The 72089-nt window shown below is 42.6% G+C and overlaps 1 protein-coding gene across 3 annotated transcripts; it reads right to left on the bottom strand.

The window, feature by feature from the left end:
• Window positions 1–26080: 26080 nt before the first annotated feature.
• Window positions 26081–56330, bottom strand: LOC110359271 (potassium voltage-gated channel subfamily A member 6-like). 3 transcript variants are annotated; one of them, XM_065034442.1, is made up of 4 exons: window positions 49512–56330; window positions 49121–49207; window positions 34474–34606; window positions 26081–28568 (listed from the first exon to the last, which is right to left on the bottom strand). In XM_065034442.1, exon 1 carries the CDS (start codon window positions 55607–55609, stop codon window positions 54053–54055), a length of 1557 nt encoding a protein of 518 aa, XP_064890514.1. In that variant the 5' UTR covers window positions 55610–56330; the 3' UTR covers window positions 26081–28568; window positions 34474–34606; window positions 49121–49207; window positions 49512–54052. The 3 variants fall into 3 exon arrangements, with proteins under 3 accessions (XP_064890514.1, XP_064890504.1, XP_064890495.1); XM_065034432.1 differs by lacking the exon at window positions 34474–34606 and adding an exon at window positions 48138–48243; XM_065034423.1 differs by lacking the exon at window positions 34474–34606.
• Between the last annotated feature and the right edge of the window lie 15759 nt (window positions 56331–72089).

The following is a 72089-nucleotide window of genomic DNA, read 5'->3' on the forward strand; positions in this document are numbered from 1 at the left end:
CAAGCTGATGCTGAGTTGAGGAGGGATAAAGGACTAGGAGAAGACATACACGTAGGAACACCACTTGCACAAAACTTGTTATATCACCTCTACTCTGCACTGCAGAGAATATCTGCACTGCAGGCAGGACCACTATGGCAGGTCCATACATACTACTCTGACCAGTAGTCCTTTCACTGGTAAATGAAGGGCTTGGGGGTTGTCTACAGGAGTTTCCCAGATCTACATAGCAGCATAAGTCCCATGAGAAAGAAACAGTCACTGCTTTGTGAAAGCTGGTTGCAAATATAGATTGCTGCTGCCTGGCACAATGGGTGCTGACAAAGACACTCTTTGGAGCCAGTGCCTTGCTTTCTTGAACAAACTGTCAAGCTAAGGGCAAGATATATAAAATCACTGCTTCTAAAAGGAGTATGTAAGCCTCCAGAAACAGAAAGTGGAGCCACTTCCCTGAAGATTTTGTCAGTCCTCTAGGGGAGCCATCCTGATATAAAACAACTCACCAGTACCAAGAAAAAATAATTGCTTGTTTTACATTTGAAAAGACACCTTCATTTCTCAGAGGGGAGCAGAAAGGGTAGAAACTGTTGAAGAAGAAAACATCTTAACTTCTTTGAAGGGCACCGGGGAACATTGGAGCTACGGCAGTATTTCAGGTCTTGAGAAGGAGGTGCAAGGGAAGAAAGAGAAAACATTTGTTTCAGCTAGACATGGAGTGCAGAAAAACTATCTATTTTGCAAGGATTAAAAAGAATAATTAAAAACAAGCAGAAAAAAAGTAAAGAACAAAGACTACTTTGGCAGGCCCAAATCCACAAAAACCAGAGATAATAAGGGATGGGTCATGAGAAGAGGAAAAGGATCTAGCAAGCCCCATCTGGGCAGAGGCTAATCCTGAGAAGCTTCTTACAACAACAACTCAATGACCTATATGATATTCACCAACATGTCTGGCAAGAGCTGGTGACTTCACTGTCCCCCTGCCTTCCTATGTCACACAGATGCAGGATGAGTGCAAGAAGTGGGAAGACTTTTGCTGAGGGAGCTGTTTCGTGCCACCATGCTTGCCTCAGAGTAGGTGTCTGCAGATATTTTAGATCTGCCCCAGCCTGAAAGGGATGAATAAAATTGTGTTTCAACCAGTTTAAGAACAGGCAAGTTTCAGATCTCCCACCTAGCAAACAAAGAAGTTCCTGCACAGCTAATCTGTTAGGTGTCATGCATGCACTTCTTGACAATCCTCTCTGTCACTGAAAACTTGAAAAGAAACAGCAGCTAGACAAGGTGTGGTGTCATCTGGAGACACTGCTTTGTGGTCCTTTCTATCCCATTGCTTAAGCTTCATTGTGAAACCATTAGAGGATCACGTTAGTTTTTGATAGGAAAACTGCAGCATTAGCACATTACCTGATGAAGATATCTTCACTGAAACAACTATAATAATCACTTTTGTAACTGCAGAGAGGGACAAGCCATGTTTAGTATGGCACCTGGCTGTGATTAACTCCATGGAGGCTATAGTGTTTAACTGAGTCCTGCCACTGATGATCTTGTCATTGTCTGTGGCATGGCTTAATCCTCTGATGACTGCATACTTGACTACAACAGCTGACCATGACTCATTCCTGCATTCATTACCTAAGGAAAAAAAAATCTTATTTTTGCTTTTACTAATGTTTTTTCCTTAGGTAGAGTCTAGCCGTGGCCAATATGATGCATAAAACCTTTCACACTGAAACTTCGGCAGGTTAGTGACTAGAATGAGCCCTCCATTTCCATTGCTTCATTTCCTTGATCTTTCTAGCACTAAGTGGTTACAACTGTGTCATGCAGGTCCAGATTACTGCAGTTCCCCTAGGGAAGAAAAATATGATGTCAGAATAGTGAGAAGACTTTGGTTTCTCAGAAGATTGCAAGGAGTTAAACAGGCACATTGCGTACGGGGGCAGCATTCCACTTTGTACACAGATGGGAGGATGGTGCCACTGCGATGCAGATGGTGAGCTGTGTAAACAAGAAGTTCCTGTTCTGCATCAGCTTGCTGATGTGCCACTTTTGAAAGGGCATCTGCAGGCTGATCATTACCAGTTTACAGCTTGGCCATGTCCACCATTCTGTCAACTCTGCTTGTATAAACAGGGAAAAGTTAATGTACCCAGCCAGTGTTCCTTGCTCCTTCAGACCAAAAGAAGCAGGAAACCTCATTTATCACTCAGAAAGACACTTTGGTGGGAGGGAAAAATATTACAAATAGCCATAAAAACAGTCGTATCTCCTGCCCCAACAACAGCATTATTTCAACTTGGTGGATGGTTTAAACCAAATAAAGTTATATTCAGAGATGAACCTCAACCTTCAGGGCTCTTCATTAGATGTGTAAAGCTTGATCCAACAGGGCTCTCAAACAGCTGTTTAAACATGCACATAGTCTTAGTGAAGTCAACAATGCTCCTGATGTGCTTCAAATGCTCTTTGCTGGATCCATGCCTATACAACAACTCAGCTCGATTGCCCTTAACCACAGAGGTATTTAATGGGCCACCTGCAGATAGAGCTGCCACACAGTGAAAGTTGTAACTAGTTCTGTCACCCAAAGAGAAATGAGTGTGTGCTGTGGATCAGGTTCAAATAACAATGAATTTTCATCAGCTTCAGTGGAGCTACTTCCATTCCAAATACCAAGACCAGCATCACAGAGCTGTGCCTCTTCCCAAAAGTTAAAATGATCTTATTTATTGTTCATATGTTATTTACATATTCAGATGACAAAATAATCCAACAGGCAAAACCAGTGTAGACCCCAATATGGCCTACTTAACTACCATCACTAGTAGTAGACTGTGTGACTTATGCTGTGTAAACGGTTGCAATATACTTCTTGCTAGGATATGGTTCTCAGTGTAAAGCTGCACACAGCCAAGAGACATTGAAAGTGCAGAGTATATTTCAGCCGTAGTTTTGAAAGAGAGCTGCTATAGCTAGCTTTATTTATACACATGAAATTCTAGGTCTGCATCTGACCAAAGTAACAACAACTATTTTCAACCTGCATGAGATACCCAGCAGTGATGTCCCAAAACATCTTCCCCAGACTGTTACCAGTCAATGCAGTTCATTCTTACTTCTTTTCATTCTTCCTTCTCTTATCAATGAGAACAGGGGCAGGCTTATATTTACACAACCTCATTTGCCATCTTGGGGTAAGATTGAGCTCAAGATGAAGACCACGACTGTGACAGTGTCTAGAACTCAGGCTGGTTTTTTTAAGCTTGGTCTGCAATCAGAGCAAATTCAGCCAGTGCAGTCTCCTGGAGCCCAGTGACACAGCTGACCACCAGCCAAAGCCTGCTTCAGACAGGCAGAAGTTCTCTCTTGGCTCTACTATTAGCAGGATCTCCATGGCTCAGTTAGGTTACTTAATCCTGGACATCTGATGCCACCTGAGATGGCCAAGGCTGTCCCTGCTTTGGCTTTTAGCTGCTGCTTCAGGAGAGTGCCACATGCCATGCATGTGAGACCCCAGACATGTTCAGGATACCCTAGGAAGCTCACTGATTATTTATTTCAAACCTTCTTGCTCTAGAAGAGATGTGGTGTGTCAAGGACAGGAAGATTTTACTATGATGCCTTCACAAGAGAGAGGTGACCAGTGTGACACATTTACCACCAATATTAACACAAGTGGGAGTGTCATTTGCTTTGGAAAGAAAAACCCTGTACCAAAGAGCCCTGATGCATCTGGGAGGCTTTAGTCTAGCTCTGGTTTTAAACCTTGTGAATTAACTAATTTCTTTAAAAAAGAAAAAAAGAAAAAAAAAAAAGCCTAGTGGTCAGACAGTTCAAAGAAGCAGTACATTCAAAGTGAGTCATTCACAATATCCAAGGGAAGCCCATTTTCATTATATTGATAGACTATTTCTTGCAGACCAGCAAGACTCTGAGACATTCAGCAACCCAGAAACAGAACAGACTATGCAATTTATTTATCTGATCTATGTAAGCTAACATAACTGGATTTGAAGCAGCAATTTATTGATAATCACCCCTTTGTGAGCAGCATAAAGTCCCCTGAGATTGTGGAATAGTTTTTCAGACACAAGTGGTTTGAGAGTAGAGGGGACATAAACACCAGTATTTTTCCATATTATTTTTGCAAATCAATATAAAAGACACTGAATTAACAGTAAGATCATCACTTCTGGACATGGTGCACTGTCCAGTGTCCAGCTCCTGCTAGTACACCTGACCTCTAAAAAGAATTTTGATTTGCTGTACCTCAGATTCTCCAGCAGAAAATGGATGCTCTGATGCTATAATACAAACAAGAAATGCTATGTGAATTAAGCTAATAATCTATTATTTCTAATTCTGCTTACAGCTGGTGAGGTTTATTGGCACGACAGACTTGTGTGGGTCATGCAGGCATTCTGTTTTCCTGCACAATCCTGGAATGCTAGTTTGCAGAGGTGGGTGTGTGGGTTTGCAATTATGGTTCTGTTGACTCTAATTCATCCAAGAGAAGATGGCATGATTTGTACATAGCTTTGCAAAGAGTCCTTGTCAGGCTTCCTACCATCTGGGCAGAGAGCCATTCCTTGAACAGAACCGACCACGTCAGCTGCAGGGAACTCTAACCAGAATAAGCAAGTTTTATGAGAATGTAACACAAATGGGTGGGTTATGAGTTTCAGGGCAAGGAGGCTGGCTATATAATCTGAGAAGCTACTGACGATATGCAAGAAGATAGCCAGATGTTTCATTGCCTGGTCAAGGTGAAGACAGGTAGTGAGATGGGCACCTTCTTACATGAAACTAAAACCCAGGCAAAACTGATCTCTTCTTAGGTTTGATTACAAGCATGAATCTCAGGTTAGGTTCATCGAAGTTCCTGGACATGAGCTGAGTATTGAATGAAATGACCACTCAGATTTCTAGCAGTTCCAAGTTATGTTTAGAATCAACCTAGGCTCTAGGGTTGGGGATCTATTGTTGCAAGAAGGAAGGTTATGAACCTAAGTGTCTTAATCAGAAACCAGTCCAAACGAAGATCTGGAAAAGTGTTGCTTCTTGTTCTCTGTTTGGTTATATAAAGAACAAAATGGTGTCAAAACAACAACAAAAAAAATTCTAGTAAAACTGTTTTAAAGTTTTAAAGTTTTCTACGTTTCCACAGATTTTGGGTATGTGTTCAAGCCTTTGTTAGCATACACTGAAAATTGGAGGGGAATTCTGATTTGTGTTGTTTTGTGGGCATTGCTATGTCGGCATTTGTTTGGCTGGTATCCACTTTCCAAATCTGGAAATGACATCAACATTTGCATTTTTTATTCTTGTTTTAGGCTATTCTGCTTTTCAACTCAGGCTCACCTTCAAGACCAGGGCTTGAGATCTCTAATCCCATATGTATTTCAAACTTAATTTTATTTTTTGTTTTGGTGGAGTGGATTTCACTTTTTATTTTCTCGATTACAAGAAAAAAATTGAATATATGTAATTTTAACAGACTCTTCCTAACCACATGTACCTAGGCAGAGAAAGGCCTAGAATAGACCATGTGGGTCTAGCTTCATCAGGATCACACGTGGGAGGCAGTCTGTCAGCATGCTTCATGCTGTGTCTTACCCTGTGTATAGGCATGTATTGACATCTGTCTCTGTGTTGACATCTATGACGCTAGCAACTGAATAAAAAAATTGAGTCAACAGTGCCACCCTACAGAGACCAGCATGAATCCCATCTCTTGGCTGTATCCTGCTGCATGGTATGGTATTACCAGTGCAAGAGGGATGCTAACTGTGTCAGAGTACTGCTGCTCCCTTTTCTTCTGTAGCCTCTGCTCCAAGGCTCTTCCACCTTACACTACTGAAGCTACTCATGCCTTCCCAGCAGCTTGTAAGAGGATGCATGGTGCCAGCACCATGCCACTCAGGGAAGCAGGAAAATGGCTAATGTCTTTCCCCCTTGCTGTTGCCATATCTGTCCACAGTCCTATGGACAATAACCTGTGCATGTGGTAAGCAGCTGTGCAAGAGCTCAACTAGCATTGCAACTGATGGGCTTCAGAAAGCACTGATAACCTCTGAAATGCAGTCCCTAGGGTGATCTAGTATCATCAGAGGGAAACGCAATAGGTGATTAGTCAAATCTTTCTACACCTGCAATCTCAGAAGGTCTTTTGGGGAATGTATAAAACCCAAAGCTTGCTGCTCATGGATAGAGGTTGTCACCTTTAATGTACATTGCAACAGAAAGGTTTACATTTACTGCCCCGACTTTGGAAACACAAGAATGCTGCACATTCTGCAGCAGTGCAGGTTTCATGGGGCTCACCTGAACTCAACTGAGCTGTTCACATATCTAATGTCAGCCCAGTCTTCTACATGTCGCTAATCTTGGCCTTCAGGAAACTGGTGTCTACTCAGTGGAGATCTACCTCACCAACAAGGGCTGTTTCTCTGCTTTTCCTGACTGAACAGTGCAGAACACCTTCTGCAGTGTGGTATGGTCGTTTGGCAGAAATACCACTTATTTACCTTTTAAGATCACTCAGATCAGTCTCTACAACCAACCTTACCAGGACAAGGGCATTAAAATATCACTACAAACTCTGCAGGACTTCTTTTGATGTGAAGGATATACAGTGGTTCTGGTCTGGACCTCATCTGGACCTCCACCAACAAGCCAATCCTCACATTGTTCTTGCCGACCTTCACATCTTGTTTAGTATAAAACCACCTTCCTTTCCCCCTGGAGCTGTGTGAGTGAAAGCTGTGGATATTGCCTGGCTCCACTCACCTTCTGGTTTTCATTTGAACAGAAATATGTCTTGGTTCTTCTGAACAAGCCACACTGCCTTTTTCTGAACTGCAGGAACAGCTCCAGCGAGCTGCAGGTACGTCATATGCACCTCCCCAAAGCAGAGCAGCTGTCTGTAGATTTGCTTTATGATTTCATATGACAGCTATCCTCCAAGTCAGAAGACTTGCTGAAAAGCTCACCTTCTGCTATGTCTCAGCTCACCTCCTGCTCACCTACATGCTGCCTTTGCTGTAAGGCAGGATGACTGGGTGGACAGCCCCAGAGTGTTGTGGTCACTTGGCCTCACTGTGTCTATGTCTATCCAGTACTCAGTGGCAGTGATAACACAGCCTGCATTTTGTGGGCTATGACTAACTTGCTCTTAAAGAATAGTCCTGCCCTGGCCTCTGCCCAGCCATGTTCCAGCCCTGCTGTCTAGTTGGTGTGCCTGCTGGTGTGCTAGCACCATGTTCTCCATGCCTGCACACAGGACTAAGAAGGTTTTCCAGTGCCAGACCTGAGTGGACATTCTCCCCATCAGCACCACTTCCATCTCCTCTGCAGATTTCTGCTGCTACTTCCCACCAGCAGAAAGTAAACTGCAGCACTGGAGTACAGTGGTGTCAATGGCATGGAAGAGCAGGAGAAGACAAGGACCTAAAATCCCCCCTAATTACCACAGCAGTCTGCAGCAACCTAATTGTCTCCAATATTTGAAGTCTTGCCTCCTGGAAATAGTTGATAAAGAAACATCCCTTGCTAGGCAAAACCTCTGACTATATAGGGACCTCTATTTTAGTTTCTGTAATTTGTGAGGACAGCAGCACTGTTCTGGAAGGCAGCCTGAAAAAGGTTGTGTCCTGCAGAACAGAGACCATACACTGAGACCAACACCAGCCAGCTAGCTTTTTATCCCCACCTAGAATCCCTTTGCTGTGCAGCCTCTCAGTCCTAGTAACCTAGGGGCTTTTTTTCCATGCCCACAAAGCCAGGGTTGACTGTACTTCGTGCAATGCACTCCTACTTTCTTTCTGATTCCTGTTTTCTCTAGGGGATAGTCCCTCTAGATAGATTTGCTCCAGCGAAGACAGAATAAGGTGTAAATTTCTCACCTTCTGTCAGAGCTATTCCTGCCTTTCCATACTTTGTAATGCTTTTCTGTCCTCTCTGCACGCACTTAGCCATTACTTTTGCAGAACCCATCCCCCTCCAACTCTAAATTGCTTTCCCTTTTCTTATGGCTCCCTTTCTCAATTAATTTTTTGGCTTTTCTAATCAATCTCCATGAAACACTGAAGCTAACAACCTTGCTAAAGCAGATTTAAGCGATGCAAGTATAGGCTCGCTCTGTGTGCAAACCTTGACTCAGCACATATGCAAACAGGCTCCAAAAATAGATTGCACTTTCCCAATTCACATGTGATGCATGTGCCATATTTCTGTGCTGTGCTTTCCAAAAATAACATCCACACACGATTGGTTGGTCTAAATCTGTGAGTATGTAGCTGCATGCTTTTTCATCACATGCATCAAAGCACCAAGCTCCACAGTCTTTTCATAGAGGGATTTTTCTCATGGGCATTTCCCTGTGGCAATTTCATAAACTCTTCACATGGAAAAGTGACATTAGGTGTCGGCTGAAATGTATTTTTAGCTTCTATCCATGCTCTCTAGCAGCTGGAAGCAAAGAGGTAACCCACTACCTAGAAGTTAACCAATTCCCCTGAAACACCAGCAAGGGCTCTGCAGAGCAGTAGCCCAGAAACTGCAGTGTGACAAGCAGAGGTTGTTTGCACGCAGATCTGAACAAAGAGCTTGGTTAGAAACTGAATGAATGACTTGTCTCCTGTATTTCAAGGGAGCAAGTGAGTTTCTGGGTTATGTGAAGATGTCTGGCAAAGAGAGACTGGAAATCGGGACTGAACTGGCAGAGCACTGGTATGGTCACAGGCATAATTTCTTTTTGGAATAAAGCAACTAGGGAGCTGGGCAGCAACATTACCATCTCTTAAGGATGGCCCTAAATCAACGCCTCGGTGCAGGCATGTTTGCACTGTCCAGCGAGAGACTGTAAAACTTCAGAGCATTACAGATTAAGGGATGCTTCTCAGGTTTCCACCCATGCTTCAAATGGTTCTCTGATACATACCCGCTATACTACACACACAAGAATAGCACATAGGAAGAGTCTATGCCCTGTGTAGTGACACTGCAAATTTGTTTTTAAGACTCCTGATGCTAAAGAAAAAACGGCACAACCACATAACAAAAGCATATGAAGTCACTGTGCTCATTTGAATGCACCCCAAAGTGTACAAGGTTAAGTCTGTCCCATTAAGCCTTATGTCAGAGCAGGTGCTATCCTTCTTTCTACAACTACCGTAAGCAACTACGGTGTGTACTGTCAATAGTTCATCAGAAATGTGATAAACATCCATACCTTGTTTCAGACCCAGCTGGCCCTGCTGCATGATCCAATACTGCACTGATCCCCTATCAGTGGTCATTAACTGTGCAACCACAGACTGAGGTGAAAAGGACAAACAGAGGTGATATGTGAGTCATATCACTTAGCAGATATGGTCTTCAAATGCCAGATCTGTAGCAAAGTACACTTCATTATTTAAATCTGCCTCCCAATGAGCCAGTAACACTGATATGTCCTCTAAGCCTGAGGAAAGGAATTTAACTTGCAGGAAATCCAGTGGCTTAAAAACAGCCTAGGTCAACATCATTTGGGGCCAATACTGCAAGGTGCCAAGTACTTGCTGACAGCATACCGCACCTCCCTTTCCCTTATCTAAATAGCCTACTACTACCACTACTTCACTTATCGAGCTCTGTTTCATATTTCTTGAACTCCAACAGCTTTACTCCTAAATACACCAGCATACAAATATGCTGGCATGACTCAGAGCTTGTACCATTGGTGTTTTGTTGTTGTTTTTTTTTTTTTTTTTTTTTTTCATGTAGTATGAATGTTTAAAGATAAAAATTAATGCAGTAATTCTAGGGGCAGAGAAAGAAGTCAAGGAGCTGGCAGCTCAAATCCCATTACCTGCCGGTATCTTTGCTGAGTTGTCACAGGCTCTGCCAAAAGGTCATAGAATCATAGAATCATAGAATGCTAGGGATTGGAAGTGACCTCAAAAGATCATCTAGTCCAATCCCCCTGCCAGAGCAGGAACACCTAGATGAGGCTACACAGGAACGTGTCCAGGCAGCTTTTGAATGTCTCCAGAGTAGGAGACTCCACAACCTCCCTGGGCAGCCTGTTCCAGTGCTCTGTTACCCTCACTGAGAAGAAGTTTCTTCTCAAATTTAAGTGGAACCTCTTATGTTCCAGCTTAAACCCATTACCCCTTGTCCTACCATTGTTTGTCACTGAGAAGAGCCTGGCTCCATCCTCGTGACACTCACCCTTTATATATTTATAAACATTAGTAAGGCCACCCCTCAGTCTCCTCCAAACTAAAGAGACCCAGCTCCCTCAGTCTTTCCTCATAAGGGAGATGCTCCACTCCCTTAATCATCTTGGTTGCCCTACGTTGGACTCTCTCCAGCAGTTCCCTGTCCTTCTTGAACTGAGGAGCCCAGAACTGGACACAATATTCCAGGTGTGGTCTCAATATTCCAGGTGTGGTCTCAATATTCCACGTGTGGTCTCACATCTGCTTCAGTGCATGGAGATGCTTAGTTCTTACAAGGAGATACTTTAGAGGAAACTTCTTGAGGGTTTACAGCTTTCTGTCTGTTTGATCATCTTCACTGTAACACCAACATCTAAGATCATAATGTTTTCCGGGAAAATGAAGAGTGAATTATTCCTATCCCTCCTGTCCCAAGCCTATGACTCCCATCAGGGTTCAAGACTCTTACAGACCACTACTTCAGAAAAGCAGCTCTACAAGCTGCTGAGACACAGTTTGCAGTGGAAGTACAACAGTGACCTAGGACTGCTGACTGGGCATGGATCATGAAGGGTATCTAAGAGGATATGCCCAAGATGGAGACTCTGCACCATTTCAGCCCTATCCCCCTATGAAAAATGCGGGATCATCTATTCAAGAAACACCTCCACCATTCAGCAGTGTAAACAGAGCCAATAGCCCTGTTGAGCTGGCACAGACTGTGGGGTAAAGCAGCACAGAGGAGTTGGTGTGTGACAGACAGGCTGTCTCCTCCGCTCCTCGGTCACCAGGTAGTGCTGAGATGTTAGTGTGCAGATGTGGGTGGGTATGTGAGCGTGCTCTTGATTGCTATTCCCTTCCAAGGAAAGACAGCCTTATTTATGCATAGCTCTGCATAAATTCCCTGTTACCTCATAGCCATCTGCTATGGCAGTTGTACCTTCAAAACCAGCCAACCAGCTCAGCTACCGAGAGCACAAACCAGAACTGGTAGCTTCTCAGAGTTTGGGGTATGGTGCAGAGGGCTGGTGCCAAAATATCTTGAAGTCAGGTAGTTTTCTCGGGGGTATCCAGATGTTCTTTCTTTGCCCAGTGGTGTTATGAGAAGAGTGTAAGGCACCTGCAGTGAAACGCAAACCTAGGCAAAACTTCTCTGGTTGGGTTACAAATCCAAGTCTCAGATTATGTGAACAAAAGTTCATGGGTCTCCTGGTAAACTTGAGATGAGCCTTTCATGAACTGATGTTGAATACTAGACATTTTAGAGCCTTCAAGCAATCCAGTGAAGTCAAGTTATGGGTAAGGAGGCAACAAACAAAGGGACAGGTTCAAACAAGAGAAGATGACACTCCACATGGGAGAGCTGAGTTGTGGGACTCCTTCTTGCAAGATGTTTACAGGGGTTCAGCGGGGAGCTGGACACATTAATGGAAGAGAAATCCATTGAAGGTTTACAATTGCAATGAATACCACCAGCTTGTGAAGCTCCTGGATGTTTCATGGTTCAAGGAAAAGGCTCAGAGCAAGGACTGTGCAAATAACAGAGCCATTCTTGTGTACTGTGCATTATTTCCTTGCCCAGCACCCATAATGCATACCAGGATTCGAATGTGCAAAAGTATTTATGATCTCAAATTTACTGAAACAAGGAAGTTTTGGTTTCTAAATGGCCTTGCAATTCTGGAGAAGGTTGACTCACCACCTCTCATGGAGACATTCCCTCAGTCCTCCCATGGCATTCACACAAGAAGCTGCTCAAGAAGGTGATCTGCATGTCTGTGGCCTGTAAACTCAGTGCTCAAAGGGACAGCTGAGCTACTACAGCTCAAGGAACATGAGTTGAAGAGCAAGAATTGTCCTTTCGGGCAGTGTTATCTGCAGCAGGCAGTATAGCAGAGACATTGGCTTAAGCATCCACAAAAGAGATTTAATATAGACATTGTCCCTCACATTTGTGAGGGGGTCAGAGCATGACATGGGAAAGTACTGTGTTCAGCTGATGTGTGGTAGCTTATGAAGCCATCATAGCTCACTGATAAATGTGAGACTAGTTTCCCTTGGAGACAAATGTTCCCCCACATCAACTAGTTTGACTGACATCAGTGGAGCAGTGCCAGCTTATACCAGCAGTACATCTGCTCCCACATCTTTACATAACTGTTCCTGAGGTGTGGGTTTTGGTGTTGTTTTTTTTTTTTCTCCCCACAGGTAAAAAGAAGCTGTGATTATCCCAAATTAACTTGAGAAATGCCACTGAAATTGATGATATCATGATATCATTATGATTATTACTTATATTTGCTACTGTTCACATTTTAAGCCCTTCAAACTCTATATTGCTTTCAGAGCTTGGCTATTTAATTCATTCCCAATATAAAAGGCAAGAGAAAGAGCTTTACAAAAACATTAAACACGCTGCAAGACTTGGACCAAACCTGATTTACAGTCACTCCAGATGATCTAATAATGTACAGATCAGGTTCATGCAGCAGTGAGCAATTTGACGGTCAGACCAACAGTGTTTCAGAAAAAGGGAAAGTCATGAGGCAAGCAAAATGATGCTCTGTGGAAATAAAGCACTTCATAGTGGGGCTGTATTTGCAAAAGCATTTTTCACATTCAACAGTAATATTTTTCTGCATTAAAACAATACCTATTGCAAATGTAGGGCACGTTTACTATCAGCACCATGTTGACACCACCCTAGAGAAAATAACAATGGTTTGGCAGCCTGCAAAGTCTTTTTAAAATAGACTGTGAAGCCCCTGAGAAAACAGCAAGCTCTAAAAATAGGACTAGAGCTGAGGGAGTGAAAAAAAAAAAGAAAAAAAAGGCAGGAAAAAAAAATCTTTCCTGATGCTAAAGCTCAGGGTCAGCTACAAAACATGGGGTTCCTTCAAGGACACGCAACGAATTCATTGCAGTGCCCTGCAATGCATGAAAGCTTCCTCTCTGGTTCCTTCCCATGCCGCATTGATCCCTCAGTGAGGGAAGAGGAGAGAAAAAGGCGAAATTTTAACGAATTCAAGAAGGTGCTATCAGGGGATTCCCTCCTGTGCTACCCCTGCCCAGACCTTGATAAAAGCATCTCACAGAAGTAGTGGAGATCTATCTTTGCTTCTCTCACAGTACTCTCCCTCCACACATACCTCTGCTTCTGTTCTCCAGTACCAATGCTCTTTCATACAAGAAAGGATTTTATGAGCACATCCTTGCTTCACTGGCACAGAGACAGACCTCGGGAGGCTGAGAAAATTACTGTAATAATTCACATAATTTTAAGCAAGTGTCCCAGATTCTTGATTGTTTGTGATGCAGGAAACTGAACATCCCATTTTCAATTTGCATGCCCAAGCATTAAGATAAGGCACGAGGTTTCTGCAGGATTTTAGACCCCCTTTTTGGCCCACTACAATGCTAATTTCTAGTCTCACTCTGTCTTATTTGTGAAATAAAACTGGAGCCCCCCAGTGGCCAAAACCACACCAGGAAGCTTGCTAGAGGCTAACCAGAGAGGGTCTCCAAGTCAACTGACCTACTTTACCTTGGCACTGGCTAACAAACAGTAAGGAGAAGTCTCAACAGCTGAAGTCAGTGGGATATACTGGGGCAGGGACCAGTCAGAGCAGACAGACATGCGACTGTGGACTCCCACAGTTTGAAATCCTGGCACAACTGTCAAATCTGCTATTTGCCCACAGACCACCCCTAGCTAGATTTCATCATGCTCACTAGTTGAGAAGGTATCAAAGGGAAGGTGAGGCCATTTAAACTGGCCATTGTCACCTGTTAGAAATAACCTGATCCATCTCTCACCAAGAGAGTTGCACTGGAGGAAAAAACTAGCCTGACTTCTTGGCAGGAGTGCAATAGAAAGGCCAGCCACTGGTACAGGAGAGGTTGGACATCCCCAGAAAAGCCATTCTGCCACCTCAGAGAATAGTTACGAACCTCCAGGGAATTGTCTTCCTTTAAGGCAGTGTCATGGTTTAACCTCAGCTGGCAACTAAGCACCACACAGCCACTCACCCATCCCCCCCGCCAGTGGGAGGGGAGAGAGAATCGTAAGAGGAAACATGAGAAAACTTGTGGGTTGAAATAAAGACTGTTTAATAGGTAAAGCAAAAGCCACACAGACAAGCAAAGTAAACCAATAAATTTATTTATTACTTCCCATGGGCAGGCAGGTGTGCAGCCATCTCCAGGCCAGCAGGGTCTAACGATTACTTGGGAAGACAAATTCCATAACTCCACACATCCCTTCCTTCTTTCTTCTTCCCCCAAATATATACTGAGCATGACATCATACAGTTTTTACTTGCCAGAGAGACGATAAACTTTTCAGCTCACGTTAGGGTTACTTTCATGAATCTTCAAAATCAAGATGAATGCATAGGTACAAAAAAAAATGAACGTAAAACTTGTGAGATAAATTATTTCCCAGAAACCTCACTAAAAGTGGCATGTAAACAAAGGGGAAGCAATGGACTATAATGTAAAAAATTCTAGAAATACAGTTTTGCTGAGTTATGAAGCCTGCCATGGCTTTTTGCAGATGAAATACCAAACCATAGGAAGGATAGTAAGAAGAGTCACTTGTACATTGTTTGCTTCTCCCCCACCACATATATATCAGTCCTCAGATATTTTCCTGATTCTGCAAAAAACAAGTGTTAATTGTAGGTGCTCTGCAAAAGTCCACAGCCCTTAGGACTCTAGAAACAATGAGCAAAATAAAATATCTTTTTCCCCCAGCAGCCATAGCTACAAATGGTGTTATAGTTATGCCTTCTATTCTAGGAGGGCTAATTTACCATAAGGGCCTTTGGACAAGATTAAAAAAAAATAATAATCTTTTGCTCTGCTACAAGCAATCAGCAGAACAACAAGGGAATCTGCATTTAGAACACAAGGAAGCATTTGGCACAGTTTTTAAGGCAAAAAGAGAAGATCAAACAGGTGGAGAAGGAAAGGAGTGATGGAAGAAATTTTGAAGATTGCAAAGGCACAGCTGGACAAACTTCCCGTGAGTGAAAAAGCATCACAAACTTCTAGAAAATAACGTTCAGATGTGTTATATCCTGTTTTGAGATCATGAAGGCAGTGAGGAGAAATGGACATAATTTAACCAAGAGAGGAATTCAAGTGTCTTCGAATGTCTTAAAACAAACAATCTCACTGCAAATCGGAGTTACTCCTGTTCTATAAGGCAGTATTTACTACAGTCTAAGGCAATAAATAACTGTTTTAAAAAGAACAGCTTGTTCACCATGCGTGGAGCCAAAGTCGGTCCAGTTTAATGACTTGCAGTACATGAGCTCTAGAGGCTTCTGGCTGCATTATTCAACATTGATACACAACCATTGGAAGAGCAGAAACAAGTCCTCATGCCAGCAGCATACAGATGATATTCAGGTGGGCAGGTACGATGACACTGAGAAACAGATAAGCAATCACTCAGGAAATCTATGTCAGCAGGACCAAGGGAAAAGAAGCATCTTGGTTGGGAAGGAAGGTCACATTAACTTATTATCTGTCCCCATACACAGCCTTTTGGCACAGAATACTCCAGCTGCATCCATGACCAGCCCCTCTGCAAGAAGTTTTCTCCAGTCTCTAGAGGAATTTGTTTGGAGACTTCTTTTCTGGCACACATCCATTCACACCACTGCAGTATTTAAAGGGAAGGCATAGACTGAAAAGACAGCCCCAGAATGAATCTTGGGCATATGTCCTGCGTGTGTTGGATGACACCACTGAAGAATAGCTTTGCCAACACAAAGTTCTGCCAGGGGTCTTAAGAGATGTTTCATGTGTCCTTAAAAAAATCATTTGATTAGCAGCAAAGAAATTTGTGTTGCTCTAATTACCAGATTAAAAGCCTTTGTCAGCTTAACCGGTCCTGAAATATGCAGTTCGGACAATAACAGGATAACCATCCTCATCACAGTCCTTCTGGTAGAACTGAGACACAAGCCGTCTGGGAATGTTACTACAAGTCATAGATTAATTTGTTTCCCGTATCCACTTCAATACAAGGATTGTAGTAAGACTGTCAGATTCAGTAGCTGGTGTGTTTGGTGTAGCCTAGTTTGGCCAAAAGAAGAAAACACTTTGATCCCTACTTGACATGACTTTTGGAGTAAAATGGTAGTGTCTTCTTGTTTGTTCCTTAAGAACTTCATGGCGTCATTAGACACTTCCCCATCTGAAATGGTTTGCTTTTTCTGGAGGAGTTAAACAATCCTTGGATCAGCCCATTAGGCCACCATTGCTATTAGACATCCCCAGCACACCTCAGAATTGAGCTCTTCAGTGAGTTTTGTGGGCTTATTCTGCTCCCCCTGACTCTACAAGCAATGTTAACTGGAATAAAATCAATTTATCTGGCTTGCAACAGTTCCCAGCTATCCAGTCAGCAGAAAATCTATAAATGTCCCACCTGCCCTTTCTCTAAGCCTCTAGCTTCGTCCTTCTCTCTCCCATACCACTTTAGCTTTTCCAGGCTCTCACAATAGGATGTGACTGCTCTATCAGTGAGACATCAGTCTTATCTCACAAGGACCAGACACTTTCTGGCACTGAAAAATATACAGTTATTATGTACAGGGAGCTCATCAGCTCAGTTTGCTGTCACTCACTGCTTCAATCTGTATGCACGTGATTCTCTTCACTGAACTCCTACTGCAACCTGAAAGAAATATTTTAGATGTGTCTAAATATATAATCCCTCTATTCTCTCCAAATACATTTCCTTCTCCTAGCAATTGATTTCCAAAGAAGCTGAGGATAAGGACCTGTTTCTTATGAGCTGGTAAGAGCTTGGGTATCCTCTAGTGGCACCAAACAGAATTTCAGTCACTAAAACCTGGATCTCGGTAGTAGCTCACACATGTTAGGACACGTCCTTCCCGGACTATTCATTACCTGCTTTGTGGACCCCAGCACCACCAGCCACGGGCCACAGTACCAAATTCTGACTAAATTCATTTGTAGCAGCCACAGAAAGAGAAAAGTGTGTCTCTTGACACCAAGTACGTTAAGACGCGAATGTTCTTGTTATTCTCGACTCTCTTGCTGAATATGAGCCTGGGCCATGCCTGTGTTTGTGGTATTTAGCAAGAATGTTTGTCTTCAAACAGCTATGTGACTGTGGGTCAAAGACTTGTCAGATACCATAACAAAGTTATCCATTGCCAGTGCTGTGGAGAAAAGATGTAGGTCCACCACAGAGGCTAATGTCAGAGCAGGGCTTTGGTCCATGGACCCATCCTCCACAGCTAAGAGGAGTAAAGACTTCAACATCAAAGAAGCAGAAGAGCACCTGCTGCAAAAACTCTAGGCTACAGATCTGTCTATAAAATTACATCATATTTAATAATGAAAAAGGGTTGACAGTGTTACAATACTGCAGTTATTTCATGTTAACACATTCCACCATGATTAATAGTAGTAATAATTTAAAAATTCTAAAGTACAATGTTTCTGGTTTGAAAAAAGGCTTTCTTTTTTTTTTTTTTTTTCCCCAGAGAAACGCTAAATACCATCGCTCTGCCATAAGAAGGATCTTGGTGACAAATCTTCGTGGCACAGTTCTCAGCTCTCTGCAGCGTGGCCCCAGCTCCGTGCACTTCACATGTGGGGAATGTTCCTGCAGTTCCTTGTCCACAGAGAGCTTTCTTTCCTTCATCCAAAAGCATATGCTTTAGTGTTGGCAAGGTCAGCTCTATAATTACTCAAGTTCCAGAGGCTGAGTGGAAAAGGATAACCTTTCTTTAGCCTTTTTGCGTCATCCTATAACCTTTAAAATGGAACAGTACCCCTGCTGTAAAATTCAACAGGAGATTTCATATAATTTTTTGAGACTCATTATCTGGGGAATGCATCTGCCATCAATTTTAAAGCCGGAGAGGATTGCTATGATCGTGTGATATAATGTAATTAGAAAAGGGAAGGGAACGGTGGAAGCTCAACCTACTGGCAAAGCAGCCCTGTAATGCAACTAGCTCTTCTCCCAGTGTCACCCTTGCATGTTTCCTGTCGTCTAAACCCACAAGTTACCCTAAAAAGGATGACCTCAGCAGGCAGATACCCCACACTGCCGTCAGCAATGGCCACTAGTAAGGCAAAAGACAAACCTTTTAACACTGAAATGTAGTTCTTAAAGAAGAAACAAATATGGCCCAAACCTAAAGTCACCAACACTGTCATGTCAACTTATTTATCCCTCTTGGGGCATTTTAAAACAGCTGTGTCCCATAAAAACAGATGCACAGGCAGCTCCTTAAACACTGTCTAATTCATGAACAGCAGGGGGAAAAAGAAAAAAAAAAGAAAAAGAAAAAAGAAACGAAAAAAAATATAGAAAGTGTCCTAGAGGCAGAGTCTGTAGGGATAAGTACTTACAAGCCCGAAATAGCACTTCAGAGATAAAACAAAAGAAAACAAGAAGGAAAACAAATTACTGAGCATTCAGCCCATCTCTGCGTGCGTCCTGCTCCCCCTGCTGGAGAACTGCCGTCATCCCAGCCGTGGCGGGGCGGGGTGAGAGAGCCGAGGTGCGCAGGGAAAGGGTCAGAGCGGGGAAAAGGCGGGGGCCACTTGGGTTGGGCGAAGCTCGAGGGATATAATGTAACGTATGGGTTATACACGAGAGAAAAATGAAGCGCTGAGCGACAGGTGATCGGGGTCATCTTGCTCCCTACAGGGTGCCTAGAGGGGAAGGCTTGGACAAAGGAATTTGGGGCTGTCTAAGCTCACTCCACAGCAGAGTTAAGAGAGTAGGCTCCAAAATTTGGATACTACAATGAAGCAGGAGCAGGGCTCAGAATTTCAGATTTACCAAAAGCTTGAGCGTAAGCCTCTAGTAACAATCAGAATAGTGCCAATCTGTTTTTTAAAACCGAAGTCAAATCAGTGGTACCGATGAAGGGTGCTGCCAGCACAACTGCTGGCCGCTGGGGAAGGCTCCTCAGGGTTGAGTATGTACCTGTGCTGCTCACCTCAGTGTGGCTGCTTTTGCCAAGAAATTTGAACATCTGTTGTGTTGCAACTTGAAGAGTCATTAATGCTGTTGCAGAAAAGTGAAGTGTTTCCTGATGCAGTTGCATTTTCCAGGGAAGAGGAACTAAACAGGAGTCAAAACTGGGGAAAGAAAAAGAAAGCGCACAGCAGATGCAGTCAGGATAAGAAGATATCAGCTTCCCCACTTTCCCTTTCAGAGAGTCATACTGCTCTTGCTAACATTACTGCAGTGCTACCTCAGCTGCGTGCAATAGTGTGAGTACAAGAAGAATTAGCACGTGTGTATCATCTTTTTCCTTCTCACATCGGTATTTCTTCCATTCCGTTAGCGTTCAAACTAGACCAGACCGAGTAGTTTAGTATGACTGGAATCCGGTACACCTTTCTCTCTGTATACTCCAAGAAAGGACCTCTGAGATATCTGACTCCACATGTGAGAGCCATAGTGCATCTCACATCTACATGAGCTATGGTCATGGATGATACAGTCTTTATCTTTTACAACACTCATATCAAACAGCACTACCAAGCAGCATCAGAAGTGATAACTCACTCTCTCAGCCCGATCACCAGTCCTCAGTTTCTTGCTAGTCTCACCTCATGGGTAAAGCAGTTCCGCAAAGACAGGGGAAAGTCATCCCTACTTCTTGAGACTGTACCCATAGTGCAAGGTGTCACTGAGACAGCCCTTCATCCCACCTATCCCTGCAGCCTATGAGATCCACATTGCTCTCAAGGGACACTACTCCCCTGCACAGGGCATGCAGGGATCCAGTGACTCCTGATGCATGTTCTGACTTTCTGCTGGGAGAGAGTTCTGTAAGCAAGCAGGAAGGGTAAAGCCCAGGACCCTTTCTCATCACCACTATCACAGTGAGAAGATCAGGCACCACATCAGAAGCAACTCCAGAGGGAGATACAGAAACTGAATCATAGTAGGACTGTGTGGGATCAAGCAGGTCCTTGCAGGGCAGCAGAGAGCTGGGCCCCAAGCTGCACTGCAGTCTATTTGCACCTCTGCTGCTTAGTGGTGCCTCCAATTTGGAGTTTCAGTGCTCCCAGGTTGGTCAGCATCAGGATGGCATGGTATGGACAAAAGTCCTAAATGCTTTTTTCCCTCTTGATGTGATGCCCAGCTTTGACTCCCATATAGACATATAAAGCAAAAGGAAGACTATATTTGGCATACAGAGTAATCAGAGGACTGAAAGTGAGTGGCTGCAGGATGTAACCCATACCCGGTTGATTTGGAAGAAGCTACATCTACACATTCCTCTATAGTGAAGCAGTTTAGGAAAGGAGGTGACATCCTGAAACACAGTGTCTCATTAACACCTTCCTCAGATCATCACTAAACCTCTCCCAACCCAGGGATGTCCCTATGCTACCTTCAGGTCCTGCTTGACAATGATGCATACACATCAAGCCTTCACAGACACCTCAGCTCCCAGCAATATTCAGGTGCAAATGTAGAGGTATATTTTTCTCTGCTGAGCACTTAGGCTTTGATTCTCGCTATTCCCAAGATGTTTTCCACAAACCTCTGGGGGAGGTGTCTTTCTGTTCTTCGGCCTCACAATTGCATGCCAAGAGAGCAAGATTGAGTGATCATAGCAAAACAAGTCTCACATGAGCACTTGTTTCTCCTACATGACTGGCTGAACTTGCTGACCCTAAGGACACCAGGCTGGGCTCACAGTCCTCTCCAGGCTTATTGAGTGTAAGCAGAATAGAGATCGTGGTTACATCATGCATCTTTGACTATTACAAAGTGGCTTGAAATGGTCGTTTTCTGGTCAGCATCTAAACATACTATAAAAGGTGAATTTTTCTATTGATAGACAAGGAAATTATTCCCCTATGAGTATGCAAACAGCTACTCAGGAAATGGCCTGAGCTATTGGGAGCTGTTAATGCACACTAAGTCAGTACAAAGGCAGATTGCTCCATTCAGAGGCAAACACACCAGTCACATTGTCTCAGACTGGGTCTGGGGGATGGAATATGACTTCTTCCCTTTTAAAAGAGTAAGACTGTGCTATACAGACCCTGCGTTACCTGGTGGTGTCACCAAGAATTTCAGATCTTTGTACACAGCAATTAATGAAGACAATTTAGCCAAGTCACAAAGACAAATAGATGTAGAGGTCACATCTTTCTCTGGTGAGCACTTCTTTTCTCCCTTCTTCATGAACTTCAGTCTCTCACTGTTGTGATTACTGACTCACTAGTTTCTCAGGAGTGGAGTTTGGCCACACAAAATAAATTTGAAAAGTAAGGATGAACTCTGCACACTGCAGTTAGTGTCCATCAAGGTATTGTCTTTACAGGTCTGTGGACAAGTTTTAAGTAGTCCCTACAAAAAAAAAGCCAGTTGTCAGTAAGCTGGTATTTACTGTACTGCTATTCTTGTCTCCATCAACAATATTTAGAAGATCTGAAAATCAAACAAAGATTGGAAAACAGTTATCTAACTCCACCAAATCTTGGGAAAGGTCAGATCTAGATCTCTTCAAAGGGTCAAAGCTATATAATCCCATTTAATATCACTTACTATTGAAGTTTATTTGATTTTGGTCTAGATACAAGTTTTCTGTTTCTGCCAATCTTCTACCTGAATATTGGCAAGTCTGAAAAATGACCACAAGCAGACACATAAAGTAAAAAAAGAACAGGAAAACACATATGACACTTTCCCATCTTTTAACTGTTTCTAGCTCTCATGGTCTTCTGAACCTGATGTGTTTTGTTTATTTGGTAATCTGCAATCAATTTATTTTGCTAGTGCACATCAGGGTTCCTCTTATTTCCATGTTAATTTCTTGTCTTCTCACCATGCTTTTTCAATGAGCTCCCCAGTTCTGCTTCTCTATGCGTGAAACACCACCTCCTTTCTTATGTTTTGAACCTGGATCCCAGGAGCTTCATGTGATTGCTCCAAGTCTAGTTACCCCAGAAGAAACAGGTAACTCTTAATCCCCACTAAAACTCTCCATGTCATTCATAATTAGACCTCTGTCATACTTTCTTTATCACCCATAGTCCATCTTCCAGGTAGAAGAGTGTGAACCCACTCAGTCACTCCTCAGAGCTGATGCTTACATTGTTGATCCTCCTTGCCTTCTGCAAACATTTTCCAGTTATAGTCTGAAGATGGGGTACCAGGACTGCAGATGGTACTCAAGCTCCTAGCAGAGTCTTACATTTCATTTGCTATTTAGACTGCTACTGAGCACTGAAATGATTTTTAATGAAGATATATATCATAACCTCATAGTCTCATTCCTGATTGGCCAGGACCAACTCAATGCCTATCACTGTGAAGCTAGGATTATTTTTCCCCATGCCCATTACTTTACATTTACCTACACAGAATTTTATCTGCCTTTTCATTGCTCTGTCACTCTGTCTTGTAAGGTCCTTCGGCAACTCTTTACAGTCAGTCCTTTTCCTTACTGCCCTGAAGAGCTTCAAAACAACAGCAAAGCTGATCACCTCACTGCTCACCTGCTCTGCCAGGTCATTTATGAAAGTGTGGAACAGCACCAGTGTCAGGACAGACCACATCCCGTTGTGACTTCTCTCTATTCTATCAGTTAAAGAGAGACTCTGCCTACTGTTTCCCATTTTTAACCATGCCAAGATCTTTCCTTTTACTCCATGGCTGTACAGTTCCCTCTAAAGCCTTCTGGAAATCTATTCTAACCAATAGACTCACCATTATCATTGTGATTTTTCACCCCTTCAAATAGATTAGTTTTCTAAGTCATAACCTTCCTTAACAGAAACTGTGTTGACTTTTCCCAAGGAAATCTTCCACATTTATCAGGCATTCTTTGACACAATTATTTGTTATATTGTGCCTATTAATTTGCTAGTACAAATGTCAAATTTACCAGAACACATTTCCTTGGATACTCTTGTGGAAACTTTTTTTAAGATGCTTGTTACTCTGCAGACTTCAGGCACCAATGGAAGTTTAAGTGAATTACACTGTGCCATGAGTAATTCCACTATTCCTCTTGAAAGTCATGGGTGATTACCACTCAGATCTGGTGATTTGTCAGCATTCATTCTGCATATCTGCAACACAATTTCTGCCAGTTATTTAATAGGAGAGTTGTTAGTCTGCCTTTGATTTCATTTCTGCTAATTCAATGGTTCTCCAAATTGTGTTCTCTACTGGGATTGCTAATTCACTCCTAGAAATATCATTATAATAGGCCAATTACAATAGCAAATATAAATGCTGTACTCAGAATTAATAAATTTGTATTCTTCAATGCTGCTTATTCTTCTTGCTGTTTCTTTTATACATATATTACCCATTAATGCAGTTATGATCTCCTATTCCATAGTCTCTATGGGCCTTTATGGCAGATGTAGCTCAACTGATCAGTTAACCTTGCACAACTTATTCCTTTCTCAATCCTTCCTACAAGAACAACCTCCCAAACTTACCCTAAATCTGACTAGATCAAAAAACAATTTAGCTCACCTGTCATACAGCAGTTACACTGCAGTAAGTCAGACTGAAAGAGTGTCACAGAACTTACCATCATGTTTGAGGAAATGTAGGAAGACAGGTTTCTGGGGCTCGCAGATCCAGTTCTGGAGTAGCTATATCTTTTGCCAGGACTCTCTGAATCCCAGATTTCAGAAGGAAAACATGTAACAACGTGTTTTGGCATCATCATCACTAAAAATGAAAATGCGTCCTTCCCTTGCCTTTTTTTTTGTGCAACTAGACCACTAGCCTCAATTTCTCGCTGCTTCCCTTGTCAGAGTAGCAAAGATCAGGTTGTGTCTGTTGTCCGTGAGCCATGTTGGATGTCATGCTGTTCTGTTAAAAGCTTGTCCTAATAGATAAGGATGTAGAATTAGGGATAGTGCTGACATGCAGGGATAAAATGCCTAAGGGTCTCACAGGTGTGAATGTGAAGCATGCAGGAAATAGTAATTGTTAATACAACACCATCACACATCAATGCATTATGGTTCTGTGGCAAATTATGTGTTTCTATGGGGTGACTTTTTTAGTCTGTATTTACAAGAGTGGAGGTGAGGGCTAAGCTTACAGTTTGACTAGAAATGCTTTTATCTCCTTCAGCCAGTTACAGTTCTGATGAGGGACCACCTACAGGAAGCCTGAGAAAGATGAGATGACCACTCCTGCCTTGGCAGTACTTCAAATCTTTATTGTTTGCTGGATAAAATAGGCATTTTAATAGGAAATAACTTTTTTTTTTTTCCAAGAGGATTTTGAGAGAAAGTGTAGATGGTAGTGATGGTAGTGATGAATAAATAAGTGATGAATAGATAAGACGGTTTGCGTTGTTGGACATAACTAGATCTGAATCGTAACCTGAACCTGATTAATTATAATTTATTTGGCTTTTGGCTAAGCAGAAGTTAATTTATTTGATACTATTGCCTATAACACACCTGGAAATAATCCATCCATCTGTAAAATGCTTTGGCAGCTGTAAGCAATCTCATTTTTACACGTTACTGCAGGTTTTGACCACTGCTGACAGAGGATTTGCAGTGATAGTGTCTGTAATGATGGAAACCAAGACATGTTTGGGTTCCTTAATGTCATTTGTGCAATTCATTTTAATATAGAGTTTTTTGGGACAGTAACTTCCTCTTTCTTTCAAAAAAGGAGTCAAGAATCACCTGGACTGAAAGCAGAAGAGATGAAGCAAGCAAGGTCGGGCAGAGATTGTGATTTGAAATAAGACAGCTGAGACAACAAAGGCTTTGTATGACAAACAGAAGATGGGTATGAACTGATATTTGAAAATTAGAGAGTCCAGGGCTCAAGGAACTAGAAAGACAGTCAAGGACATTAGATGATGATGTGTGAGGCTGTGATTAGAGACAGTCAGGACTTTGGATGAGTGGCAGGGAGCAGACAAGCACATATACTCAATAGTAACAGCACTGTCACAGTGTCAAGCTACAAGAAAACAAATGTTGAGTGTGAACCATTGTCCTTGCTTCATTCAGCAAGGTACAGACCACTGCATCTAGTGAGGGTAACAGGGTCGGGCACTTTCCTTAACTGTCGTCACATTGCCCTCTTTCAGTGTGATTGTAAGGCAGATAGAATGCCTCCCCAGTGGATAAACTCCCCATACATGGACTTACCTTTGCAGCTGTCAAGTCAAGGAGCAAGCAAAAGATATGAGGAGTAATGTGAAGATTACCATTGAGCATTCTCTGATGCGGTGAGCTTGATGGAGCAAGCTAGTTCTCCCAGGAGGTGGCAACACTTAGAGAAGTGCCAGAGACAGTTCAATTTTTTTCTAGGTTCAGAATCTGGGAGATGCTAAAGTACCTCAGAGGTATCTTCAAAAACATCTTTTCCTTGGCAAGGGCTGGAATGGAGCCAAATATTGTGCAGAAAAGGAGAAAGTCCTTTAAAATGCATCTATCCTGTGGCACCTGTAGGGCCATAAGGAGAGAAGGGGAGGGACAGAGACAGCAGCAGCAGGTGTCATGAGACACATACCTCCTTCACCAGCACTATACTGGTCTCTAGACATGACATCACTTCAGTTTGGTGGAAGCTTGAGCAGCCTTGAGTGCTCTGTCACAGAACAGAGGGACCACCCCTGCAGGACTAGGAGGAGGACATGCCAAGTTACCTTCACATCTTTCCCTGTGGCAGATGCACTACTGCAGTAATCACCTCTGAAGAGGAAAACATACACTTCTTTGAGTGGCTGTCAACAGTCCTAAGAAAGCTGCATAGCTGTATTTATTCCACATCAAAATTTCACATGAGCATGATAAAATCCAAGAGTGCAAACAGTCTTCTTGTCATAAAAACCACACCAGGCTTTAAAAAATACTGATTTTATTTGTATGACTAATCTATTTAACAGTGGATCACACTGGCGGGAACAATCACAAATATCTAGTTACACAGTTTCATCAGGTTCTGGCCTGTGCAATGTTGGGTTTGAGCCAAGCACATATTATGAAATCACCAATAAGGACAATGGTTGCTGTTCAAAGCTCAGTCAAGTCCCATCTCCTTGGTTAAATTTCAAGCCAAACAACCTCTTCTCCCACTGCATGTGGGAGTCTCTACAAAGAACTTGTATTCTCAAAGTCTGAATCCAGCAGACAGGCTGAAGCACATGCTCCATCTAAAAATTCTGTTTGCTTCACATACTTTATTTGAAAGGCTACAGCTTTTCAGTGCAACAAACAAACAAAAAATGCCCACCATCCACAATTTCTCAGAAATGTTGGACCAGACTCATATAAATCAGCCTAGCTCCAATAAAGGAGCTTGAATTCCTTATCTCATCACATGATCTGGCCTGCAAATCCCAGCTGTCTTCCTTGAAATAATGCAAGGTTTCACAGCAAGAGCAAAGCAATCCTGTAACTAACATCCCTGCTCTTTGTGCTGGCACAAAGTACGGTCTAAAGCCTCTGGCCTGTGCGCCATATATCTGGAGGGTACCCATAGATTCTGCAGCATATTCACACCTTTCTAATGGCAGCCTGCACTTAGCTTGACTCTGAAGACAACTGCTGTTGCCAGAAGGGTCCATGGCAGCTCTGGATACCCATAGTCAGCCACATGGCCTTACCACACAGATGAGGCTAGACAATGACTCAGAGAAGTCTCACACTGCAAGCTGGCCTGCAATAAGATGTAGCATAGGTCTCTGTATTCTTTGTGTCCAAACAATATGAATGTGGAGAGAATGTTACTTCCTAAGAACTGAGCAGTCCTGCTCCAAAAGCACCTTTAGATCTGGCACCTCAGGGTTTCTTTAAGACCAGTCCTATAAGCCTGTTTGAGTCACAGGTAGTCAGGAAGTCACAGCTCATCAGAGGATCAGACCCTCAGCCAGCAGCCACGAGTTGATATTATGGTCGCAGCCTGTTGCAGGTGCTGCCAAACTAGAAAGAGCTGCCTTCTATGACTTTTCTCTCACAAATTAATTGTGAGAACCACCAGGCAGGCTAAAAGTCTCTCCTGAAAATGTAGAGGGTGTTATTGATAAAAAAGTCCTAGGGCAGCTGGATGCCCAGCATCTGAGTACCTTCTAAAAATCCCAGTTGTCATGCTCAGGATATTCTTTACTCCACTCTTCCTCTCAGTCTCTCCCCTCCCAGAACCAATTCTTTATAGCCACCCTCTCATGCTTGTATGTAGAGAGCTGGCAACACACATAGGGTGCATCCACCTCTGGTCATGGACATTTGGTGGCATGACTGACTTTTGCTGCTGCCAAAGGCAGGGAATTCCAGACCAGAGCATCCCTCTCTGCCCTTCACTTTTCAGTGCTAATCAAATTTTCTATCAGTTACAGCATAGCACAACATGGACTTGTGAAGCTGGAAAAGCAACAGAGGTTTTTATCACAATAGTACAATGGGAGAAGACCTCAGGGCATTTTCTGGGAACACTGCATACAATTATATTACATGTTCAGTACTGTCTGGCTATTGTGCCTTCTAAATCACAGGAAAGACTACAAACGGCACTATTTCAGTGAAACTGTCTACAGCCACTGAAAGTAAGTCACTACCTCATTTAGAGCAGGCAACGGACGCACATGTTCACAACAAGAATTGACTTTATGTACACTAAAGGAAAACATTTCATAGGTAAATGGGAAATACCTCTAGTTTGGGCCCATCCCTCTGATACCAGATATTATACATTAATAGGATGATTACTACTTGTAGAGTTACATGAAATGTCTACCATTTACAAAAACACAGTTTTAAATAGGACAGTAATCCAAGGCCAAAAGACAGGCAGACAAATGGACAGATTTTGGCCACTTGCTTGATTTCCTGGAGAAACCTATTTGCTCTTCTAAGCACTGACCTTATGCATCTACCAGAACTATGTCATCCCCTTGAAAAAGGTTTAAAATAGGTTTCAACAATGGAGTCTTTTGGAGGTGTCCTGTGTCAATGTCCATCTTCTCACAGGACTTGGTGCTTGTCTGGGGCTTTTAATGAGCAGCTCATAAGTTGCTGCTATTTTGCCACTGGCAACTGGATCCTGCTTTATTTAGTTTTCCCAGAAATGAGACACATCTGAATGTTGTATGAGATTCTCCCTGCTTCCTCCCTCCAACTCCGATTCACATCTAGTTTCAGTTTCCTGGAACTGTGTTAACCCCTTCAAAAACAACAGCAACAAAAAACTGCAAAACAAGGAAACCAGTTTCCTGTCCATAAATGTTGTATTCGCCGTACACAGGGAAACTTCACCAACTCTACAGTAAGAAGATATAACCACCTCTTTTGCAGCATCCTGTCATGACAGCCTTGCAGCATCCAAAATCCAGCCTATCAAGAAAAAAAAAAAAAAAAAGGGAAAAAAATAAGTGTTATGTGTTAAAAAAATGCCCAAGACAAATGTGTAATTTTGCATGGATCACAGTTAAGACGTGTCAATCTAAGGTTTCATTTCTTAATGAGAATGTTTAAAGGGACTGAATTTGAGATAACCTCTCAATAAAGCTGCATCTGTCTACAATGTAAAGTGATACATTTCTTTGCTTACTTTGACATCTTGTGGGATTTGATTTATGGGGGATTTTTCCTTACAGGAGCTGGGAGTTATATACATCATTTCTTGCATGAGATGAAATATGCATATTAGAAGGTTGCAAAGTTTGGTAGGATGCATTGAAGTTCTGTGTTGCTCCAAGGACAGAGACCCCAAGGTCTGACCTTTACTGTAAGTGGGGCTTTGTTAATTCCCATAGTCATTTTCTTGGTGACTAATTTAAAGTCCTTTTAAGACAAATCTATATTAATAATTTGTCTTATAAGCCTCTTCCTTCATACCAGATTCAGAAAAACCTGTCAAAGCAAGAGGGATATTATTTTTAATCAGATCTGAAACAATTTATTGAGTCAACTAAGAAAAAATGTGTTTGGCTTGCAAGGACTTTTTTTCATTTAGAGACTCCTTCACAGTGACACTTTGATGCAGCCCATTCGAGCTGCATCTAGGACCATCTGTGCTAGTGACATGTGAAACCTAAAGGGCTACTCGTAAGTTATTAAAAATATCTGCAGTCCTCCACAATAAAGAGAAAACAGAAGTGACTGTAATAAATGTGGCACTTGGGACTTTCTGAATTGGACAAAGTCTGTTATAGTTTGAAAAGTCATGTAACAGTTTCTCATAATGCAAGTAATACTTACATTTCTTTTTCTCTCTGCATGTTAACAGTGCAAAGCCTCAATTCCATCAGTTTAACATGCCCCTAAATGTTACCTATTGCATTTTTCTTTACACAGAATGGCTCACATGTTGTTATGATACATGGTTAGGATGTGATATTAAATCATTAATTCTGGGACTCCCGAATTCCAAGCAAACAAAACTCTGAGGTCCAAACTTAATTTAATTGTGTGAGTAGTTGACAGGACTAGTCATGAGCGTAAAAAAGTTAAGCATATGCTTGCCTAAATGTTATGAGTAGCTCAAGCCTTGCATTGCAAGGAATTTACACCACTTCTATTTTTACACAGTATTTTCCACCAAGACAGTTCCTGGGCCAGAAGGCTGGTTGCAACATTGCCAATTCCCACAGGAAGAGAAAGAAAGAAGTGGGAGCAACATCAGAGACAAGAGAAGCCTACGAAGTGAACAAGATTTGTCAAGATCTCTATTTAGATTCAGTAAGGCAAAAATGGTAGTGGTACCTAAAATATATAAATATAACTACATATTTGCATGCTTAAATAAATATATATACACACATTCACACTCACATAGAAGCTACATATATAGGCAATTACTATAGAAATATATAGATACATAAAATATTACAAGTGAAAATTCATAAAATTCATTTGCCCTGCAAAAAGGTTTCTAGGAAAAAGCCGGCTCTACCAAAAAAATGTACAGCCCACTTTCTTTGAGTTCATCAAAATTGTGAGAAATCTCTGATTTGCAGGCTAAATCTGTGCTGAACTTAAAAGTAAAATTCCCTCATGGAATTTTCTTTCATGTAAGCTTTTTTCTGAATATTTCTATGTTAGAGAGGGAAGTTTTCAATACAGGGGATTACAGCGAGTGAACAAGCCAGTAGAGATATGAAGGCTAGCTCATAGTTTTCCTAAAATTCAGGGCAACAATAATTGGATACTGGTGATTTCTTGGAATCTGATAAGTCAGAGACTCCGTCAAAAAATTCACAGGCAGAGACAGATACCTGCAGCAGCTGAATTAAGCAAACCTATGACAAACCACTGTGTGTTCCTGCAGTGAACAATCACAGTAGTGTTTGTTGGTCTGATTCTTCTCATAGTTTTATACTGGTGTAACTGATGTGGAGCCTCCCCAAAGTCAGTAGAGATGTTCCACTGGAAAAGAGGATGACTCTACATATTCAATATTTGATATCTAGGATCTTCTTTTATTAATTGTGTACATTAATGATCCAACAAATGCTTGGAAACTGTAAAACATACTTCCTTATAGCTTGCTTCCCTGATCTACAGGAAGAAAATCCATGCTGCTTCATAATTTGTAAATCTATTCAGTAAGGCTCCCTAGCAGCAAACAAGACTCCTCTTGCACTGCAAATATTTCATGGTTTAGGTATGTAGTGTCATCTGCCTGTCCAAGTGAGGCTTTGGCAAAATATAAAATCAGTACCAATAGAAATGGTCCCAGTAAATAAAATGAGGCACGACATAATCATTCAACATTGAAAATATTGTGAAAATCCCAAAGAATATGTCCACAGGACAGCAAAACTGTCATGTTGAGTCTTTAAAAAAAGCAAGGGATTAGCTAGTATAATACAGCAGTGAAGGACTGATATGAAACCAGGGGTCAGATCCAAGACTATAATGGTATTTGAAAGCACAATTTAAATAATGATTACTGTCAGTCACACAGAAAAGACAATAGGATGACAAGAATGCAGGGGGACCAAAGAGAACTTTTCTATGCCTATAATTCTATGAATGTAAAAGTAATAAAGTATCTAAAAGGAATGGACATGAAGTAAGGAAACTGTTGAAGCATAAGATAAATGAAATATTAAGTACTCCTTGTCAGCCTATGATTTACTCATTACTCAGTTATGGCTTACTTACTTTTAAATACTATTTTAATATGAAGTACAAAACTGAAGCAAGGATTTCTAAAGTGGCCAGTGACGTTGGATGCTCAGCTTGACACTAGAAAGGACTGAATTTAAGAAAGCAGAATTCAGGTCTTGGACAGAAAACCAGAAACAAAACCTGCTACATTGCTGCCATTTTTTTGAAGGTGGGCCTCATATATGTGTAGAGGGATGCAAAGAATTAGTTTTGGGGACCCATTTCTCTATCCCTTCTTGCCCTTAATTTTGAGAGTCTGATATTAATGCCTAAGTCCACAGTAAATAGCTCCTAAATCCTTAGTAAGGCTTTCTGAAACCAATGACATGAAAAAATGGACTATGCTCTGGAATGGGATTTAAACTCACACGTGCAATTCTTCAACCCCATTTCAGATACCTTGTACATTTAAGATTAGAAGAGGTGCAATATTCCTCATTTAAAACAAAGCAAAACCCAAAACACATAAACCACAAAAAACTAACAAACAAAAACCCAGAAAACTTCCTGCCTCCTGCTCTCATAAAAGATCTTTGAATCCTTCCTCATGATAATGGATGCAATCCCATTCAAATTACATGTGTAAGTAAGAAGGAGATCTACGCACAGGAACAACTATGGGCAAGTTAATGGAAAATAATTTAAGGCCTAGAGGGGCTCTGTTGTGTTGACAACACGGGGCAGGAAAAATATGGGGAAAGTTACTTCAAGTGGATGTAACTCCACTGAAGTAAATTTTACTCACTTCTGTTATAATAGATACAAATGTGGCAGCCAGGCTATTATACTGTGCAAGGATAAGGGAGAGGTGATTAAACAGACCATATCCAAGATATTGATAGAGCCCATCTCAAAACAGACCAACAGAATTGTAAAGCGAGAAACTAATTTTCCAGAGAGAGAATAAAGCTATGAATGCCTTCCAGTGTCCTGCTACAGCAAAGGAAAACAGAGGCAATGGGCACATAAAATCAGCTGACATTACCGTTCAAGTGGAAAGATGCAGCACTGCTCAACTGAGTGAATCAAAATATCCAGAGAAATTCTCAATACTCCATCATCCTTCCTCAAATTAAATCCCCAGTTTAACCCCGCAGAATGCAGGCCATTTGCAGCCTATACTTGTCTCCTTGGGAGTCATCTGGGACTCCCTTGAAAACTCTCAACTTTCTAGCAAATGTTCTGTTTAATTCTGGAATTAACCGTTAAAAGGATATTATTGATTTAATGTCCTTTATGATATTGTGCAAATACTTTATCAACTTGCTCCAGAAAATGTCTTATATGGCCAAGTCCCATTTCCATTTTCTTCTATGTTACTAAATCCAATGTAGCAAGGCTAACTGCTTGTTCTCAGATGTTACTAAACTCTGGAGACACACAAACCATAGAAGACCCTGAATTTTTCCACATGCCTATGTCAAATGACAGTGCCATTCAGGTGGTTTTGTGCGTCAGGCCTCCCCAGCACATACCACTAGCCCATACCTCAACTACATGTATTGCTTAAAAACTTAAGCAAGAGATCCAGCCCTGAGCACACTGACAGACCGTACTCCACACCCAGCATGCTGACCACTGCTACTTTCTCTCCCATCACACCAGAAGGGAAAGGGTCAGTGAAGGTTAGTTGCTTGCTTTTATAAAACAGCTCAGGGGTGAGGGAACTCATCCAAGATACTAGACACCTTATTTCTGTGCTTTCCTCTACTGCATCTGCCTCCAAAGACAGCTCCAAAGCTCCAGGCATTAGCAATTTGGCCACCGGGTGCTCCCAGAGCTGCCTGTTTACATTGTCTTTGCAAGGTGTTATGATTTCAAGATTCACTGGCAGAATGACAAAAGAAGGCAGCTCTGCCAAGTTGCTGGTGGAAAAACTCTCACTTGGGAAAGAAAAAAGGAGTAAAGAGCAGGAGGTCTCATTCCTTGCTCCAAGGAGTGCTCTGGAGCCTGACTTTCTCTTCTGCTTCATTAATTCTATGTTCCCTGAAGCTTCAGCAGCAAGTAGAACATCCTGTTGCACCCCTAAACCAGCCTTCTATATTGCCTGGTGGGCAGGGGCTCTCGTAGAAGTGTGGGTCCTGCTCACTGCACAAAAAAAAAAAAAAAGGCGTTCTCTCTTCTATGTCTTGAAAGAATCACAGAATTGCACAGAATCACAGAATGGTTGGGGTTGGAAGGGACCTCTGGAGATCATCTAGTCCAACCCACCTGCTAAAGCAGGTTCACCTAGAGTAAATGGCACAGGAATGTGTCCAGGCAGGTCTTGAATGTCTCCAGAGAAGAAGACTCCACAACCTCTCTGGGCAGCCAGTCCGTGTTCAGTTTAAATAGATAGATAGATAGATAGATAAAGATAGAGATAGCTATAGCTATAGCTTAGATATAGATATAGATATAGATATAGATATAGACATAGATATAGATATAGATGTAGATGTAGATGTAGATGTAGATGTAGATGTAGATGTAGATGTAGATGCAGATATATAGTTATAGTTATAGTTATAGTTATAGATAGATATAGATATAGATATAGATATAGATATAGATAGATATAGATGTAGATGTAGATGTAGATGCAGATGCAGATATAGATATAGTTATAGTTGATATAGATATAGATATAGATATAGATATAGATATAGATATAGATATAGATATAGATATAGATATAGATATAGATATAGATATAGATATAGATGTAGATGTAGATGTAGATGCAGATGCAGATGCAGATATAGTTATAGTTGATATAGATATAGATATAGATATAGATATAGATATAGATATAGATATAGATATAGATATAGATATAGATATAGATATAGATATAGATATAGATATAGATATAGATATAGATATAGACATAGACATAGACATAGACATAGACATAGATAGATAGATAGATAAAGCTGTATCTCTGTTATCAAGAGGTGTTTCTGCCCTGCAAGTCCTGCTTCTACACAGCCAGAGTGTAGATCTTCATAAACGTTACAGAGGGCTCATGGCAGCACTGGTTACCTACATAGCTGTCCAGTAGCAAAGGAAACCGCTTAAATACTTTACATGCCGACACAGGCAACTCTCTGCATGCAAATGGCACCTCCATGGCCAAACTAACCTCTGCCACAAGCTGCCAACACTCTTTCGCAAAACAGGTCCCCCATCAGTGTCGCCTTGTCAAATACCTCTACGGCCCACAGGATGGCACTGTGTCACGCCATAAACTCCTCACGGGCTTTTGACGGCGTTACCTGACAGCAGAGTTTATCACATCGCAGTTTTTTCCTTTGAATTTTCAGGCTTTCCAGAATTCAGCATAATTTTACAGATTCTTCCATGCTGACACACCAGCTGATCCTCTGTGTCTTTGCTCAGAAAGATTGCCATCTGCTTTCTGTGGGCATTTTGCTTGAAAAAACAACAGTAACCTTAACTCCCAAAAGGGTTACCCTAGTAGCTACACAGCAGCCTTCAGAACAACTACTTCTTTTTGCTGCCGAGACATTGTATTTGGTAAGCATTAAACTAATTAATAACAAGGATTGCTTACAACACACTTTATATGTTCCAAGTACTGTACAAAATCAAATTCAGTTAGCAATCTTGCTAACCGCCACATCATTTGCATTCTACTTAAGATCATTGCAAAAATTTGGAGTTTGTGCAGCCTACAGTGATCCAACATGGACTGGAGGGAGCTCAAGCCTTTACACACACGTGCATGGACACACTTGGCACATACGATCCAGATCAGTTTTGCCATCCTCTCCCATGGAGCCACACCACAGACATTAAAATTCGGACTGCGCATCTGATTTCAAAGCCTTCTCATCTGTGTTTAAGGATTGTGTGATACAGGGTTTAGATTTGTCCCTAGGTGCACAAAAGGTCCCTTCAAGAAAAATATTCTAGGACAATTGCAGAGCCAATGATTTTAAATTAAAATTCAAAAAGCTATGCTTGCCCTTATTAAAAAGTTTAAAAAGGATCACCAAGGTAAATGATTTCAGCTTAAAGTAGCTGAGAAAGATGAAGAAACTTGAGTTTTACTCAAGTTTAACATTCCTTATCAACTTTAACTTCAGCTGCTAGCCCTTGTTAAAGCCTTATCTGTTTTATCTTCATTGCTGTTTAAAATGCTTTTGTGCAGTATAGATATACCCAGGGAACCAGCACACAAAAGCACAACAAAATATTACAGCTCAGTCTACAGCAGAGGCAAAGGCAAAGACAAACAGTTGCTAAGGACAACAGACTGCTGGGGACAGCAAAACAGCCACAATCCCGCTGTCTGCTCTGCCTTTACCAGAGCCCTGGGAAGCCAGGATTGCAACTGCTGATGAGAGGTGTGGAAAGGAAACCGGGGACAAAGAAACTGCTGTCATGGTTGTGACAGTGCTAATAGTCATCTCCACTCTTTACCTCTCCATTCCTCCCAAGGGCCCCTCTGGCTCAGTTCTTCTTTCTCTCTCTCTGACACTCTCCAAGGTTTAACTCTGGCCCCACATATGCAGCAATATTTAATTTTGCCTTGCCAGCTGAGACACATCAGGCTGGCACAGTAAAACACTAATGAACTGAAAGCAACCCCATTAATTTACAGGACAGTTGCCACATTTCGATCAAGTCACAGAGTTAAAAGAAAGAGCTGTGAGGGAAGGTGTTACTTTGGTGGACTCCACATATGGAGGTGTGAATGGAGGTGGCATGGTGAAGGTCACACACTCAAGGGATCATCAGAACAACAATCATCTGCAGACAAGGAGAGTGATCAAAACCAGCAATGTAAATATAAGCAGCAAGTTCATTTACAGCTTGCTAGTCCCTAAGAAGTGGGTGATTTGGGTTCAAAGGATCCTTTGCTCTTGTCACATTTTCACTGTCAAGTACTAATCCAACTTAAACCAAGAGGCAGGATTTTCAAATGTATTTGCTTTGGTCCTATTCTGTTTCACTAGAAAAAATTCCTGATGGCCACGGTCTGTTAAGGCTTTATCAAGCATTTTTTTAAAATGTTATCTTCTACCCAACTTCTGTGAGATTTATAGTATCTTCTGAGTGCATGGCTGATTAATTAAGTATTTATATTCTCACTGTAGTCACCTGAAGACCCAGTAGTCAGGTTCACCAATACTGATGGAAAGTATGGAAAAAGGTGTAAGGACACAGGGAAATATTAATAGACACGATGTCACTGAAGCAAGTAAATCACAGAATCACAGAATCACAGAGTGTTAGGGATTGGAAGGGACCTCGAAAGATCATCTAGTCCAATTCCCCTGCTGGAGCAGGAACGCCTAGATGAGGTTACACAGGAAGGCGTCCAGGCTAGTTTTGAATGTCTCCAGAGTAGGAGACTCCACACACCCCCGGACAGCCTGTTCCAGTGCTCTGTTACCATCATGGAGAAGAAGTTTCTTCTCAAATTTAAGTGGAACCTCTTGTGTCCCAGTATGAACCCATTACCCCTTGTCCTACCATTGTTTGTCACGGAGAAGAGCCTGGCTCCATCCTCGTGACACTCACCCTTCATATATTTGTAAACATTAATGAGGTCTCCCCTCAGTCTCCTCCTCTCTAAGCTAAAGTGCCCCAGCTCCCTCAGCCTTTCCTCATAAGGGGAGATGCTCCACTCTCTTAACCATCTTTGTGGCTCTGTACTGTACTCTCTCAAGCAGTTTTCTGTCCTTTTTGAACTGCAGGTCCCAGAACTGGACACAATATTCCAGATGAAGTCTCACCAGGGCAGAGTAGAGGGGAAGGAGAACCTCTCTCAACCTACTAACCACCCCCTTTCTAATGCACCCCAGGATGCCATTGGCCTTCTTGGCCACAAGGGCACAGTGCTGGCTCATGGTCATCCTGCTGTCCACCAGGACCCCCAGGTCCCTTTCCCCTGCTACTGCTCTCCAACAGGTCATTCCCCAACTTATATTGGAAACAGGGGTTGTTCCTACCCAGATGCAATACTCTACATTTTCCCTTGCTATATTTCATTAAATTTTTCCCTGCCCAACTCTCCAGCCTGTCCAGGTCTCGCTGGATGACAGCACAGCCTTCTGGTGTGTCAGCCACTCCTTTCAGCTTGGTGTCATCTGCAAACTTGCTTATAGTACACTCCATTCCCTCTTCCAAGTCGTTGATGAATATATTTAATAATACAGGGCCCAGTACTGACTCCTGAGGCACTCCACTAGATACTGGCCTCCAACTGGACTCCGCCCCATTGACCACGTCTCTCTTGCTTCTTTCCTTCAGCCAGTTCGCAGTCCACCTGACTACTCAATCGTCCAGACCGCACTCTCTCAGTTTAGCTGTAAGGGTGCTATGGGAGACTGTGTCAAAAGCTTTACTGAAGTCAAGGTAGACCACATCCACTGCTCTGCCATCATCCAGCCACCTTGTTATGTTCTCATAAAAGTCAATGAGGTTGGTCAAGCACGACTTCCCCTTGGTGAAGCCATGTTGACTGCCCCTAATGACCCTCTTATCCCTGATATGCCTTGAGATAGCACCAAGGATTCCCAGGGATGGAGGTGAGGCTGACCGGTCTATAGTTACCTGGGTACTCCTTCTTGTGCTTTCTGAAGATTGGAGTGATATTTGCTTTCCTCCAGTCCTCAGGCACCTCTCCTGTTTCCCAAGACTTGGCAAAGATAATGGAGAATGGTCCAGCAATGACCTCAGCCAGCTCCCTCAGCACCCGTGGGTGCACCCCATCTGGACCCATGGATTCATGGATGTCCAGATTGCCTAATTGCTCCCTAACCCAGTCCTCATCAACCAAAGCAAACTTCTCCGTTTTCCTGACTTCCTCTGGGGCTTCAGTGGTACAGGGCTCCCCAGGACAGCCTCCAGCAGAACAGACAGAGACAAAGAAGGCATTCAGTAACTCTGTCTTCTCCATATCTTCTGTCACCAGGGCACCCACCTCATTCATCAGTGGGCCTACATTGCCTCTGGTGCTAGTTTTATCTGCCACGTATTTGAAAAAGCTCTTTCTGTTGTCCTTGACCCCTCTTGCCAGATTTAATTCTAAGGAGGCCTTAGGTTTCCTAGTTGCCTCCCTACACCCTCTGACAACAGACTTGTATTCTCCCCAAGGGCCAGCCCCCTCATGATCTATAAACTCTCCTCTTCCACTTGAACTTGATCAGCAGATCCCTTTTTAAAAACGCAGGTCTCCTGGCTCCCTTCCTTGACTTCCTATGTGTTGGGATGCTCGGATCTTGTGCCTGGTAGAAACAGTCCCTGAACACTAACCAACTATCTTGGGGCCTTTTACCTTCAAGCAGCCTTGCCCATGGGATTTCCCCTAGCAATTGTTTGAAAAGGCCAAAGTTTATCCTGCTGAAGTCCAGGGTTGCAATTCTGCTTGCTATTCTGTTCCTGCCACACAAGATCCTGAACTCCACCATTTCATGGTCACTGCAACCAAGGCAGCCGTCAACCTCTACTGCTTCAACCAGATCCTCCTTATTAGTGAGGATGAGATCCAGCAGTGCACCTCTCCTAGTCGGCTCCTACACCCTCTGCATCAGAAAGTTATTGTCAAGGCACTGGAGGAACCTCCTAGGCTGTGGCTGGCCTGCCAAGTAGTCCTTCCAACAAACATCAGGGAAGTCAAAATCCCCCACCACAACCAGGGCCTGTGAATGTGAGGCTACTCTCAGCTGTCTGTAGAAGGCCTCATCAACTTCCTCACCCTGATCTGGTGGCCTATAATAGACACCCACAATAGTATCACCCTTGCCAGCCTGACCCATAATTTTCACCCACAGACTCTGAACTCACCCCTCATCCATGCCTGGACAATACTCAATACATTGTAGTCGCTCTCTCACATAAAGAGCGACTCCAGCACCATGCTTGGGTGGCCTGTCTTGCCTGAAAAGGACATAGCCACCTGTGACCACATTCCAGTCATGTGAGCTGTCCCACCATGTCTCTATAATTGCCACCAGGTCATAATCTCCTGCCCAAACACAGGTTTCTAACTCCTCCTGCTTATTCCCCATGCTGCGCACATTGGTGTACAGGCATTTCAGAGAGTGAGCTGAGCACACCAATTTCACCCTAGGGGTATGGGAGGCCTCCCAGCCCTCATGAACTCTAGAGTGCTGACCCACTGATGCAAGCCCAGCTATCACCCCATCCCCCTTCAAGTCTAGTTTAAAGCTCTCCAAATGAGCCCTGCTAATTCCTGTCCCAGCATTCTTTTGCCCCTGCGAGGTAAACCTTTCCCACGTATCACTGTTTGGACTGGTGTCTTGTAAAACCAGCCGCTATCAAAGCACCCAAAGCCTTGCCTGTAGTACCAGACTTGTAGCCAATTGTTTACAGATTGAATTTTCCTAGTCCATCCCATATCATCACCCAAAACTGGAAGGAGGGAAGAGAAAATCACTTGAGCCCCAGACTCTTTAACCATCCGTCCCAAGGACTTGAAATCTTTTTTCATTCCCCTCAGACTATGGGATGCAGCTTCCTCCCCATCTGTCTAGAAGATCAGCAGTGGGTAGTAGTCCGTCAGGTGCACCAAGTTGGGGAACGTCCTGGTGATGTCCCTGATCCGGGCTCCAGGTAGACTGCACACTTCCCTACATTGAGGGTCAGCTCTGCATTTTGGGCCCTCTGTCCCTCTCAGAATGGAATTGCCTACTACAATTAGCCTTCTTTCTTTCTTATCTGATGCGATCTTGAGGTGTGGAGTCAAATAGGGTCATATCCCGTTTATCCTGCTTCCAGCCATGAAAATAAAGATGCCCTTTATGGAAATTACAACCTTGTGAAATCAGAAACAGGTTTACAGAGAAGCTGACTGAAGGTTCCACAGTAACCAGCTGCCTCAGCTTCAAACCTAAATCCAGCTCCACAGCCCTGCCTTGCACCATCTCTTTGAGATTCCCTGTAGGAAAAAGGGTCATTTGCATTATCTGCAGAAAAAGGAATTTACCAATGAATAGACTGCTTGTTCCTACAGATCTTTATGACTAATAAACACCCTACTGCATGCTGAGGAAAGACTTTATTTCCTTTCTACAGTTGAAGAAATTGAGGCATGGGAAAAATGAAATGTCAGATCCATACCAGATCCAGACCTACAATGTGCCTGTGACCACCAGTCTGTCCACAGACTGATACAGTTGAAACTCAAAAATATCCAAATGGGAACTTTAGTTATACTTCAAGACACTGAATTTTCAAGAGAACAGGTCTCATTTCCTAACCACATGGAAAACTGACCATCTGAAAAACTAAAGACTTCTAAACCACCATGTACTACCTTGCCTAGTTGGCATCAGAAGAATGTGCTGATGGACAAATACCAGCTGTGAATTTGGCTCCACTTGCCTGAAACCAACTCTCTGCATCAGTAGGTGTGTTAAAATATTTTGCCATCAAAAAAACTATTCATGCACCATGGTGGGCACAAAGACATGACAATGGGCCCTCTCCAAAAATTCAAGTGACTCAGACACCTAAATACGCTATAGGACAGGAGGGAATTTGCAAGAGGATTCATCTGGGCCCTTTTGCATATGCTTGTTTCTGAATCACCACTATGTGACTAAATATAAACCATGAGGAGCCATAACTGCTATTCCATATATCCTCGTATTCCTCTAAAAGATGATAAAGGAACAGAAACTAGCAAAGCATTCAGAATGATTAGTTCTTAGCAATGTCAGTGAAAATCTGTAAAAACTGATATTGACAGATTCAAAGCACAGATTTGACTGCTCAGTACCAGTGAGCTGCTAGTATCCAAATCAACTTCATGCTTGGAGAACTAATATAAATCTATGAGAGAGATGGTGAACTCCTCCCCTCTACAGTGTATTTTCTTCTGCTGCTTTAATAGCTCGGTCCCTGATAGCTGTACAATGGGTGAAAAAAAGAAAAAACCTGCATAAATTTACTTCTTTTGGACTAGCTGTGAAAAGTTGATGTCAGCCTCTTATCTCCATGGAGCATTCAGCAGGCTTTCAATTTGCCTTGCAGCAAGACAGCTCTGGGCTCTGTCAGATAGAAATATTTTGCACACCTTTAATTACAAGGCAGCCTGCAAGGGAATGGAGAGTCACAAATAAGGGGGTTGCACTGAATATTTTGTGTCTGAGCCTGAAAAACATATATCGGTTCAGCATGGTCAAAGCATTTGCCTAAAGCCAACATAGAGCTACATAACAGTAGAACTTGTTAGTATTCAGATATTCCATAAGTTGCATGCACAGGGCCAAATATTTTTCTGTGTTTATTTGATCCTCACTCTCCATATGTTAGTTACTGCTATTATGACAGTAACACAACACAAGTGTCCTTGGGGAGTAAAGGTCCCCAACTGTGCCTGACATTATATAGGTATTAGGTAAGAGATGGGGCATATTCAAAAAGAACTCCTTGTCTAAATGGTTTAGGGGAAAAGGGCAGCTAAATGGCATAACACTGTCCCATTTCATTGCTGAAGCACTGAGATATATGGAACATCCAAATACCACATGACAGTACTGGGGACTGTCCCTTGGACTCCAAGTACAACATTTAACTATGAGACCTTCCTTACTAAATGGTCTCCGAACTAATGAAAAACCTTACATGACTTTTTGATGTAACTTACTAATAAGCAGAAATGACAGGGTCAGAAGTAACAACAGGTGTATTTTTCTGCTACGTAGGTTATGTGATTGGGGGATGGTGGATGGAGGATGGAGAGGAAAGCAGTAACAGTCTCCGAAACTCATCACAGCCATTTCACAGCTGCAGCTGACTCGATCAATATGTATTCAGACATCTTCTATGGAAACGTTGATTAGTGGTTACTATGCAAAGAAGAACTCACTACTCATCTTATCTGAAATCCACTTAGCTAAGTGTTAATGGAAGTCCACAAAAAAGTGCAGCTTTTTTAAAGAGATAATGAAAAAAGTAAGTAAGTAGGTGAGCTACAGCACACTGCAGATAGTACCTTCTACTTCCATTCTTCCGAATACATGCAGAAAATTATCAGCAATAATTTTTGGTCCTTCCTTCCTTCCTTCCTTCCTTCCTTCCTTCCCTCCCTCCCTCCCTCCCTCCATCTCTCCCTCCCTCCCTCCTTTCCTCCCTTCTTCCCTTTCCTCTCCTCTCCTCTCCTCTCCTCTCCTCTCCTCTCCTCTCCTCTCCTCTCCTCTCCTCTCCTCTCCTCTCCTCTCCTCTCCTCTCCTCTCCTCTCCTCTCCTCTCCTCTCCTCTCCTCTCCTCTCCTCTCCTCTCCTCTCCTCTCCTCTCCTCTCTTCTCCTCCCCTCCTTTTCTCTCCTCTCCTTTTTTAATTTTTCCCCTATTATGTAACCCATGAGTAAAAAGACCCTGAAAGATGTCCTGCTGAGGGGAAATGGGAGAAGCTCACAATTCGTAATTACATGTTCCAGGAAGTCAGACTGCATTGTAAAAGTGTTCTAGACTCATTTTAAAACTTTTTTACCTGTGCAGGTTTTCCAGCTGCAGAAAACAACAAGTGTCTTGCCTCAGCAACAGCCAAAGCACTGGAACATCCCTTCTGTCACTACCTATACATGCTGTAGTATCCATACCATTTGGTCTGTCATTTTGTCTCTTTCGGAGCATCAGAACATCACCTAACTGAATTCAAGGAAGTACTGGAGCTGATGCTGGAGCCACACTGCTAGTAATCAGGAACAACCAAGGGCTACCACTACAATGCTTGGAAAATAGGGGATTTTTTAAAATAAACTCTCCTATATGAAGGACAAGCTCCTCCCTTCAAAAACAACAACAAATCCATGTTATGTCTTTCAATACATTAAAGTAAAAAAAAGGTGTAAATGCAAATTTCTGTATTTTACTTTGTTTACATGCATTTCCTTAAAAAGAAAAAAGCAAAAATATTCAGAACATCAAGAAAATGATCACACGCATTTTTAATTTTTCCAAACATGCATTTTCTGAAGAATACCAAAATGAGCTGAAATTAAACTCCTCTCACAAATATTGCTGATTTTGAGGAAGAGGCAGATTTTGATGGGAATATGTCCTACAGAAATGTTTGCATTCCACTGTAGAAAACTGTAACAAATAATCAAATTACAGATTAATGGATAAGCAATAGTGAATACCCCCCAAAATGTTTCTGAAATTCACTGTGTCATCTCCAAGGATAGATTACAAAGATCAACAGTTTTGTGGGTATTATTTCATAAGCATGAAAGCCCATAGTCTATAGTACTAAAAAGAATGCACCTGACAGCACTATTTGTGTTATATTAAAATATAAGCTTAATATATTTGTGGTACTTATCTAAAGAAAAGTTACACTGGTAAAGTAGATGTTCTGTGTTTGGCCATCTGACACCAACTGGACCATTAGGTAAATATCTACCAAGTACCTTTCTGTTTTATGTACTGATGATGAAGTAGGATTCAAACACAAGGCAGATCACTGACAAGAGAGCTTGTGCATTGAGCTCCTTACTGTTTAATGACAGCACTACTCTAAAAAATACAAACCCTTTATGAGAATGCAGGTCTTGACTGAAGAACGTTTAAAACTGAAGTACGTAAAGGGTAAAAAGGGTCAGAACTTGGTCACAGGTTAAGACCACATTAGTGCTTTGCACACTGGATAGAGTGTTCTTGAGCTGTTTACTTTGCAATGCAAAGCCAGGGGAAAAAATACATATAAATATTATTTATGCATAAATAAATCAGACTGGCTTGAAGATTCACAATAAATGCATCTCCCATGCTTCTTACATATCCTCATGAATCAACATCATTTACTTGTAGGATTTGTTCCCGTGCTCTTTAACTGTACTCCCTGTCAAAATAAATACCTCCTTGCTAAAAGACGGGGTTGCCAGGTCCAAGAACATGAAGATTTGTTCTGTAGCACTAAAGAAGGTGTCACGGGTTCTGTTTGTTTAGATTCTTGCTTTTCTACCACTCTCCACACCTAACTCTGCCTTATTCTGTTCCTCCTATAAAATCAAAATGTAATAATGCTCTCTCACCATTGGAAAGTTCTTCAAGCTCCAAAGAGGTATATATAATTTCAACCATATAAGCCCTCTGACCAGCTTTTTGCTCTGTGTTTGTGTGGTAATTACCACAGCAGGATCTTCACCATTAATCTGTTACATGACTCAAAAGCAATGCTCTGTATGCAACAGCAGCACACATGATATAACAGTGAATTAAGAAGCACATAAACACATTGATGGTGGTTTCTCCCTTCAATTTAAAAGTGAACTGAGCCAAGAAATAGATGTGACACTGTGATCATGGTTCAACTGCCTCACTCTATACTTGTTGTAATTCTTTCCTAATCGGGCTGACTGCCATAACTCAAGAAGTGATGGCAAGCACTTGGGACAAGCCCTTAAACAATTTATCGACAACTGGATCTGTGTGCATTATCCTGCTAATGTCATTGATAAAGCTCAAGTAGTGTCCGTATTCATATGCTTGCATAATGTGCATGGTTATGTGTAAATTTTGCTTTACTTTTTATTTTTTTCTACTTGAAGAAGAAAAAGCAAAGCTATTTCAAAGCTAAAGAGCAGAACTAGCTAGCCAAAATACAGATACAAATCACAAGAGGATGGTTTCCTCACAAAAGTGAACGAAGAGCAGCAACAAGCTAAAGGTTCAAGGATAAGGTATCAAAACAGATCATTCTTGGCTCTATTGTGCCACAGAGCTGGATGGGTCAGTGAAACTCTCACCTTGGTCAATGTCTGTTTTATCTGCTGAGCTTAAGGGGACTTTTTGTAACTTTTCCACAGGATTAAATGAACTAAGAAAGGTAAGGGAGGGAATGTTAAGCTTTACTCTGACAGATCAGTGCCTGGAATAGGAAATTATTCTGCTAACCTCTTCAGGCCAGAGTGGCCATTGTTATCAACTGTTCTGACATTTCAACAGAAGCTGTGGAAGATCATGCATAACAGTTGATTGCTGCATCTAAAAACAGATAACTCAGCTGAGCAGCAGCAAAGTTAGCTCAAGGCCTTACTTCAAATTAGGTGCAATACAATATTCTAATGATTCCAGGGAGCTCACAGTAGTGAGGAATTACTAGAGACCCCAGGAAAAGAGGAAGATCAGGAGAGAGCTGGAGAGCTTTGGAGAGGGAGAAATATATAGAGGGAGAAAGGACCAGACAAGGTCAGCAGAGGTTCCAGGTTGAGGTCAGCAGAGCAATGAACAGAGATTAATGACTTTTTAAAAGGCATGAACTTCCCCTCTATCTACAGACTATCTCCTGGAGTGATCTGATATCCCCTACCACATCCTACCCAACACCCAGGTCTTCTTTCTCTTCCCCCACTCCCATAAAGAAAAAACATCTTCCAAGACCACAGCTATTCCCATAGTTCCCCCTCCTATTCACACAGCCCAAGAATTAAATGATAAAATCATCAAGATTTAGCGTTTTGTACCTAAATGTGTGCAGTATGGCAAATGAGCTGGAGGACATGAGAAATTAGGGTAGACATTACAATTTCTCATATATTTGGCATCTCAAATACATCCCGGGTGTAGGAAAGGACTCTAGTAGACAAAATCACTGGACTCAGGCTATTTCTATTGCATGTAACTACTTCTATCTTATCTCTTTCATATATTTAAGAAAGTCTATCTAAAAAAAAAATGGGTTTTGCCTTCACTTCTCCTATTCAACCCGGAATGAGCTTTCATTTCTCCTTCTCTGTCTGCTATATGAGAAATCACCTTCTTCTTTCCATGGTAAATTTATTCATAGCCAGTTTATGCTCTACTGTTCAAACACTAATGTTACCTTTTAGCTTAAATAGCTGTTACCTATTTTGTCTACTCTGCCCTCAGTATTTTTGTAACTATAGGTCTTTTCAATCTTTTGCTGGCCTAGAAAAGTCAGGCTCTTCCAGTTTCCTCTTGCAAAGCACTCTCCTTCACCTGATCATTCTTGCTGTTCTTCCATGCACCCTTTCTGACCAAATATAGGTCACAAAAATGCACACAGCATTCCAGATGAGGCTTTACAGAACTAACATTTCCCAGGTGGTACTGAATGTACTCCTTCTGAGACTTTGAAAGACTTGCACCTGCAATTTTTATGGCTGTATTACTCTGGTGGCTCAGTAAGTGACCCTGGCTGATCTCAGTATCCCGTCTTTCTTTTCATCTGTCTTCCCCAAGCTTGCCACCAAAATCGTTACCACAACTTTAACTTCTGTGCTCTTTATTATAATATCCTTCAATTTCTTTAAGTCAGTTATTCAGTCACCTAGTTCTGTGTCCTAATCCACAGTCCTGATGATGACTCTTAGGTTGCTTCATTGCTAAATTTCATAGTCTCAACTCTACTGCTAATATTTTAAACAACCCAGGACTGATACTTGGGAAACTCCTTTAAGAACCTACCTCTTGTCTCACACTGCTTATTTATTCTGTTCTTTACTGACTCTGTTTCTTCTATTCACCCTCATCTGCCCCATCTCAAGTAGTATTTTTCCATACAGCACGTTAATGGCTTTTATATGAAGCTTTTTGTCCAGTTTTATGGAAGGCATGACTGAGATCAGTAGAGTTAGAGCAGGAACGAAGTAGCCCAATTTGTTTAAACTTAGTATTCCTGGAAAATGGAGACTCTGAAGCCAGCAGATATATAGCCAACCTGCCAAGACTGCAACAATTTTCACATAGCCATAACAGCAAAGAACTGTAGGAGGGGTAGAGTTTGTGTCTACCTCTGCTTCCCTTCTGTTATTATATTACCTAAAACTTGCAATTATGCTTCTTTAGCTTAAAAAGCTCTATCTCCTTGGAAAACATATCCAAACAAGAGGAAACTGATGGAAGTCAAAATGGGAAAGCGTTCAAGATTCTAGGACCAGCAACTGTTCCATTCAGCATGGGGAATCTGGTGACCATGCATGCCCCACACCAGCCTGACTTCTGCTCCAGCCAGGCACGTGGGTGTCATGCCAAGGACACAAAAGAGCTGAGTGTGGCACAGCAGACAGGTGTTCACCTCCACCTTATGGTATGGTAATGGTGCACCTTCCTGAGAGCACCGTAGCTGATAAGCAAAGAGGCTATGGTCCAATTCTGTTTTCACTGGGGATAAATTTGGAGTCACTTCACTGACGTCAGTGGAGCTATTCCAGAATGGTACCAGTGTAAAAGAGGGCAGCATCTGCTTCCTGAAAATGGATGCCATCAAGCTAATTGAAAACAACAGATGCATCAACAAGCAGCAAGAGGAGACAGTAATGTTCCAGTTTTCTTGTAAAATGCCATTTAACTTCTCTCCAGAGAACAGAAGAGAATAAACCAATACGTACTCTAAAAGCCAAATCTTCTCTTGGTATAAATCGTGTATGACCTTTTATGTAAATGGACCAGTATGTATCTACAACACCTAAAGAGATCTATTCTAGACATCTGCATTTACAGCCCTCTTCTCTGAGCCTAATTCTTCTCTCACATTTACTTAAATTAGGAGTTACACCATTCATATCCTTAAAGATACATTTACCTAATGTCAGGTAGAGAGCAGAATTGAGACCCCAGTTTTCTTTAAATAAACAATGGCTACAATACTAATTAAATTGGGTAATTTAATTGGTAAATTTGGTAGTTAAATTGGTGTACTTGTGTTTTATAGCACTTTTTGACTAAGGGTCTTCTAAAGCTTTACACCACTGAGTAAATATCTTTATATCCATTTAGTGAAAGTGAAGCCAAAGAAGGGCTTACTGAACTTTCAATTATATTTTGTATGAAGACAGACCTTACCCATGAGTCTTGTCTCCAATGAATAGGCAACACAGCTTCAGTAATTTAGGGTGACCATGGAAGTTGATGACCGCCTTCCCTCCTCTAAATCCTTTCCTTTCTTTCGCTAAGAAACAGTCATACACAGGAAAGTTCAATCTGTTGCTTAAACTCCTCTTAATTTGCAGTACAGAAAATGTGGATATTTCCTGCGGTGAATGTTTATCAATGAATGTTTATGCTTTAGGATCATAAAACCCACACTGATCACAGTTATGTTTCCCAAAGTGTAAAACTATGCTATAATATTCAATATCTTGTGCCAACTAAAGAGGCCCAAACAGACTTCCCTGGAGCAAGTGGAAACCATGGCAGTTAGGCAAGGCATACAGAATTGACATGTACTAACAACATAAGGTACACTAGAAATCAAGGTCACTGCAGTCCTTGTCTGCTTTCTCCCAAAAGCATTCTTCTGGTTTTATCTCCCTGACTAGAATCTTGTCTCATTTAGGACATGACCCTGCACAAGAAGAGCTCCTTCTTGTAATAAACAGGTAATTTCATCACTGTCTTTGGTGGCAGTTAAGGACACTCAGCATTCACTGGCAATTGTTCATTTTATCAGAGGATTAAGTCTTTTCATCCTGCAAGCACCTGTTCCCATCCTTAACTTTATGTGTAAAGCAGATGACTGCAAGCCAGTGATCTGACTCCGAGCCTGCTCACAATATGGCTACAAATGTCTTCAGAACAGGATTTCTTTAGAGTGAGAGCTTCAAAGAGTAAGACGAAGAGATCAGACTGTGCTTTTGGTTACAGCAATGTAGATAGAGCTATCTTGTGCTTATAGGGCTGCAGCTGAGGGCAGGATCTCATTCAGTCTTAAACTTCTCTATGAACTCATCTGCATATTTCCAGCATTAAGAAAAACAACTATGCTTTTATTTTTGTCAATATAAACTTAAAGAGAAGATTAACTTTGCTGAGTTTGGTAAACTTACTTGGACTCAAGTCAGATGAGAGCTTTTGGGAAAGCTGTGGTTAACTCCTGCTGTGATCTGCGGATCTTTCCCTGATGCAAACAGGACCTCAAGAAAAGAACAAACAAAAATAAGCATTTTAACAAATAGTACATATGCTTTGACTTGATGCAGAAGATTGAAGTTGCAGCCCAATATAAACCAAGGTAGTTGTACTAAATGGAGCTTTGCCAACTTGAATCAGCAGATGGTGAGGATCTGGCTCATACTATATTTTTGTAGTTTATAATTATCTTTCTTCACCTAGAACCAGATTCTCCCTTTAGGCTGCAAATCTTAATTAGGAAATCCTTTCTCATTAATTGCAAGAAACTCTTAGTCATTAGTTTCACAGATGAAAAAGAAACCTTACCTACTTCTGCTATAGCAGCATACACTGGAGCTGTTTGTTCCTTTGCTTTTAGAGATGATGCTCTTGTTTCCATCACAGTATGGAAGACGCTTCAGTGCTTACCCTCTCCTGCTGCCCTGAATTTCCTTTATACTCATTCTTCTTCATCTCCATAGGGATCTTTGTACACTGAATGAGAGGGCCTAGGAAAAAACACCAAGTCCAGTCACCTTTGCCCCCACAGCTGCTCTATAAGCGAATTTTTATCCATGAAAGCTGGATCAAAAGGAACAGGGCCAAAACAGAAAATTGCTCAAAAATCCCAAATTGCAACATTTTCCAAACAGGAGCAAAACAGGCATTTCATCTTGGAGGTAAGCATAGGAATCCAACAGTACTGCAGACTTTGAAATATTGCAAAACAGCTCTTCATGGCTTTCACCCTTACAATCTTCTATGTTGCTGATGAGTTGCAGATAAAAAAATGTGCCCTCAGTAAAATTCTTCCATTCCTTCCTTCCCCACCTCCAAGAAGATGATTTCTGTCTTGTACTGCTTTGGTGCAAAACATCCTATGGGAAAATTTCCAGGGAACTGATTGTCACAGAACAGCTGAGGGTTCAGGAAGGAGCAATAGTCTCTTCCACAGCAAAACCATTTCCTAGTGAGATTGTTGAAAGAGGAGTTTCTGGGTTTTTTTTTTTTTAATGTGATGCTTTAGCTTATATTCCTTGTCACCGAGCACCTAGATGACTCTACATTCACAGGCCAGTTGTGCCTCAGCTCCTTGACTGTGAGTGATCAGATTGTCCTTCACACAATCCCCACCTATCTGTATGTAAGGATATACAAATAAAATCCCTTCCTATCTCTTCGTTTGCACTCTCTGTTTTCAGATGCTGATAATTGTCTGTCTGAAGTTGAACAGGGCAGTTGTACGTGATATAAGGTGATGGGATGATCTCCAGTAAACAAAGAAAACAGCTGTAAAGATACGGTGCTAATATCTGAAAACTGAAAACATTCAATGAGTGCTTTTGCTTGTAGCCAAAGACACGGGGTAGAGAGAAACAGTCTGGGAGGTTGTTATGGAAACAAGTCCCTGGAGGTGCCTACTTTGCTTCATGAGGATGTGCTCTGCCTTCAGAAGGAAATGGTTATACTGACAGACAAATCTGTATTTCAAACATCCAGGAGTGAGTGATAAGGGGTGAGAAGTTGAGGTAAGATTTTTGAAAACATCTCTGTGATTTCCTGATGCTAGTCATTGGCTTGGGTGTCACTATGTCTTTTCAGTCACTTGAAAGGCTCCTTAATAAAAATGTCAAATTCTGTAAATTCTATAATGTATAGTATTATTGATGACTCGGGGACTTCACTACCTTGCTTTTCAGGAGATGCTTAGAGAAAGATTTACATACTGAAACAAAAGTCCCTAGATCACAGTTTCCAAGCTTCCATTAGCTTCTCTTAGCTCTAACAGAGAAAAGCCAGGGTGCGAACCCCATTCCTGTTTTACACATTTTCATTTGCACTTTATTTTCAGAACTGAAAAGTGTGGATGGCAAAAATTGCACAAAAACTATCTGTTTGCAACAAAGGTCCTTCACACCTGTGTGTGTGCCCGTGTCAGTGTACAGACAACACTCTGGCTAGAAACTCACTGCTGAATTTCACCTGAGAACAGGAAATCTCTTTACAAGAGCATCTCTATAAGACACATTGGGATTATGCTATCAGTAATTTGTCTCAAATCTCTTTTTGTTGGAGTTTCCATGCCTGTCTGTCTGTCATGCTGGTCAGGAGAATGACCTGTTCTGAGCAGGGAGGGCTCCTGCCTGGCAGGGGCATTGGGGCCAGGCCCAAGGGAAGAAACGAGCAAGGGAATTTTCTGACGTAGGCTCAGCATGCCTCATGCCTCCTCCTGAACTCATGCTTAACCTGAGTTTTTTATATCTTACTTTGGGGAAACTTTTATCAGCTGATACACTCAGGCATAAAATAATGCCAAACATGGACATTCTGCAAGGAGGCAGCAGCAGTCTGCAAACATCCCTCTTAAATAGCAGGTTATGTTGCTAGTTTTTTGTGCATCTGCTACAGTAACACAAAATTTGAAGAAGAGTCACTCTCTTCCACTCACAGGAAATATTTCATTATACTGACCCTGAAACACAACTAAGAACAACAACAGCTTTTTACTGAATTAACTCAATGATCAAGACAACTTTTCACACAAAATCAACAGAGATGCCACCATGCTCATCCTTCCTCAATCCCACTTATTCACCAGGATTACTTACTCACCAGCTGGTTACATGCTTCAGGGGATGCAGAATGGCTCCAAGGCTCCAGACTTTCACAGATATTTGCCTCAGTCTTGATGAAACAAATAGGAATTAGGCACCTATGTGTTCAGGCAAACTCCTCTCAGCTATAGAGCCCTCACCACAGCACGCTTGTGTCTCCCAGACTGACCTGCAGTAACTGAGACAAGTGGCGTTTTGCTACTGATTTCAGTGAGAGAGACAACAGAGGTTTTCAAGTAATGGTTGTGCGCTGACTCCAGGGGGGATCCCTGTACATTAAAAACCTTTGAGAAGACAATGGGACTCTGGAGAAAAGTAGCAGCTAGGATTTACACAAACAACTTCTACCATATGATCAGGGCCCAGATGAAGAGACACCACAACAAAAGCACTCTAGGCATGGAGCCAGATCTCAAGATGATGAAAAACAAGCAGGGTATTGAAGATGCAAACAGATCCCATCCCACAACCAGTTCTATAGCCAATTCTGACCATATTAAAGTATATGCCTTTAGCATTCTTAGCTTTATGGTTGAAAAGCATAATATATACATATACATAAAATGTATTCTATATATTTTGCATCTTGATATTATGTCTCATTTATGTATTACATGTGTCACATGCAATATGTAGTACATTCTAATATGCATATCATACAGCATGATGCAAGACCTTAATGGCTGCCTTTGCTTTCATACACATGCACACATGTGAATGCAGAACGTACACTTATATTTAAAACAAGAAAGACTTTTCTTTGCAAGAAAATTGCCAATAGAATCTGAAAGCATCCATTTCCCCTTCTCACCCACTGGCAGCATTTGAAACATTTTAAAGTTAGGTGTAAGGCAGAGCTGATTAAAAAAATGAAAATATCTGGGAAGCAAAATGTCCATCTTAAGATGCAAATCTCTGGTTCCTTGGCAAACCTAGCACTGCAAGCCAAGCTATGCATTCTGCATTGCTAGCATAAGTCACTCTCATAAAACCTAGTGCATGCAAAAGACATTGCTATGCCTTGTATCCATGAAATACCAACAATTGGCTAGATCAGTAATACAGCAAAAGTATATCTTCAAGGATAGCTGTTTCTCTCCTAATTTGAAAGGTCTAGGGTATGTTGTTGGGTTTGTGCAGATGGCTTAGGGAAGTACCTGTCCATGCCAATCTCAGTCTCAAATGCTGACACATTTACCCTGGGGTAATTTATGCATGTGACACACTAAATCAGTGCAATCTTCAGACAGCATGGATGCAGCTGTCTGTGGTTGGTGTTTTTCAGCTACATCACCAAAACACCAGCATGCAAACTTCCCTCAGCTATACAAACGCTTCAATAAAAATGCAGTGGAGTCAATTGCTCTCACACGCCTGAATACAGAACTGGATATCTGGAGCATAAAGTACATCTCATTAAAAGCTATTGTGTGGAGATAAACTGCAGAGATAACAAATGAATTTATTCAAATGTGCCTTGCATCAGAAGGCATTTACCACTATCAAGTTGGTACTGTAAGAGCCAATTAACGTCAGGGCACTGGCATAAATAAGGCTCAAATAAGCTCAAAACAGAACCTTCACCAAGCCTGTTGATTTCTTTAAGCTTGTTTTTGATAAATGGTATATGGTCACAAGTAACAAAGGGCTTTTGGATTTCTGCACCTTTTTTGAAACACAAACCATGAGGATCTTTAGCAAAGAAGGAAGACATCCGCTTGCTGACTTTCTCCTACAGCTGCAGAAGTCATTGTGATGCTGGCTACAGTGTTTCCATTATTCAAAGGCAATGGCATGGCAGGCGTGACCGATCCCACAGCCAAGGGCACTGTGCTGGCACAGGAACTAAGGGCACAGCTTGAGCCAGATGTTTGTAGCCCGTTTAACTATTCGTTCACTGCAGAATCCTTCAGCTGAAGTAGTGGCAAGGGCTTCTCTGCTAGTGGAGTAGAAAGGCTAGGTTTCAGAGCAAATATTGGATTAAAGCAGTCTTCAAAAACAGAGAAAGAAATTTGTGAGGGAGTGGGGGATGACAGCTAGCACTCCACAGAATAAAGCAAGAACATTTCTGGCTGCACACAGTAACAAGAAACAGCAAATCAGGACAGAAGAGCCCATTATCGCAATCATTCTGTTTACGGTATCACAATTCACAGTCTGGCATGTAAATGCTGAATAGATCCAGCTGCTAGTAGGAAGACGGCTGTGCAGCAGCCTGTAGCTCTGTGTCTGGACCCAGGATAACAAAAATGATCACACCTCTGTCAGCATTTTCTTCTCTTTATAACCCTGGTTGTTGGGAGGAATGAAGTTGGAATATTTCATGGACTCCAGGTCTTCTGCTTCCAGGAATTCAGATTTGCTGAGAGACTGATTACTGTCCCCCTTCTTGGGCTCAGAGAAAGGTGACTGTTGCTGGCCACAGGTGACATGGGTGTACTGGCACTGCTCTTCATGATCAGTCTCTCGGTGGTAGAAGTAGTTGAAGTTGGACACGATGACAGGGACAGGGAGGGCAATGGTGAGCACACCTGCAATGGCACACAAGGAACCAACAATCTTGCCACCGATTGTCATGGGATACATGTCCCCATAGCCCACAGTGGTCATGGACACCACTGCCCACCAAAAAGCATCAGGGATGCTGGTGAAGAGGGAGTCAGGGTCATCAGTCTCTGCAAAGTAGACAGCACTGGAGAAGAGGATCACCCCAATGAAGAGGAAGAAGATGAGAAGGCCCAGCTCCCTCATGCTGGCCTGGAGAGTCTTCCCCAAGATCTGTAACCCCTTGGAGTGTCTGGAAAGCTTGAAGATCCTGAAGACTCTGACCAGGCGGATGACTCTGAGGATGGCCAGGGACATGGCTTGCTGCTGGCCCCCATTGCTGCTGCCACCAGGCTGTTGTTTTTGTTGCTGCTGCTGGGCCAGCTCAGTCCCCAGAGTGATGAAGTAGGGGATGATGGCCACAATGTCAATGATGTTCATGATGTTGCGGGAGAACTCGGGTTTGCTGGGGCAGGCAAAGAAGCGGACAAGGAGCTCAAAGGAGAACCAGATGATGCACAGGGTCTCAATGAGGAAGAAGGGGTCAGTGAAGAAGGGGCCAGCACCAGCAGCGGGGCGCAGGGGCGGTGGAGTCCCGCTCGGCGGGGGTGGCGGCGGCAGCAGCAGCGCCTCATCACTGGGCGGTGCCGCCTCCCCAAAGCCAGGTTGGGTGCCCTTGGGCTCCTGGCGAAACTCAGGCAGGGTCTCCAGGCAGAAGATGACGATGGAGATGAGGATGACCAGCACAGAGACGATGGCGATGGCCCGGGCTGGCCCGGAACTCTCAGGATACTCAAAGAGCAGCCAGACCTGGCGCTGGAAATGGTGCTGGGGCAAGGGCTTCTCCTCCTCTTGAATGAAGCCCTCATCCTCCCGGAAGGTCTCGATGGCCTCCTGACCCAGCTGGTAGAAGCGGATCTCCTCCAGGAAGATGTCGAGGGGCACATGGACGGGCCGGCGGAGCCGCCCCCCGGACTGGTAGTAGTAGAGGATGGCGTCGAAGCTGGGCCGGTTGCGGTCGAAGAAGTACTCGTTGCGGAGCGGGTCGAAGTAGCGCACCCGGCGGCTGGGGTCACCAAGCAACGTGTCAGGGAAGATGGAGAGGGTCCGTAGCTGGGTCTCGAAACGCAGCCCCGAGATGTTGATCACCAACCGCTCGCTGCTGCAGCAGCTGCCGCCGCTCCGCTCCTCGCCCGGAGCCTCCGCCTCCGCCTCGCCGCCTCCCGCCCGCGGGGCCGCCAGCGCCAGCGGCTCCTCCGCCCGCATCCCGCCCGCTCTGCTCCGCGCCCCGCCGCCGCCACCGCCTCGCCTCCCCGCCTTCAGCGGCCGGCGCCGCAGCCAGCCGCCATCCGCCCGCCGCCCCGCCTGTTGCGCCTCGGTGCGGCCGCGCTCTCCCGGTGGCTCCGCGGGGCTCCCGGCGCGGGTCCTGCTCCGGATCCGGCTCCCGGAGCGGCGCGGTTCCTCCTCCGGATCCGGCTCCGGCCGCGGCTCTGGAGTGCTCTGCCCCGCGCTGGGGCACCGCGCTGCTGCACGGCGCACCCGGCTCTGCCCTCCCCGCCGCGCACACACACACACACGGGAGGGGGGAGAGAGAGGAGGAGAGGGAGGTGTAGGAGAAGGCAGGGACACACACACACACACACACGGTTACACAGGGGGAGAGCGGCACACGCATACACACACCGACGCGCACCCGTGAGCAGAGGCACGCGCGGAGACAGACAGATAGACACAGGCAAATACAGGCAGCGCCAGCACGGACACGCTCAGATACAGACAGATGCACGCACCCACACAGCGAGACACACGCACGCACCCGTGGACGTGCGCGGAGGCTGCTGTTCTCTCCCCCTCACCCCTCGCCGCAGCAGCCGCAGCAGCTCCAGCCCAGGGGCGTCCGGTTTTTGGGGGGGTACCCCCGAGGGGATCCCGCTGTGGGGCTGCAGCTCTGCAGACAGGCGCTTCGCGACAGCTTGCCCAAGGGGTGGCACCGCCCCGACCCTTCTTTTCCCCCACCCTCCACCATGAAAAACCTGCCCCTGCCCCTGGCCTCTCAGGCAAAACGCTGACGGGGACTGTCAAACACTGACAGCTCTGATCACTGATCAGAGCTCATCCGTGGGACTCGGGAGACCTCGGTGTCGTTCCCGTCCCTGCTGCAGGATGCCGTTGACCTTGAGCCAGTCACTCCATGCCTGTGGCTCACAAACCTCCATTTATAAATGTCATTGCCATGATGCAAGCAGGACAGTGACACTGAACCATCCACAGATGGAGACAACCTGTCACACAGTGAACAGTGCAACTAGGGAAAAGGCACAGGTAAATATAGTTTCTCTCTACTCATTTGTAATGGATAGAGTTTACCACTTCTCCCAGGTACCAAGGGGGTGAGCTTGCTCATTTTTTTTTTTATTTACCACCACATGGTCAGTACTCAGACTCCTCAGAGCAAGCATTGCATTTCACAGGCAATCAGACGTCCAGTTCTTTTGCCTTTAGAAACCTGTGGCTTGCTCCGTCCATGTCACACTTCACATCTGAAAGCACACAGAAATTCATGACTGCATTTTCTCCCTCCAAAAATGAGGCTAACAGGTGAGGCTGCTTCCATCCTTCCGAGAACAAAAGTCTGTCTTTCCCTTGAAAGCCCTTTGTTCGTGCTAAATATTATTAACCAGGCTTTTATCATCATAGTATCTGATGCCTTTCCTGGCTGCAAGCCATATGCTTAGCCTACACTATTTCTTAGCAGCATAGATCTAGAAGAAAACATTCCCCTCTTTACCCCTCCTCCTAATTCCTCTCTAACTAGCTGACAAAATTCAGTTACTTCAGGCTCTGGACATTTGGACCAGCTGACTCCGACTGCCTTGTTTGGCTCTGTCCTCAAGAAGGAGGTGACTATGATTTAAATGTCTCTTAATTCTTTTTCTCTTCTCACTCATTAGCATTGAAAATGGCTGTTGCAAAAAGAAGCATATTTTTTCATTTGTATGAAGATGGCTGTCACACAAGGAAACTTATTTTTCTTCCATATTATACATAACTAGGGTATGGCAACCAGATGAAAAAGACCTTTTTCTTTTAAAAAATGAATCAATGTTTACCTTTGTAATAGTAAAATGCTTCTTGCTGAGATTCCTTTTTCAATTATTACAATGAATTATTCATTCACAGGATTATTTGAATCATAATTATGATTTATTCATTCATGTGGTTAACTATTGAGAAATCCTTTAAAAACAGGTTTTGAAAGGGATGGAAGAGCTCCTGAGGTCTATAAGAGGATACAGGGCATGCCTACATTGCAATCACTGCTGCGATTGAGCTCATCCTGTACTGGGTTTAAACAAGCAAGCTTCAAGCAACATAGCAGAGACACTGTGGAGCTCCATAATGGTTTGCAGGACAATTTTCCAGCCCACGCAGACATTTCATGCTGCCACAGTTCTGGTCTTCACGTTACCTGAGCTAGCAGTGTTACAGATAGCTGAGGTGCCTCCATGTGAGCTGCAGTCCCATTCAGCCGTGCCCACCCGCTCTGCTCACCTCCTACCACAGTCCATCTCTGTGCAGGCATCCTGGCTGCTATGCACTGCTTGCACTTGCTCCTGAATGCTCTTAAAAGTCACTTCATTTCCTTCTGTGTACTCATGCTGCACCTCAGGCTCAGTATGAAACCCGTAAGCCTTTGCAACATGCAACTAAACTCTTTTTAGCACAAGCCTGTTCACAAACCGATCTGCACCACACTGCCTGTGCAGCCGCACCCCTCACTTCTATATTAAGAGGCGATGCCAGCTGCCACCGTTCAGCCTCCATGCAGATCTTGCTGGGCCAGCATCTTGTGATGCTACATGATTTGCAAAGCTGGAGAAGAATGGCAAGAGAGATACAGAGATGTCAGGGAAGGGCAAAAGGTGAACCCCGAAGCAGCACTCCAGAGACCACACAGCAGTACCATGGCACTCCCTGCAGAGTTATTTGGCTGCTAGGTCTGAAGCCAACACAGCAAGACCAGTGCCATCTAAAGGTGCCGCTAAGCTATCTTTGAGGTGGTAACTGCTCACATCTCCAGGCTCAGGTATGGCATTTTTCTGTGATTCAAGAGTTTAGGATAATCACATCCTCCTCCAAGGTATATCAGTCACTAATTTCAAGGTGCACAAAACCCCCTTCTTAGATACACGGGGTAAGCTGTTGCTGACTCTAGCACAGGAGGACACCTAATTCTGGGCTCTAATACTACTCCAGAAGCTGGAGAGACATTGCTCCCCTCCAGAGCCTGATCCTTACAGGCACCTGCCAATCTGCAGCACACCAGTTCAGCTTCAACAAGCCAAACAGTTCCTTGGATGTCTTACACACCCCTGAATGTGAGTCAGCATTTTGGGTAACACTACTGCCCTTTGGATCCTCTTTAGCTCATTTTCACTTGATTTGAAGTGCTCAGCACTGCAGCTGCCACAAAATTAAGGGTATGTAGCATTTTCTCAGGAAAACCAAACTCAGACACTCTCAAGGTAAGCGCTCCAAAAATAAGATACCCCAGGTGGGTACCTAGATTTGTGTCTGGCAAATACAGAACTTGTTTTCCATTTTCTGCCTTTCTGGGTTTCCTGGTCACTCCATCTTCTGAACTTTCCAGTTCTCTCCTCTGTGGTTCCTGTGCTACTCTTATCTCCTGCTTCCCATATTAATTTACTTTTCCCAGTTATGGACCATCTCGTTCCTCTGGCCCTACTAGTTTCTTCACTTGCAGGCCAGTGGCCCCTTTATCGAAGATGTACTTTTCATACTCCTTTTGCAAAAACCCTATTGGGTCTGGACCCTGCTCAGTAAGCAGTGAAGATGGTGGCTGGCTGCCTGACTCACTAGAAGGAGACACTGGGCAATCAGGAGAATAGCCAGAGATGCTTTGCTCATGTGACCTTTTGTGATACTCATCCATACCAAAGGAAGAGAGCAGAAGAAAACCAAACAATCCTTCATACCTGCAGTAACTTTTGTGAACTGTGGACCTTTGAAAAGAAGCGTCAAAGCTTTAACATCATGCAGCCTAGGAGGTACAACATAACCTCCCACAGGCTTGAGGCCCTGAAGTAGAATTCACCCCCCAGGACTCAAAATATTCCGCATGTAAAACAAATGCCAATGCTCTAAAAAGAGCAATAGCCTGGAAAGTTGGGTTTTGGGTTTTTGTTTTTTTTTTTTTTTTTTTTTTTTTTTTGGCGTGTGTGTGTGTGTTTTTAAAAAAAAAAAAAAAAAAGTAATGTAATATCTGGCAGAACATCCACATTTGAAATGGTCATTTACACTTATGCACAGTACCAATTACAGCCAACCTCATATCTCCCTACTTACTCAGAGTCATAAATCTATAAATGAAAGTGCTAAACAGGAGAGGGAAGCAGGATTAGCTTATGGCCTGAAACTATTAGCCACACCAGTCAGAAACAGTTCTGTTTTGTTCTCTTACCTGAAAGTAACAACAAATCTATCTGCTTATTAACAGCATTCCTGGTATCAGAGCAGTCTATTGATACGGTGTCAAATGCTAATGGCCAAATTCCTTAGTTCCTTCAGCCTCCTTTTCTGAGTGTGAGTGAAGATGTAGGTATGAAACACTACTGCTTTCATCTGCCAGAATGCCAGAGACGCTTGTGCTGTGAAAGAAGAATTACTTCACTGAACACGGGAAATAAAACATTGGCTTTTGTATTCACATTAAACTGTAAGAGGGAAGAAAATATAAAAGGAATTCTCAATTTGTGTAACTTCAGATCTCAAAGCATCAGATAGCAACAGGGTTAGTAGGGCTCAGACCTCTAACAACCCCCTCTTCATGTAATCAACACACTGCAGTTCCCACCATTGCTACAATGGGCAGTGTAAGACTTCCCAGCTTTCCCAAGATAGAAGGAACCCTGACTATTCTCTAATAGGAAAGCACCCATCCCAGTTTTCTGAGCTGCTGTCTCCTTTTGTTCTTCCATGTTAAGCTCCCTCCCTTCTTCATTAGTTACACATTTGAAGCAAAGCCAGCAAACTCAGTGGAGAAGTTATTATATAGACATGGCATCAGCCATACAACAATGAATTCACATGCATGTGCACACACATGCATTCACACACGCACTCTTGAATGAAACATCTCCCCACGCCATTAAGATTACAGCTGTAATCTCGTAACTAAACAGTGCATAGTTTTCCATTTCAATTTCTCATATTTACAAAGTACTACACAGACTGCCTCCACACTATGCTTTGAATAGGATCCTTGTGTCACCATTAGCTGATGGAGGAAGAATTACACTTCCATAATAAGCTGATGATTAGAGTCTCATTCACCTGGGACTATTCCTGGAGCACTATGTTTTCTGTGCATTGAATGAGGACAGGTTCTTGCACTGGCAAAAATACACCAACATGTAAATAAAAATTGTGTCACAATACTGGAACAAATGGAGAAAAGGAAGGGAAATCAGGTTGTACCAGAAACTTTCATGTGAGCATTTCCTAGCTTTCAGGTACTTACCTCTGTAAATCTTAAGTACCTTTAATGCTGTACTTGTTTTGGGCTTTCAAAAAACTAAAGTTGAAAATAAAATCCCCCAACTTTTATCCTACAGATAAGTAACTTTTAAACCTCTTTTAAACCTCTATTTCCAAATCCCTTAAGTATTTTATATGTAAAGCTGTTTTTTTCTCGGATGCCTTCCAGAGAGAGAGACACCCCTTAGTAGTATTCCAGGGACTCCAGGGATCTGTTTATCACAGGATGAAATACACGCTGCTTCACCAGACGGTGACAATTTTTAGGCTTTCAACAGAAGCCTATGCTGTGTAAGCAAATGAAAGACTGAGACAGAAGATAACAACAGCATGCAGACCATGATCTGAAAAAAAAAAAAAAAAAAAAAAGACGAAGGGTTTTGCAACTATTTACTATGCATTTTGGGATTGCTGAGGCATAAAAACACTATATCCAAACTCAGGTGCTACAGTATCAGATGCATCTCCTCTGAGATGTCTGTCCAGCCTTGAGCTGGGCTTAGTGCTTTTTAATTCCGTTCAGCTTTTTTTGTTCCTGAACTCCATAATTCAGTTTCCATCCTTTAATTTACTTCTGTCCTACAGCCCCTGAGCTGTTTCCAAATGTTTATTCTGCCATCATATGCCTTAGTTCCTGCCCATATCCAGTCCTCCTATTCCCATCTTCCATCCTTTCCCAGCTCTTTCAGTTTGCTATTATTATCCTAACTCATTTCCCAGTCCCTTCTGTTCCTAGTCCTTCTGTCTAAATTTGTCTCAGTTCCCCAAATCCCAAATATTTCAAGCCCCCCACTTCCATGCAAGCAAAGGGCATTATTTCCAAAATGACAAGTAGTGCTTTAAAATCTTGCTGTGGCGTTTGCTACATCTCCTACATTTCTGTGCAAGTGATATTTACAGCTCTCCTCATTCTTTCAAATGCATAATGAGGAAAGTGATTTTAGCCTGAATAGAGAAACTCTTGCTAGCAGGCAGTCCTGGCAAAGATCAGATTGCACATGCTGCCAGTGGCACCTCTAATGCTTCTTAGCCGGCACTGTTTGCAACACAAAATTTTAGAGTAGGCTTGTGTTTGCATGCATATAAAGGTTTGAGAGAGCAGTGTTGTACAAAACAACAACACTATCAGTTATTCGTTATTGAGCTAATATTAGCAAGGTGAGACTATGTAGTTGCATGTTGGGGAAGATAAATAAGTGACATTACCTGGTAAGAGATCCTGTAAATTTCTCCTAAGTGGTCCTGTTAATGATCCATATCAGTGCCATGTACCCAGTATAAGAGTATGTGAAAGGAGAAAGCATCTGCTTCAGTAAGTTAATAAATCAAGGCCCCTTTCAACGCAAAGATGATAAAGGGAAAAAATAAAGACACACAGAGACACAAATCTGATAGATGAGGGATAATGGAGGCAAAGACCAAAAGTCTTCAGCTAGTAATTGATGGGCCATTAAGAAACTCTATGCACAGCTTTGGAGACAGCCAGCCTGGACTTTGCAACTGATAAGGGCAGCAAGAGGAACAGGAGGATTTGGGATGTTCGAGGGGGTCCTGTAGTATGGTGCAGAACTTGTTGAGGTAAGTTTAGGGGGAAAGGAGGTGAACAGAGAGAAAAGGGTATAAAAAGGTGTGGGTAGTGTGTGAGCAGTTGCTGATCCCATGTAAGCACTTTTTTGAGCCAGCCCTGCATCTGATCACCACAGTCAGTCCTGAGTCCTCATTAAAACCTTCCTTCACTGTCTCTCCCTTCAACCTCACTCCCTGCCCTCTATGCATCAGTGCTGTCAGAATGAGGTGCACATAATTGGGGGCATCCTGAAGTAGGGTGGGGGGCCACAGCCTGGGTGCTGGCTGATGGGGTGAAAGCGCTTGTATCTTCCACAAAGCTGGACTAGCTGCCGAGTAAGGGACCCATGGGGCTGGTACTCAGGTGATGCATGAGTGTGAATTGCATGTGCTTGTGAGCCTAGAGAGTGCCATGTGTGTCTTCACTAGTGAACTTCAACCTTGAGCAGCCAGAGGAGAGGAGGAAAGGGACTTGCCTGCTGATATTTATGTTTCCTGTGAGTCCTTGCAGAGTTACCTGTGGGCGTTGTTGAAGTCAGCACCTTGACTGTGGCAGTCTGCATAGACATGTCAGTGTGTGTATCTCTGCCGTACGCATTCAGCCTCACTACTGGTTCAGCCTGCAAATAAAAAAGCAGCAACCATGTCCACTGGCCCAAGGACAGAGACCCCTCGGTCTCTGGGCACATGGGGCTGGGCTCCAGCATCTGAGCAGGAGGAATCGCTAGGTCCTGGAGCTGCTGGAGATGGTGGCCATTTACAGCATCCTTTAACACCCATCCCTGAGAGAGTGGCACTAGCCAGTGCAACTTCCATGGGGGGCATCTTTACAGACACATGCACATACAGCCTGTTTAAACAGTATTAAAACCAAACCAAACCAAAAACCCCAACAAACCAAAAAAAAAAAAACAAAAACAAACTGACGAAACAAAGCAAAACAAAACAACACAGACAGAAACACCCCTTTACACCCTACAAAACCTGTGGAAAGTTGTTACATTGAAATTTGTTACTTGTTACAAGTTATAACAGGTTGTTAGGTGTTGGCTCTATTATAACAAGTCACCTCCTTTATTTTTGGCCAACACTGAATGTCACTATTGATAGAGAACAATAAAGAAAGATTTTAGTGAGATTTGTACAGTTCTGATGTGAATGGAACCCACTATCCCCAAGGTAGTGGTAGTATCCCCATGGTGGGTCCCCATCCCATCCTTTGTCCCCCCACACACATACACAGTGCTGTGAGGAATATCCTGTCTGCACAAAGATCTTCCCCCACCATGATTCCATACAACTTATTCATCCCCCAAATAGCACATCTATCTGTACTCATCCTATTGACCGACAATCCCTCTATACATGTAAATGCTGTGTCTCTCAGCCCCACATTTGCCCTTACCTGTAGCGCACCTTCACTATGTTCTCTTCAAGTGTCTCTGTAAAGGTCATATTTCCATCTTCTCACTAGGCTTTGTTATGGTGAGGGTAAGGAGTAGAATGAGCCTTTGCAGACAAGAGGGAAAGCAGAAATGAATACTTCTCGCTGGGGCCACACAGGTCTTTCTGCTTGTTCTCCCTGTCCATCCCAATCCTGCCTACAAAGAGGAAGGAAAGGATTTGGGCTTTCTGTAACTTCTAACTGCCTTTCCCAGGGATTTCTGTTCACCCCTGGAGTGCAAATGATGAGACTTCCAGAGCTCAGGTGGCAAAAAAAGGTCACATAGTTACCTGTGAAACCAAAGGTTGCAGCCCCACATTCATTCTCTCATCTCAGGCTGTCTCTCCTTTCATCCCGCTCCATGCACTTCTGCATCTGACACATGCACCTTCCCAACCCCAGTGTCCTGCCTGCAGGCGTGGAGAGCACCGAAGAAACAGTTCTTATGTCTGCTGCCTGTTGTCCCATCCATCGTGCACAGACAGGAGCAGCAAGCTCTTGGTTAGCCAGTATAGATCCTCCCTCTGACCATGGAAACATCTGGTCTTCTTGGTGCAAGGAAATCCTCAGGGATTTTGGTAGTAAATCTCCAACAAGTCTCCAAGGAAATACATGTTAAGAAACACATTTGAGCAAATTTACTTAAGGATGGCAAAAAGCACATGGTGACATCAGAACAACCTCTCTACCATTTTTTCCATCTCTGCTCAAAAAAATAGTAGACCTTTGCAGCAAAATGAGTGTAATAATTTTTGACAGGCAAAGCAAAACATTTTCCACCAACTTTGTTTCCAAGGCAGACAATTTTTTTTTTTTTTTTACTTTGTTTGTTTTAGCAGAAGCTTTCCAAATAAAAACAAATAAGCAAATTAGCCCCGCGGTAGACAACCAACATGAAAAAAATCCTATTGGAGCAGTCTTAAGATCAACAAGAAAACCTCTGTCTGGAGTGATGAGAGCTTTACCAGACTCTGCTAAGATAGCAGTAGTAAGATTGTGGTGTTTAGTGTCAATATTTTAGGACTTTTTTCATTTAATGTAGACCAAATAGACACTAAACCAAATCAAAACTCAACAGAGGAGCCTCATGCACAAAAAAACAGTACACAGACTAATTCCATTCACACAGTCTTCTAATCTTAATTGCTATAAGGAATAGAAATAATTTTCCCTCCTCTTGACCACTGGAACAATAATATTATATTTGAATTAGAAGCAATAAGAAACAAATGTAAGCATCAGCCTTGTGAGAAGAGTCGCCTCTTCCCCTGGATGAAAAGTGCTGAAAATCAGTGAGGCACTGTAGAGAAGCTGAATAAAAAACATAAGGACCACAGGTTAAGATGAAGATGAAATGTCTGGTGGGAATTATTCATGGAAAAACACTTCTATTCACTCCTTGGCTTTCTGGAAACAACTGAAGAGCCACAAGATTTCAGTCTGAATCAGACTTCAGGGGAGTGAGAATGGGGTCCTTAAGTAAACAGATAGAAAAGAAGGAAGGCTGACATAATAGATAAATGATCCCATTACTCAATGAGACAGGGGACATAGTGACAAAGGATTAAAAAAAAAGACTGAGATATTAATTGTTTCTTCTTTTTTTTTTTTTTTTTTTGGCTTTTTTTTTTTACTAACAAAGTTGGACCCCAGGCCTACATGGACAGTGAACTTCATAGCAGAGTCTGTGGGAGTAAAAGGTTATCCACCACAGAGGAAGATGGAGTTAGGGAGCACTTAAACCAAGTAGACACACACAAATCTATGGGATCCCAGGATCCCACGGGTCAGTATTAGGTCCAGTCTTGTTCAATCTGTTCATCAGTGACCTGGATGAAGAGACTGAGTGCACCTCCAGCAAGTTTGATGATGATACCAAACTGGAAGGAAAGTTTGATACACCAGAAGGCTGTGCAGTCATTCAGCAAGACCTGGACAGGCTGGAGGACTGGGCAGAGAAGAACCTGATGAAGTTCGACAAGGGCAAGTGTAGGGTCCTGCACCTGGGGAGGAATAACCCCAGGCATCAGTACAGGTTAGGGGTTTACCTGATGGAAAGCAGTGCTGCAGAGAAGGACCTGGGAGTTCTGGATGACAACAGGTTGCCCATGAGTCAACAATGTGCCATTGTGGCCAAGGAGGCCAATGGTATCCTGGGGTGCATTAAGAAATGTGTGACCTGTAGCTGGAGGGAGGTTATCCTCCCACTCCATTCTGCCCAGCTGAGGCCACATCTGGAGTCCTGTGTCCAGTTCTGGGCACCCCAGTTTAAGAAGGACAAGGAATTACTGGAGAGAGTCCAGTGGTGGGCTATGAAGATGATTGGGGGTCTGAAGCACCTTTCTTATGAGGAGAGGCTGAGAGAGCTGAGACTGCTCAGTCTGGAGAAGAGAAGATAGAGAGGGGATCTTATCAATATTTACAAATATCTGAAGGGTAGATGTCAAGAGGATGGGACCAGACTCATTTCATTGGTGCCCAACGATAGGATGAGGGGCAATGAGCACAGACTGAAGCAAAAGAGATACCATTTGAATATGAGGAAAAATTTTACTCTGAGGGTGCCAGAGCACTAGAACAGGCTTCTCAGAGAGGCTGTGGAGTCTCCTTCTCTGGAGATATCCAAACCCTCCTGGACACATTCCTCTGCAATCTGCTCTAGGTGAACCTGCTTTAGCAGGTGGGTTGGACTAGGTGATCTCCAGAGATCATTCCAACCCCAACCATTCTGTGATTCTGTGATCAGTCAGGATGCTTTTTACGGTGCTGATGGAGCCTGCCCATGTCATTCAAAGGCCAGTTTCTATCATTTTCAAAGATCATAGTGACAAGGGGAGAAGTTCCTTTTGGCTGAAAGGTGATTAAAAACCCCATTTTCAAGAAGGGGAATTCAGGTAGTTGCAGGCCAGTCAGCCCCACTGCCATTCCTAGGAAGGTTATAAAGCAAATCCTGCTTGAAGCCATTCGCTGCCACATGAAGGATAAGAAGGCAACTGGGAGAAGCCAGCACAAATCAATCAAAGGCAAATCATGTCTGACCAACTTTATTCCCTTTTATGGTGAAAAGACTGGCTCACTGGAGGAGGATAAAGCAGTAGATGCTGCCTACCTTGTTTTGTCAGCAATACAACATTCCTTCATGATTAAATGTACATTATATAGGAAGCAACAGACACTACACTTTTCTCAGTCTATATACCATCACTGTTCTACAAACTAATGAACCCTGAAAAATGTGTTAAACAGCAATGGAAATAGATCTTTCTGATATGAGTCCTCCAGTTTTAGGATTTTTCTAGATTTAGAGCTTGGCAGAACCACAACTTTAAGCATCAGGTGCAGTTAAGCCTAAGTTTAGCAAGCAGGAGTCTTTTAGCCATCCTGTTCACAGCACAGATAAAACTCAAATACTAGATGGCACAGCAGAAAGACTAATGTCTTCTCAGTATGACACATTCTCGATCAACCATGAGCAGTTAAAACTGCAATCCCAATAACCTCTGCAATTCACCACTCCAAAACAGTCAAACCTTTAGCCTTATCTGTTAATTTAGAAAGCAGATCTGATATAACATTTTTTGTTAAACTTCCTAGAGAGTAAGGAGTTCCAAGGAAAGGGTATATTTTCCAGGCTCTAGATGCTCTTTGTAGAGCATATCTACAGCACTGTTATCCATTTATCTAACTGGAATATGATCAACCTGAGACAATCAGGAAAAGCCCTTCAAAAGGGGATAAAGAGTTTCAGCAAAAGCAAAGGAAAAAGTGATCTCTCCTAATCTTGATGTCAAACTGTAGATATGGAGTTTGGCACCTAGCACCAAATTAAACCAAGTATTTGAGTTCTGTGCACAGCTCAAAGCAATGAATCACACTCTCCATGACATCTCTCCTGTTAGAACTGTTTTATTCACTTACACCCAAGAGTTTCCTAATGGCTGCCAAACGAAGCCTCAGCTCTTGTGAGGAAAAATAACAGCAATTAAAAAGCTCTGAACAGGCAAAAACTGCCTGCAAAGTAAAACAGGGACCTTCCTGAATCACCCTTTGGAGTTTAACGAGATATACGTACAGTTAAGCTTGCATATTGTTGCCGGGTCACATCTTACTGTGAAGATGTCAGCACCCAATGGATTATGATCGTAATGAAGAAATATTACACAATCTTGTACTCGCGAGAAACCTTATATAGTAACTTAGGTACTGTTGTAGGGACAGGCACCGGAACAACTTCCCTCGGTTGGTGGAATCCCGTGAACCTTTTCGGGATCGCTCAGAGGGAACACGGCTCTCCTAGCACGTCGGTGTTTGTGGCAAAAGGTTCTAACTTTGCTGAGGGTTTTTCTGATGAGCAGTCTTGTAAAATGCTGTTCCAACACAGGGAATGTGCCCATAAAGGTGTGAAACAAAATTCCTTAATTATAATGTAGATGCCTGCTTCTTAAGAAGACAGCGAAAAGAAGGGGAAACATTTTCTTACAGCCTCTGTTCTCTTTCCCAAGACTGAACATATTTTATTTTTTACTCTAATAACCAGAACTATGAAAGTCTTTTTCCTCTCAAAATATCGAACATCTTTTTAATAACATGTAATGAAGAGGCTGTGGTTAAATAATGCACTTCTTTTGCTCCAGTTCTGATACTTTTTTATAGTGCTCATCTAAGTCACCAAAAGGAATTAATATTTTATTCCTTTCTATGAAAAATGCATAATGCCTCTCCCATAGCTTTTCAGCAAGATTTTAAAATCTAGTTGCTACAATTCAGAACAGCACTTCTTTTGAGTTTGCTTTCACTTGAGTCAATTAGCTCCTGTGGGAAAAATCCATAAATTATTTGTTAAAAAATTAAGAGGAACCTTAAATTTGTCATGGAAACTGGTTTTGAACTTGCACAATTAAGCTGCTGCCATGTTTCAGATTCATAGCTCTGAAACAACAGAAATTTCAGTTTCTGCTAGCACACATCATCATATACTGACACTTTCTAAAACTCTGGCATGACTAGCCCGTGATTTTTAGGAATCCTTTAGAAAGCAAGCTTTCTTTACCAAAAAAAAATGATCTCCTAACCCTTTTCTGTCATATCCTGTCTGTGCAATAAGCCGGCCAGACCCTGAGAACTAAGTATTTGCAAACAAGGCTTCATCAGACCAACACTGTCAATTAAGTAAGCATAACCAAACTGACAGGTCTGTGTAATCAAAACTATTGTTGACATCTCAACATTGGATGAAAAATAAACAACCTCATTTGATTATATGAAGACCTTAAGGATCCCTAAAGCAGCCAAATTAAGTGCCAGACATCTAAAAATAGAAGAAATATTCCAGACTTTTAAAAACAAACAAAATCCCTCTCATTTCCAGTAGTTTCTCAGGAGTAGATTCTCTAGGATTTTTCCCAAGGGAAGTATTTCACAGAACGACAGTGATTCTAATCCTGCAGTGTTCTACCCAGTCAAGAAACTCCCCTTTAGATTTAGATATTTTTTTTTTTTTTTTTTTTTTTTTTTTTTGCATAAAGAGCATCTAATGTGAGGAATGGCTTGACTAAATGATTGGTAAATGTGGAATTATGGCCTTTAGATCTTTTATAGAGACATTGCTATTAATATTTAAGAATAACTAAAAAAAAAATAAAAAATAGATTAGCTCAGGACAGAAATAGCATTAACTGCATTTCATTTTGTAAGGCATTCTGAGCTGTCATCAGAGACAGCTATTGGAATAGAGCCTTAAGGATCCAATCTATTTTTGTGAGGCCAAAGTGACCAACAGTTCTGCAAAGAAAGATGTAGCAGTATTTGCAGCACCTGATGCCTAGGCTGTAGGGATCATTGTAACCCAGTAAAACGCTCAGTGTATGCTCCCCAAACAATGTACAAGGAAGATTAAACAAGAAAAATATTCTTGTTTAAACAAGAAAAGTCTTCTGAGGAGGGCTTTGGCACAGATTTGATTTTCTGTAACCAACCAGTGGTCTCTACCGAACAGGAGCTTCCACATCCCAAGTGAACATTGTAAGGATCAGACTGCTTTCCACTCCTGTGGGCCATTTTGGCAAATGTTTCTGCAAGGTCGTACAAGGATATGGATATGTTCTGAAACAGGAGCTCTCTTTCTCTAATCTTCTTAATCTGCTATGGGCAACACTGACCTGAGACTCATTCTTCTGCCTGTACTGTTAGAAGGACATCAGTGTTACCAAAAACCCATTAAATGGATTTACTTCCAGCATTCCTCTGATTACATGTAAGCCTATCCAGCTTATATTTGTAGATTCAGAGATATCCATGTCTGTGCTATATACTGCCACAAGGAGATGTCTCATCTGCTATTCATTTCTGAGTTATGCAGAAAATCGTAGATGGAACTAGCTGAGGCAGAACACCGTAGCAACAAAGCAAGATCAAGCTGCACAGACTACTCCTGTCTTGTATCAGATGAATTCATCTGACCTCTTACACCCAACCAAATGATAACCTGAAGGAACACCATGTGCCTGTCTTCCAGTTTTTCTTAGTTGTCTGCATCAGAAATACACTGGTGGAAATTCCAACTCATTAGAGGCATGCCATTAAGAGATTCAGTGCCTTATCCATACATTTATTTCTTCCCCTGTTCTCCCTGGCTGCTTCGAAGGAGAAAGAGAAATTAACAGTAGTTCTTTATAGGAACTATAAAGAACTATATAGCTGAGCAACAAAGTCCTGTGTCTTCCTGCTTTTCCCCCTTCCCAGTGCCTGGCTGCCAGAGATGCTGCTGAGTGGGGCAGGCAGGGAGTTGGTTGCTGTGCATTCCCCCTTGAGAAGAGCTGCTGAGTTTTCACTGTTCTTATGAAGCTGGAAGCCTGTGAGCAGACAATCAAGGATCTCTTCCTCTAGTCATCCCAGGGGAAAAGAAAGGGAAATAAAAAGATTTCTCCCCATAAAACCTCAGTGTTTGACAAAATATCTTTTACATCAGAAAAATGTTCTCACAGAAGGCTCCCAGCCAGCACTGGTTAAAATGTAATTTCTAAACCCTCATAAATAAAGAAAGACTACCAACTTCATTGTTTGAAAGAAGGGATATCTGATCCCCATTTCTTAATTCACAGGAAGACAAGTGAAGGAGGGCCAAGTAAAGATTAAATCAGCTTCTGAACCTAGAATGTTATTGATTATCCCTAGGTAAACATGCAGAAATTCTGCTGCAGTCATTGGGGTTACTGCAAGTCAATATGATGGTAACTGAGGTCCAAGAGACCAACAGAGCACTGGAAAAGACTGCTCAGTCCCCGGAAGATGTCCATGTGCAGATTTTGATCCTCGATCAGAAGTGAAAATGAATGGACTAGGACCTTTTAGCAGACACAGATTTAAGTTAAGAATATAAACTAAATAGTTACTTAAAACCTGATGGAGGCTTTCTGCAGAGCCCAGTCATAGCAGCTGTTCTTTTCAAGGGTATTATAACAAGTAGAATTCTCAGTAAGCTTCCTGAAAACCTAAACACTTCTGAGTGTCAGAAGAACACTTCCGAGGGTCGGAATTTATGTACTCCAAAATCACAATGATGGATGTACTGCACATAAAATCAAAGGCCCAAACCAATACAGCAATTCAGATAAATGCAATTCAGAAGAAAAAGTAAGGATCATCACAAAATGCACTTCTTTCTCTGCTGTTCCCAAGTGATCACCATTAACTACAAAAGCAGAATCACACCAGGGAATTCCATAATGGCTTTCAAGCACTACATGTTGCCAAAACATCTCATTGATTTCTCAGGAAGCATACCAATGCCTCCACAGGAAAAAAAAAAAAAAAAAAAAAAAAGAGAGAGGGGTGGGAGAAAAAGCAGAAACAATTTTTTTCCATCTGTACTACTTACAGAGGCACTACATTTGGTATCAAGTACAAATACTTGTCCCAGACACCAAGAATGTTGCTTCCAGAGAAGATAAAAATTATGCATGAGGTCATTAGTATTAATACATTTCCAAAGAACTGCTGCGTTCTGTATCCTTGGTACACACTGAAAAAAGGAAGTCTGCTTTTTCAAAGCAGCTTCTTACCACTTGTCAGGATCACATTCTTCAAGGCACCTGACTTTAGACATTCAAAGTGAATGCACTTCTGAAACACTAGTCCCTTTTTTCAAAATCGAAGTGCACAAATCATCCCAACCTGACT

The sequence above is a fragment of the Columba livia genome, chromosome 1 (assembly GCF_036013475.1).
Source record: "Columba livia isolate bColLiv1 breed racing homer chromosome 1, bColLiv1.pat.W.v2, whole genome shotgun sequence".
Classification (NCBI taxonomy): Eukaryota; Metazoa; Chordata; class Aves; order Columbiformes; family Columbidae; genus Columba; species Columba livia.

Excerpts from the sequence above, each read along its gene's own strand:
- LOC110359271 (XM_065034423.1), bottom strand. The coding sequence starts at position 55,609 with ATGCGGGCGGAGGAGCCGCTGGCGCTGGCGGCCCCGCGGGCGGGAGGC.